The sequence below is a fragment of the Strongylocentrotus purpuratus genome, unplaced genomic scaffold (genome assembly GCF_000002235.5).
Source record: "Strongylocentrotus purpuratus isolate Spur 01 unplaced genomic scaffold, Spur_5.0 spur5_scaffold_5, whole genome shotgun sequence".
Taxonomy (NCBI): Eukaryota; Metazoa; Echinodermata; class Echinoidea; order Camarodonta; family Strongylocentrotidae; genus Strongylocentrotus; species Strongylocentrotus purpuratus.
Window position 1 is genome coordinate 31749946 of NW_022145611.1, and position 72089 is coordinate 31822034.

The 72089-nt window shown below is 36.5% G+C and overlaps 3 protein-coding genes across 3 annotated transcripts in view; all 3 read right to left on the reverse strand.

Annotated features, from left to right (window-relative positions):
• Window positions 1-11493: 11493 nt before the first annotated feature.
• On the reverse strand, window positions 11494-23266 carry LOC105443751 (neuronal acetylcholine receptor subunit alpha-7-like). The gene is made up of 7 exons (XM_030999170.1): window positions 23087-23266; window positions 20038-20082; window positions 17928-18031; window positions 16888-17068; window positions 15013-15370; window positions 13240-13465; window positions 11494-11880 (listed from the first exon to the last, which is right to left on the reverse strand). Exons 1-7 carry the CDS (start codon window positions 23264-23266, stop codon window positions 11580-11582), a joined length of 1395 nt encoding a protein of 464 aa, XP_030855030.1. The 3' UTR covers window positions 11494-11579.
• A 16054-nt stretch (window positions 23267-39320) lies between these two features.
• Window positions 39321-45554, reverse strand: LOC577311 (neuronal acetylcholine receptor subunit alpha-9-like). The gene is made up of 6 exons (XM_011677300.2): window positions 45516-45554; window positions 44810-44919; window positions 42979-43159; window positions 41372-41729; window positions 40210-40369; window positions 39321-39944 (listed from the first exon to the last, which is right to left on the reverse strand). Exons 1-6 carry the CDS (start codon window positions 45522-45524, stop codon window positions 39617-39619), a joined length of 1146 nt encoding a protein of 381 aa, XP_011675602.2. The 5' UTR covers window positions 45525-45554; the 3' UTR covers window positions 39321-39616.
• A 12315-nt stretch (window positions 45555-57869) lies between these two features.
• Window positions 57870-72089, reverse strand: part of LOC577254 (acetylcholine receptor subunit alpha-1-A-like) — a 21230-nt gene continuing 7010 nt past the window's right edge. Inside the window, exons 3-8 of the mRNA XM_011677299.2 lie at window positions 68470-68514; window positions 67428-67537; window positions 63003-63189; window positions 60525-60882; window positions 59868-60030; window positions 57870-58674 (exon numbers count right to left, since the gene is read on the reverse strand). Of these exons, the coding sequence (XP_011675601.2) occupies window positions 58410-58674; window positions 59868-60030; window positions 60525-60882; window positions 63003-63189; window positions 67428-67537; window positions 68470-68514 (1128 nt within the window). The 3' untranslated portion in view covers window positions 57870-58409. The remainder of the gene's footprint in view (window positions 58675-59867; window positions 60031-60524; window positions 60883-63002; window positions 63190-67427; window positions 67538-68469; window positions 68515-72089) is intronic.

The window sequence follows — 72089 nt, forward strand, 5'->3', positions numbered from 1 at the left end:
GATGAGTTCAAAGACACGGCTGCGGTGCTGATAGATAGATATGCCAAAACGATCGCAACGACTTTCGAAAAACAACTCAAGGATAATTTCAATACCTTATTGTACATCCCATAGATATGTTCGGATTACGTAATACCTCAATGTCATGCTCGCATATTGAAAAGGAGATGGTGAGGGCTTCGAATTTCCTTACCTTGATTTTTCGAAAGTTTGACATCGTTGTATGTGATACTCTAGTTTGTTATATAAGAAAAGGTGAGGAAATATGATTAGTATGAATATATTGAAATACTGTATGTTTTAAAATACTGTGTCCCTTTTGCAGCCAACATCAAATTCTGTAGAACTTTGCAGAAATTATGAATATGTCATGTATGTCCTATCTGTTAAATGTAAACGTTAGCAGTGTCCTAATATTCAAATTATGCGAGGAAACCCGTTTACTTGCTAGACTTCACTGTCAGACACTATTGAGTGACTGACCCGCTTTTTTCTTCTTTGGTAATAACATACATAAAATGAGCTGTAAAGGGTACAATTACCCGATACTTGTAATGGCCAAAATTAAATTGATTGAATCTTTGCGCAGAATAAAACGTACGACCATTCGGTATAATGGTCTGAAAATCAGACCATTACTAACTGGCTCTATAGCTCTTAAGTCGATTCGACAACTGATAGTCGTTATTTTTCTATTTAAAAACATTTTCAGGCCCCCCCCCCTTTTTTTTTAGCAAAGTTCTAAATTAGTATTATCTTTCAAATGCCGTTGGAATTTATCATTTTCATTTTGTTGGCCTGCAAATGGGACATAGTACCTTTAAGTTTAATAGTTCAGATACATGCAAAAATGTGTTTAGCCTGCTCCGGGGATCCATAGTAAAACATTCAAGATATTGAAAGTAACACAAGTCTTTTAAATGTATCATCTTCGTGAAACCATTCAAAAGAAATTCAATTTATATTCATAAATCATGTACCAAATTTATTCATTGAATATAGGAGGTGGTTTAACCACAAAAAGGGTAATTTTCTTTAAGTTTGCTGAAGATCATTATGTTTTTCAAGCTACAGTGTAGAAATCACTTTCCACCTGCTAACCTAATTTTTTTGTTTCTGTCTCTACAGACCTGTACGACGGATCTGGATTGTTTAGAACTTGATCGGCCCACGTGTTGCGTTCGGTCGCGAATCGGCAATCATCGGGTGTGCAAGCCATTGGGTGGTCTTTTCGATCAGTGCAATCTCCGTAGCCAATCGTTCCCTTGGTTTGGTGTTCGAGAGGGATACTATTGCCCGTGCTCCATCGGTCTCCAGTGCGACAACCCAGGACGGTTAGGAGAACGACGACGGGGTCAGTGTGGGTTCTGACGACAGCTCCTGCAGAATTCTTCATGATCGGACTCCCGTCTGTGGCTGATATGCAGTATGTTACTGCAGTCATTGGAACCCCCTCTGGACCTCTGAATGACTATGACTGAAATGACAACAAATCTATCAAGGTGTACTTGTAAAGATGCTTTAAAACTACTTGTCTGTGGAAACTGCGACACTGCGTTGTTCACTCTAGGATTGCTCTCTGGAAGAACCTGCCTTTGTAAACCTTATACACCCACTGACACTGTTACATACATCGGAAGTGCTTTCTCATACCTATTATACAATGACTTCTCATTTTGCATTAAAACGCCCCACATGCAATGTATGAAGCCATTGAGTATCGTCATTGATGTAAGATACATGTCCCATGCAGTGACTGTTAGATAATTATGCACGAAGATATTGCCACCAGTCAGATGCACACACTAAATCATTCTGCAATTAATGCAACATCAAAATATTGACAAAAATCACAAACTTTTCTCAAACGAATAATGAGGAAATTGGGTAACGTAAATTCGTAAACACGTCTAAATTGCACAAAGGGCTAGATAGAACTTTAGTTGAGTAATGCGTTCATTATTGGCTGTCTGTGGTTTTTTTTTTTTTTTTTTTTTTTTTTGGGGGGGGGGGGTATATTGCTTCTTGTGATGGTAATTATGGTAGTCATATTTGCTTATTCTCTTAATCTTTACAATATTGCATTTTTTTAATTTACTACTATTACCTTTGTCTATTAATACGAGTAAGGTGGAACAAAACAATCATCGTGATGGGATCTTTTTTTTACAAAGAGGATATCGAATAAAATGCTTTTATCGAATATCCGGATTAGTTTTAACTTATCGCATGTGTTGAATTCCATGCATAGAATTAGTTGTGGATAATTTGTAAAATACGTCGATTGTTTTCCCCTCCTACTGGTATTCAGTAGACAAAGGTAATAATAGTGAATTATAAAATTTTAATATTGCAAAGATTATAAATATGCTTTTATCGGATATCGGGATTATTTAAACTTGCACATTTACCCAAAACAAATTCTGTGCATGGAACTCAACACATGTGATAAGTTTAAATAATCCCGATATCCGATAAAAGCATATTTATAATCTTTGCAATATTACAATTTTATAATTCACTATTATTACCTTTGTCTACTGAATACCAGTAGGAGGGGAAAACAATCGACGTATTTTACAAATTATCCACAACTAATTCTATGCATGAAATTCAACACATGCGATAAGTTAAAACTAATCCGGATATTCGATAAAAGCATATTTATTCGATATCCTCTTTGTAAAAAAAAAGATCCCATCTAATCCCTCCTCTAAAACTCTCATGAAACGGAAACATCCCAAAGTAATGATTTTATTCCACTCTTGATTGAGCTTATTCAAAATGAAATAATGAAATCGAAATAGAAAAGCTTTTAATGGTAATAAGAAAATGACAAGTTAATTTCGATGAAGCCTTAAAGACATTTTGTTTAAAAAAAAGTTTTTTATTCTATAATCTATTAATATCTTAATATCAATATGCTTTTTGGGAAGTCTGTTAATCAGGGTGGAAGCAAAAAAAAATATGTGGAAGCTTTATAACAAAGTAGATTAATGAATAATTTATAAATGTTTATAGATTTAGATCAGCAAATGCGCGAAAACAATCGTGTGGATTCAATGGATTGTAACAAGCTAGACATTCAGACTGTTTGTAAAAAAAAATGAAAAGTACGCTTCAAGATTGATACCAGATTTTTCGGTTTTCTCACAACTCACAAGTAACACTAACCTCGCACTGTTCTTGATATATCATGTAGTCCATGGCATGTTTTTACATGGCTTCCAATAGTTCAAAACAACTGCTCTGCCATGCTGTGAAGAAAATCTTATTTCTAGCCGTTTTGTGTACACAATTATGAATTAATGGGAGAGTTGTCCTACAGTATATCAATTCACACCCTAATCACATCGACGAGACCGACACAAGATCGAACACATTTCACATTTCCACGAATGGCCAAGATTCGATCGGTTGGTTTGGAGTCGGTTTTGATGCGGTGTGATTGAGATATGAGGTATTGCCAATTTGCTAATTTAGTTAACTCAACGTTCAAACATTCGTAATTGCTTATTGGGAATTATCATCCATGTCGGGGTACCTGCCTCTGATCATAAGGGTTGGATTACCCTTGAATTTCCAAACATTCATTTCATTTTTGTTTAAAGCCGAATAAATGTCATTCCGACGAATGGAATTTAACTCCATATCGGAGTATTTCCATGTAATGTAAACAATCTTCTTCGTTTTCGAAAATAGTGCCGATAACGTCTTCATTAGTGTTTTGCTGCAGGCTATATTCTAATCCGCATCTTTTGTTCTCATATTCTGGTCTTAAACGCTAGTCATGTCATACATTCCGAATTTCGTATAAACATGATTTGTTCTCATTAAAATGAGTAAGTTTTTTTTATAATTTCAAATCATTATAAATCTGAACTACTAATTGCATATACGGGAATATTTGTTGTATTTTTTGGATAAAATATGCTGATTGTCATTTGGCAATCGAGATTAGAATTCTAGACATCCAACACTTTTATTTACCATCTTACATCGGTGACTTCCCCTATATAGAAATGGAAAATGATAAATATATTTTTAAACAAAATTTATAAAAATAACCCATATATATAATGATTCAGTTATTTGAAAATTTGTGTTGAACAACTGTCTAAGGGATTTCTTAGATGAGATCGTGTTCAGTTTGCCACATTTCTATATCCGCGTGTTATAATTTGTTGTTATTTCTAACACGATCACTTGATAAAAATAGCGGATTAGAAGAGAAATGACGATATTGGAGATTGATAAATGGGTAGTTGGCTAGAGCTAATAGGTTAGGGAGTAGGACGGTGACACGGATAGACCAGGCGGAGATGACTGCCAGTACCATGTATTGAATATCAAGCATGCGATGTGCGTTCACATTACGTGGGTGTGCGTGAATTGAATCGTATTACACAAACCCACATAACCATATCACCTTCGAGCGGATCTCTTCCGATTAACCTTTTCTCTAAGCACACTTATGCGTGGCATCGAGCGGACTATGATAATAGCCGGCAATTTTGAAATGGAATTCGTCCTTCGTTCGCTAAAAAATACTGCCTCGTGTAAAGATGAAATCAATAGCCACTAGAAGAGAAATCGACAGTAAGACGACAGTCTCTCTTTCAAAAGTCAAATTGAATGGATATGAAAATATTTATAATCCACCAAACCTACGCCTCAATGTCTGCTAAGTGTTTTGACGATATCAATGGTATTGGTAGTAATGCTTATGTGGAACCCAATGGAAATGTAAAATTGTAAAGTCGATGTTTATTCGAGAAGATACAATTTATGAGATGTATTTATGAAAATATAGAATTCTTATCATAATAGTTAATAAAAGGCGTATCACATCATTATTATTATTTTGATCCTCAGCGAAAGGGGAAAAAGTCATGATGATGACTAAATATTATTTATACTGAAAAGGGAATTGGTATCTGAAACCACTCTTGTCCACTGGCTCAACCTAATTCAATTTCAATTTATATACATTTTTCCGCACTTGAACAAAACGTATTAATAGAATATAGGAAATTAAATTTACATCGTAATGAAGTAGGATTATGTTAGTAATATACATGTTTAAAAAAATAAATATATTGAAATCAGGTACCCTTGATGAAAATTATGTGCATATTCTTTAATTATTTGTTATTTGAAAAAAAATTCTCGAAAGTCAATCAGTAAATTTCCATCATCTAATTTGTAGTTATCTTGTAAGCCTTACAACCTAAAGCCTTTCATCACTATGAACACGATCATTAGAGCATTTGAAGAAGCAATTTATTTTGAAGTGTATTATTTATTTATTAAAATTAGTGTGTGGAAAACTGGACTTAGTAAGGACTGCAAGGAATTTAGCATTAGCATTGGATATTGATGATCTGTGCATTATTTTAGTGAGACGATACAATAACATCATAATTAATACCAATCTATGAGGATTTCTTTATACCTTCATTGATGTGCCAAAAAAAATGTTTTCTTTAAAGCTTATCTTTAACTTTCGAATGATGATGATTTAAGAGCATTGAAACCGATGTTATTTTCCCATAAAATTATTTAAAACAAATAATGAATCCCTTATGTCTGCACTTCATTTGTAAAAAAAAACATGTTGTCTTCGAAGGTATTGTTCAATATTCGAGTAAGGGAGATAAAGAGACAGATCATGTGCAACACAGTCACCGCAACTTTTGATAAATCAACCTAAGGATTTAGGTACATCGTTGGATCGGTGTATTGAGCGCTATATAAAAAAAAAACGGATTATTATTATTAAGGCAATTTTGATACCCTTGTTCATCACCTGCTGAAATGTACAAACATTACAATGACGTATTGGCAATCCGAACATGATTTAAAGTTGCCCCTGAATTGATTTCTCGAAAATCTTTGCGATAGTGCTGTGCTGTCATTGATTTTATACGTATATACCGTACAGACTCGGTGAAAAAGCGTATAGTCACTATAGTTTTTTTTTAATCGGTGCAGAGATTCATGTGCTTCATGAATTGGAAGCAATCAGCACGATGAATGAACTTTAAATATGGCTAGTTTTAAGTCGGGCTCGAACTTGCCTTGCATTGAAATCGAAATGCATCATTGTAATAGTATCTAGGTCAGATATAATACAGCGTGTTTCAACGGGTTCGTCCCTGCGATGCACCACTATGACCTTACCAATAGATCACTGTAATTAAGAAAATGACGTAAGCGCTCGCTATCTTAATTTCCTCTCATGGTAATGTCGGTAAGAACAGAAGATATTCATTCCTTAATTTATCCCCCCCCCCCCGCCCGACAAAGAAGAAAATAGTTTGCATTTTGCTATTACAATTGTGTATTATGATTCTATTTTCTTGTTATTGCATCTATGTAGGAAGTTATGTATTTGGAGATCACGTAAAAAGCCATACGCCGTAGAATTAGAGTAGAGTGATAGGTCGGATGATATTGAGTTAATAATTGTCCATATCTATGGATGTTTATTTTTGAGAAAACTATATGTATATATAAGTCAAGGGTACCTTAACTATAGTAGCACTCGGGTACATAATTTCAAAACATGTGTGGGTATATAGAAAATGCTATTCTCTACTCATGTTCATCGAATTATATTCTATCTGAGTGCAGCACATGACGATTCCGAAACCATGTTTTATTTGTGCCGTTCATGAATTTCTGGAGGAGTCCTGATATTGTTGTTGATGCTGCTGCTGCTGCGACTACAACTACTACTACTACTTATACGACTACTACTACTACTACTGCTACTACTACTACTACTACTACTGTCATGAATACTACTACTACTACTACTACTACTACTGTGACTACAACTACAGGTGTACTACTACTTCTACTACTACTGTACTACTATTACTGCTGCTACTACGACTATTATACTACAACTACCGCTGGTCATGCTACTACGACGACGACTACTACTACTACTACTATTACTGCTACTACTACTTCTACTACTACTGCCACCACTACTACCACTATGTTTGCAGCACATGTGATTCCAGAACCATTTTTCATTTGTATTGTTCATGGATTTCTAGAGGAGTCCAAATATTGTTGCTGCAAAATTCAGTTTTTCTGTGTACAACAAAAAACACAAAGTATGTATTTTTTTATTTTTTTTATTTTTTTATTTTTTTTTGGGGGGGGGGGGGGGAATCTTTGCAGAAGTGTGTCTTAAATGACATCTTCTTTCACAATATGATACAATTTAAGTGAAGTTTTGCCATCACATTTTTTGTGAATTTGGGGCTCCCTAAGTATAAAGTCTTGTAACAAATCTTTTATTTTCTGTAACTAAAAGCACTCATATTAACTATCAAATGATTATGTGTTTTTTTCTGTTATTGTTACATCCTTGAGGTTACTTCGTAGTCTATGAACATATCAAAAAGTGGAACTAGATCAATCTTAGTACATCGAATATTATTTATGTTCTTCCTAAATCTATCTGACTTGTTTCATCATTCTTTTAACTTTTACTTCCCTAGATGAAATTTTGTATTATTTTATGTTTCTTGCCATATATTGTATTTATTGTTTTAGAGATGCTGCCTACATATATGTATGTCATGTACAGGCTTACGCTGAATAGAAATAAATGATATTTTGAATTCGAATGTATCATTCAACAATGTTTAATTTCAAGTCTATGTCTCCATTGATGTAAAACAACGGCTTATAAACTCCCTGGGTTAAAACATCTCCGCACCCCTTTGCAATATCGCCGCCACCCCCGCCGAAATTAAACTAAAGCTATGTAACACTATGTCCTTTGAAAGTAATGCCTTTTGATTTTGAATTTGGGTATAAATTTGTTCTCCGAACTTTCCGCAATACGCTTCTGGCTTTACGTGCTGCAAGAAATAATAATGAAAATCTAGTGAGCAGGAAAAAATGAAAGATGCAGTAGTGCTTTATCATGAATCTGTTTGATAAGGAGAAATGTTCTTTTAGTTGTATGAATTTAAAAAGATTCTGAAGAAGAAAAATCGGGCGGCCTTCTCACGTGTTCAAAGGAGGTTGGGAAGAATTAAACCACCTCTGCCTACGCTTTTCTGCAGACAAACAAATTGGATATACCCGTAGGAAATAATTACAAGACAAGCAATCTTGCGGTCTTGACCTTTCACCAACAACAGCAACAGAAAGCGAAATAACGTTTATAAAATTATACATGTGTGTATATTGTGTATGATATGACAAATACTGAGAAATATATGCTGGGAAATGATCTTTTGCACTTCACACCATCCTTGTATTGTGATTTTGTTTTGTGTTTTTTGGGTTGTGTCGTGGGCGGGTGGTGAGCAGGTCGAGTTAGTTTTACCATCTGTAGCATGTCCCTGGTTGACACATTGTCTCGTGCGATCTCGGCATCTCTCCATCTCTCTGTTTATCTATTGCTTTGGTTCGTAAACCAAAAGAAGCATAATGAGATAGAAAGAGAGACCCGTGTAGAGAATGAATGTAACAACAACTGAATATGAATATAAAATGGCATAGAAGCAAAGCAGAAAGTACTGAGAGTGACAGGGAACAAGCTCATACCCCTGTCATATCCTCAGTACTTTCATGTTTATTTTTTGTGATCCTTGTTAAACACAAATACATTATCCGATTAATTTGAATTTCTTTTAATTTAGCTTCAAATTGTTACAACACATCTCCCAAAAAGCATTTAGAAACGAAGTACATCTCTATCAGATTGGAATACCATAAGTCTAATTTATGCACGTTTTTTAAAGATGATTATAATTATAAGCATGGGTGTTCACTTGTATATCCAATCATGCCCATGATGCAAGTGATAACCGCTAAGTGAATGTCATATCCATGGTAACATCCGCAAATAGATTCATCAGCAATATCATGAAGGAATAAAGTAATACTAATGTACTAAAACATCTCAGCAATCTCACGAGATCTACCAGATAAACGGCTTTAAAATACGACCTCAATGTGCATCATTTTCTTTTACGATTTTGTTTCAGGATATAAAGTAAAAACAGATTAATTTAGGCCTATCATTGTATCAGTTAAAATGATTCCTCCAACCACCCAGTGTCTCTCTTTCCCTCTCTCTCTCTCTCTCTCTCTCTCATACTATCTATCTCTCACGTCCACATTCTGTTTATTTTTGTTCTTTCTAGTTACATCTCTATGTTCTTTTCTCCCATTAACCTTCTTTTACATCGTCTTTCTCTCCTCCCCCACTCTCTCTCTTTTCTTTCTTTCTTTCTCTCCCTCTTCCTTCCTTTCTTTCTCTCTTTTTTTGAACTTTCTTACTCGATCTCTTGTACGCACACAAACGCCCACACAGACACCCTCGCCCACCGAAGTACCCTAGACTCGCTCCTTACACACCCCTTCTCTTTCAATCTCTTTTTGTCTTTCTCCCTGATTACTATTTAGCTACTCTTTCGTGTCACTCTTTCTTATTCTCTTATCTCGCTCTAGATTATTTATAGCTTACTTTTTATCATTTATTGGAGTTTCTTTCATATTAAAGCCCAATATTAAAATACCACGATATTTCTTTCCTTCTCATGCATAACTGTACTTTCCCTCCGTATCTGAAGGAAGAGTCATGTTTTATTAATTGAATAAGTCGTGTTAAAATTTCAAGTACCCTGGTATCATTCAATGCAGTTTATTTTTCAAAACGTTTATTTACAATTACAATTAAAAGTGTTGAAAGTATTCCTGATAATGATCATTCAATAGAAATTATAATGAACTGGAAGAGAAAGAAGGGAGCGATTCTACAATAGAATAATAAAGGAGATAACAGACTCACATTATGCAACATTTCGAGGCATTAAGTAGTAAGGTCTGAGCAGGAATTTGTCTAACTTTATGTCTCCCGAATAATAATAATAATAATAATAATGGTGGCTTCTTATATAGCGCACATGTCCGTCACGTTGTGACGCTCCTGGCGCTGCCCCGAAAAATTGAAAAATTGATGGATTTGTAATGACAATCTATACACATGTATCGCCAATTCCATCGAATGTTCATTTATAGATGTATTCGTTACGTTTTCGGAAAACTGAAATCTGACCATGCTGATCGTTACACGATTCGGAGAAACCCATATAGGCTACTGTGAGGGCAAAGGATTCAATGTGTGACGTCGGTCATATTCTGTATATTCAGTTGAGCGCCACGGGCGTTCCTACTTTCCTAGAATTAATACCACTATTTTTAATAACTGAAAGAAAGATATATTTTACAATGATCAAGCTTACCGAGGAGGAGTTTGATTTCTAATGGACATCATTCGACCTCGACCGGTTGGATTAGCTGATGATAAAAGTGATCAGATATGTCTTCAACAAACAAACCCTGCAGTTACCAAGAAATAGCTTTCTGTATGTGGGTCACATCATCATAAATACTCTGTACATTTACTTGTCTTTTCACGCATCCAATATCAACATTTACAATTTGTGCGATGAACTCTCCAAGAATTTATACATAATAGCTTTTTATCGTCAATTGGGGTAAGTTTGTATAAAATCTAACTAATAGTTTGATATTAATTACTCGGTTTGTTAATAGGAAGGAGGGCATAAAATGTCCTTGACTTTAGATTTTTGAAGGTTCCTTCAATGACAGATAAACATTTTTCAATGTGAGTATATACGGCGTTCTTCTCACTGTTAGAAAACAGTACAAACTGCATGTTATGTTGTTGCCAATTTATTCACATGTATAAGTTTTGAACAGGTGTGAAGGGTGATATCTGATATCATATTAAAACAAAATCAGATGTACAAATTCCCATACACAAATAACGAGTTCTTCAACCTCCATCCATGAGTCAAACACTATAAAGAACAGGCTGACATAAAATTCGATTGCATCCGGGAATCGTATATCTCTGCCAAAATTAAAGCAATAGCCGCTGGAGTACATGTCAGGTCTCCGAGGAAAATGCAGTGTTTTGATTTGATTTTGAATTTATTTCCGTATAAAAAGTACAATAATAGAAACATTACACAGTATGTACCATACTATAGGAGATAAACGGCTGGATGGCCCTACTCAGTATCCTCCAACATGAAAGGTGGCGCTGTTCCACCGAGGGGTCCAGAAGAAAGTCACTTTACACAAACGAATAATCAAACAAAGATACATAAATTATACTACAATTCAATTCAAAATACAAAAAGTAACACCTTAAGTACATCCTTAAAATGTATAAAAGCGACACCCTAAAATTACACACTAAAAGCAACACCTTATAGTAGAAGCATCGGCAAATAAAAAAAAAATGATCGGGTTTATATAAAACTTGGAATTAATTAATTAAAGAATGTACGGAATGCAGCTATATCAGGTGAGGAAGATAAATGATGTGGAATTGTGTTATTAAAGAGAGCATGCTCCTTGGTAAGTAAACATTCTTTGACAGTATTCAGATTTTGGTTTTGGGAGGGCTAGGTTTCCAGTCGAGCGAAGGCAATAATGTTGAACTGCTGCAGAAGGGGAGGGGGAGTCGTGTAGAAAAAGGCGCCTATAATGACTAGGAACTGGACCAACTAGATTGTTGCAGAGGGGTCTGCCGTCGTGTAACCAATCAACATATAGAGGCAAGCGCCGATGATGATCAGGAACTGGACCAGTCCAAAGACCTTATCGAGGACCAGGGCCGTCTCGCGCCACATCATGGCGTTCTTCTCGTAGGTGGTCTCCGGCGTCCCCCGGGCCAGAAAGTCCTGTGGAGAATGGTTCTTTGCAACTGTCTCTGTCGTCGCCTTGCCGTTAAGATGAGGTGCGTTAAGTGTTGGATCATGAGAAAGCTTGGTAGTGGGGTTATTCCTTAATGAATTCCTTAATGAACTTGAATGAGAAAAACAAAAAAAGAGAAATCTTAGAAAAACATAAAAATGCAAGTGATATAGGTTGAATGTGATATTATTATGTGAAGAGAATTATAATTATGTTACTTTAAGTCGTGTGGGGGTGACTGCGAAAGTCACGAGAGGATGAGATGGAAAATAAGGGAGAAACAGAGAGACATAGACTGAGGCAGAAAGAGAGATAGAGAGAGAGAGAGAGATAGAGAGAGATTGAAGGGTTGATGATTACGATGTTTAAGTACGCTAGTAATAAATGATTTACATTGATATTTTCTTAATGTATTTCAATGATTAAAAAAAAGTATTTCAATGATTAAAAAAAAGTATTCAAAAAGCAATAATCAGTGTAGCCTACTTCACGTTGTCCAAATAGAATTAGAACAACAAACGGCCTCACCCTCAATAGAGATTAAGATTTAAAAATCGGACCAAATTAAATGGCAGCTCGTCATGTAACAAGTAATCGTGATTATACTAATATCTCTGGTCTTGATCTGATGAAAAATCTGTCTTAGCAAACAATTGAGGATCGACGTGATTATTTTCTATCTACACTAATGTACCAATGTGTCCACGGTCTTGCACCATCCCGTTTATGCAATGAGATTGAAATGTATTTCGACAGACATGGACTGAATACACGTAATGCCAATTCCCTTAATGTTGTGCCGCCTAAACCAAACATTCAACTCTATTGTCAGTATTTAAAATATTCCGGTGCTAAAGTATGGAATCTCTTACCAAATAATTTTCAAAATGCTCAGTCTCTGGATGTTTTCAAATTATTGTACAAAAAAATCAAAATCGAATCCATTGTAATGACCCCAACCCCTAAGCTGAAACCTTGCTTTTGCATATAACTATGACTATATTTTTGTTCTTTTAACTTCTACTTGATATTGTTATATGTAGCCATCATTCATATTTATAATCATTTTTGTTATGGACCTGAATTGTTATGTTACCATATTTTGTATTACTTTGTATTTATTTTGTATTTTACTTTGTTATACTTGAATTCTGAATACTGAATTCTCATTGTTACTACTTTTTATACTATGCTTTTAATACCAGGTCCAATATGTAAAACAGATTTATTTCTGATCTTGTGTACCTGTATAAATATGTATGAATAAATAAATAAATAAATAAATAAAATAAATGATTTGGAAAATGACGTGTAGGGATAATTTTATTGGAGGGGGCATGGTGTTATAACGATGAAAGCTCTTGACTCTCACAAGAGTGCTCCCGGGTGCGATGGTGGTGGTAGAGGGAGGGTAACCCTCACACACACCCACACCAATCCTCCATAGAGCAACACCGTCGTGATACTCACATCTGACTGATGAAGGCGACTTTTGGTGCTTCTGAAAACATGGCTTTCAGTGCGGTTTGCAATCTCTCTCGGCCGAAGATCATCGTGCAGCCGGCACAGCGGTAAATGATGTAGCAGACCCAACGAGGTAGGGGCTTGTCTCCGCCGTGGTGGAAGATCCGGAGAACGGTCACGGAAGAGATAACGGACGCGCATCCGAGTGCGATCATGATGAAGAAGAATGTGACTAGAAGAAGAAGAAGAGTAAAAGATCGTTTCGAAATAGTTGGGATTGTCATTGTCATTATCATTTTTAAAAATCATGCAGTATGTCGTCTTGGAAGTATGTTTAGCATGAATCTGCTGGTGGTGTCGAGTAGGTCATGACATTAATGGAGGCACTGGTCCTACTCATAGGAAAAAATGCGAATTGGCAAGGCCATTGATTAGGGGGTTTCGGAGGACGTCTTCTTTTCAATTCCTTCCTTTCCCTCTAGCTTCTCTCTCTCTCTCTCTCTCTCCCCTCTCTCTCTCTTTTACAGTTCCTCTTACTTAGCAAACTGAATAGGGTACATGCCAAAGTGCGGTGCCCCCTCCTCTGAGCTACGCCAATGAAACCATTATGCTTTTATCAGATAAAATGGATGAATACATTTTTGCTTTAATTAGTTTTCGTTATGCTTAAGACAAGTTTTCAATTGGTTGACAGTTTGACAATTTTTGACATGTACAGGTAGTTTATATTATATTATAATAGATGTAAATGATTGAGGGGCGCGAATAATCAATAGCCATTCAGATGAGATTTGAAAAAATAGCTTCACCAAAAAATATATATTATGCGATAGGTTTTAATTCTAGCTACCGAATCTTCCTTTGGTGCAAATAGAAAGGAGGAAAAATGAGTGATGATGCTTAGGAGATCACGTATCACTTTCCATTGCACACTTGAGAACAGCTAGTCGGACATAAATCAAGCCAATGCATTTACAAACTTTCACTTTGTACGCTAGTAACGTGTTTTGAAATTACAATTAATAGTCTTGATACTATCTTAATAAAGTTAGTTTGGTATTTTTTACATGTTTATGAATATATTTTGGGTATGATATACATATACAATAGAACATGGTAGCTAAATACCCTAACAAAATATTATTGTGATTATCTTTTCACTTCTCTATCTCCCTCCCTCTCAATATCTCATTCCGACGTATTTCTGTAATCCTCCCTCCCCCTCTGTTTCTCCCATCCCTTCTTTCCTTAAATTTTACAGTCTTAACTGACTACCGGTAAACCTTAATCTGTTAATTGAAAGGAGATTCGTGGAGCACGCTAGAGCCTCGGCCACCTGAGCCCATTCAGACTTGATATTTTAAACCGCTTTACAAAAGTGCTTACTCAAAATAAAATGAGTTTAGCGGAAAGCGATTCACATAATTATTAATACAGATCAGTGGGTACGCGTAGGGGTTATCGTTGCCCGCTGTTCTGTGCTTGTTTCTTCGTTCGCCAGTTAGTTCTTTTTTTTTCTTCTTTAGCTCTAAAATTAAAAGTTGCGTATTGCAATACACTTGCACGTTCTATTTTGACGCGCCGTAGTTTTTTCTTTCTTAAGCAATTTACCGTTTCATATCTGAACAAGGCTTATATCTCAGTCACATCGATGAGACCGGTGCCAGATCACAAACAACCGATCAAGAATGACATTATGACAAATGACCAAGAATCGGTCGGTTTGAAGTCGGTTCAGCGGTGTGACAGAGGTATTAACGGTAAATGAATCAGGTGTACCTATGATGGATGTATTATCTCCAATAGGAGGCATGCTATCCGCTACCAGCTGCTGGAAGAGGATGAGGGCCAGGAGATTGCTCACGGCCAACGTCATCTTCTCCCCGGACGCTGGATGGAGCCAGGAGACCGTCGCCATGAGTACGGTCAGGAATACGGCGGGGAGGATGATGGTCTCACGGAAGAACTTCGACTCTCTCTGGAGTCGAATGGTGTAGATGACGTGGGACCAGGGGTACGGACAGCAGAGGTAGGAGAGGCTGACGTTGTAGGCGGTGAAGGAGGAAGGGTGCCAGATGCCGTTGCGCTCGTAGATGTTTTGGCTAGCGTCGACCCCATCTGGGAAACGTAACATCATCTGCAGAAAATAAAAATATTTTAACACGTTGTTTTATCAAGATAAGTATTATTGGTAAATGAAATTCCTTTAAGCGCAGTTGAAGTCCAGCTTTGGAGAAAAACGAAAGGTAAAGAAAGTACAGAAAGTTAAAGGCTTAAATTCTATGCTAATGCTGCTTGGTACAGTAGTCTGGGCAAGATGGATAAGAAAAAGTTAAGAATAATTCAGAATAAGATGGTAAGATTTATTAATTGCTTAGGCCCAAGAACACACGTCGGGAAAAATGAACTTGAAGAAGCAGGTATACTCCATGTAGGTCAAAGGTCTAAACAACTCGTGTTACACCATGTCCATAAAATATACTACTCAGATGTAGATCATTATATTACTAATAATTTTACTCGTGTCTCAAATATCCATGGATACGATACAAGAAATAGTCATTTTAATTTTGTTTTACCCAAGCGAAAAGGACAAATTGGAAACTCTTTTTATTTTAATGGTATCCAATTTTGGAATTCTCTCCCAAAACATGTCAAAATAGTTAAGAATTTTTCACACTTTAAAAGTGTATTAAAACAATACCTAAAGCATGAATCCCTTCAAGAACAGTAATATCACAGTTCATTATGTGAAGCGCATGTTTTTAAGTTTAATCTTGCATAATATACCGTAGATCATTGTTTGCTATAAGTTCTAGAAATTTTTGTTGTTGTTTATGTTATATTATTTATTCGTAATATTCGTAGTAGTTATTAGTTGTGATATTTTATTCTCATGCCGTACTGTACACGTACTTTATAGGACCCCATTGGAAATAAGCCTTTTCCGGCTTTCATGGGTTATCCTGTCAATGTATCTTCTCGTTCCATTTGCTTTATGTATGCATTCAATGTACTATACTTGACGAATAAAATCAATCAATCAATCAATCAATCAAATTAATTGAAACGGTGAACAGCCTTCTCTGACGGTATTTTATTTTTGTTACCGGTATCGTGTACCTAGAACTTGTTTTCCTTTTCTGTATTTGGTGATATATTTGTTGTGCTTTGTAGGTCTTGTGACCTCTCGGTCTCGTAGGCCGTTGATGTCTTGGGTAGTCGGTCTTATGAGCTCTCGGTCTACTAAAATTACCCCCGAGATAAGAAATTTGCCTTTAAGTAACACTCATCTGTATTCCTCCTCTGTCATCCTGCACTATTGACGTACTCAAACAGCACCACCACCATCTACGATGTCTAATTAATTAATCTTATCTTACCGAGAGGTGAATAAAAAAGTGAATGCATAGACCCTGTGTACAATTTATGGCGTATGCACTCATTTATTAGCGTAGGTAATGGTGGAATCGAAATGTGATAGAGGATTTTTATGATCCGGACCTCAGTCACAATGCCGAACCGACTCCACATCAATTCCAAATCAGACTGATTTTTGGCGATTGGGGTAATTCAAATCTCTGTTCCGTCTTTTGTCGGTATGGTGTCAGTCTTGTTTGTGTGGCTGAGGTATAAGTCTATTCCAGCACTCACCATACTTTCATCCATAGACCACGGAAGGAATGTCAGTGTGCACTCCTGGATGTCGAAGGGAAAGAAACGGACATCGACCTTGCATGTCGTGGTGATGACGGCCGGGAAGAACCAGTTGACGGTTCCGTCCGGTGTTGCCGTTATATAGGTATCCGGAAAACTGATGAAATCGCGATCGACACTGCTTGGAAAGATGGGAGTATAAAAGGAGGAAGAAGTGTCATGATAGGGGGTAAAACGGGCTAAAACAGAAATACGAAGTTGTAAACCATCAAATCGAGAGACTCCTAATAAATTGCGATATTAGTTAATTAATTAGATTATTACAATGGTTATTTTTAGTTTTCTTTATTGATAATTTAAATTCCTTATATAACTGAAGATAAGGCGTATACAAATTCAATAATGAATGGACACCAGAAACAACTACAGTGTACCAACAACAAAAACAACAACAACAACATGATAGAAAAAAAAGACCTAAAACAAACGGCAAGATTATTTGTGATGTAAAGTTCACGTTTTAAAAAAGTGTTTGATATTCTTTGCAAACTTGAGTCATGGAAATTATTTTGTTTGGAATATTTGATACCACATTCATGAAGAAATAGATCATTACACAACTGTGTAAGGATCAGTGGCGTAGAGTGGGCACATACTAGGAGGGGGCACAGCCTAGGAGGGGCACATACATCATTAGAGGGCGCCATCTTCCTTGGCAGATGAAATGCAATTTCAAGAAGTAATTAATACGGGGGTGTAGCGTTCCTTTCTCATTCCCTGTCGCCTCTACAATTATAATTTCCCCTTTTCTTTCTTGCCATTAGATTGGAGGAAGGGGGCACGCCTACACTTGGCGCCTGAAGTTACACACATTGATCTGATTCAACTCAATACCCAACAAGTAACCACGAATATTGCATATAGGAAACTTTTCATTCGGGGGGAGGGGGACGTTGACGTTTTCATTTTTTTTTAAATCAATGTAACAAAATAATGAAAGTTTGTCACCGTCCACAAGAGCTTCTTGATTTTCTTACTTTTCATCCAAGGTTAGTTCTGGAAGCCATATGTCTTTGGGAATAATCATAATAGTCCTATCATACTCAGCAGGATCCCATTGTAGATACTCATCTACCCACATCTGCAAAGACGAAAAAGAAAAAGAAATTGAGAAGGAGAATTCGAAAAAATTATATAAATTTTGATAACAAGAGGTTAAAACAAAAACAAACTAGTAATTTTCAGTTCGTCACGTAGTTGAAAAGCACAGGTTAAATATCTTAAAACAAAAGCAACGAAATATCTTTACTGTCTCAAACGACTTAGACCGTAATATATTACATTGAATATTGCTGTAATACATTATAAAGCATTCTTCCTACCCCATCTCGATTACAGCTCTATTGTTTATGATTTAATGCAGGAAAAACTTAAGTTCATGAGTTGTTTGTTCTACAAAATCGGGCACTTCGCGTTATTTTTTTAGTCGATCCTAGGCACGGTACTGTTTTATTGTATTATTATTATTATTATTTTTATTATTATTTTTATTTTGCAGAAAACACATGATATAAAAATACAGAATTGAAAATACACAATTAATAGCAAATCACACACAAAAAAGGAACACTGGGTGCACCCGGCTGTGCTGCCAGGCCTTGGGGAAAGTTAACCAAATAACTATAGTCCGCAGACCGCCCTCACCTATATCCCAACCAGATGCAACCAGTGTTGTAGATTTATGTGACAAGGACAATATAAGAGATACATGTACCACATTCAAATAATTAAAATGCATCAAGACAAAGCCTTCACATTTCCCCAGGGTAATTGCATCACACGCCGGAGATTCAAGACCACACCAGCAAAAAAAATTTGTATCCGGAGTGTGATTCAACCATAGAAAAGCATATAGTCGACCTATACATGTATTAAACATAATACATATATTTAAAAACATGCAAAAATGTGACATTACAACAGTGATAATATTGCACAGAGAAAGTAAATGCATATATACGTGTAATTAAAGGAAAATTGCATGAAAGTTGAAAGAACCAACTCAGTCGAGGTTAAAATCACTGAATAGTGAATATACATGTAGAAACATAAGGTGATAAAGGTCATTCAATAATCTATTATTCTATTGCCCAAGTGAATAGTAAATTATTAAGTTCAGTTGAAATCTATGGAAAATATGTGTTAACAATATATGAGTAAAAACTGCTGAGGCATGCTGGCAGGCCAGCTTATTATAATATACATGTATAACTACAAAACATTCTTCTAATAATTATTTTGCACTGCTAAGCTAAATATCTGAGATTTCATAACAGTATTGGAAATTGAAAGTAATGACTCAACTGAGAGTGAACATTCAAATTTAATGGTGCCTTTATAATTACATTTTGCGTTACCCCTACAGAAATATTAATGTATATATAGATAAATACGATTAACTAGAATTAATAGATAATTAAATTCAGATAAAATTAAAAAATTCTTCTCTAAAATTAATATTGATGAGCTACAAATACGTTGGGGAAAAATGCAGCCTCTTTCATTTTTAAAATGTTGCTTGGATGCCTTCCATTTTCACTCCGTTCTAAGTCTCTGCGATTACGTTTGGATCACAATTTCTCCATTAAGGCATAAATTCAAATTAAATACCAGCATTAAGCCGCATGGATGAAATGACTTCGCTAACATAAGCTAGTTCGGGGGAAAAGTAAACGATATAATATGAACATTTTAAAGCGTGGCGTGGGCTTTATATATAAGCTTCGGATGAAAAATAGACATGCAAAGATTTTACACCCTCTGAAAATATCCTCACTATCTTTTTAGCAAATTGGTTTCTCGGTATGAATAATCCAAGATAAAAAATATTCACGTCCCATACGCTACAACAAAGATTACCAGAATGAAGAAGAAAAAAATGGATAAGAAAACAAGTCTAAATCGAAGACAGAATTGGAATGCTGATATGCTGATTATATTTGTTAATTCCGGTTTACAAATCCTTTAAACTCCTTTAAGTAAAGGGCCTATATTTTGCATTTCTAATTATTGTTTAAAGACCTGTCATGTATTTCTGTATCAACAGATTATCCTTAGATGACAATATATACAAATAATATAACTTACCAATCTGACGTAGACTACGAGTGTGATGACTTGATTAGTTTCGTCCTGGGATTAAATGAGATAACTATATTCGTTGAACATAAGGGTAAAAATAGTTGATGAAATAGTGGGAGAGAGGGAAGAGAGAGAGAGAGAGAGAGAGGGGTGAGAGAGAGATAGACAGAACTATACGGAGGTAGAGAGTGAAATACAGACACACATACACACGGACGGAGAAGGGAAGGCAATCAGAGAGATAAGCATGTTGACTCGGGTAAAGAGAACGAAAATGATGAAGAAAAGAGCAACTTTAATATAAAAATCATATCATAAAATATTCATACTCATAAAATATGTAGACTCTCTTTTTAATAGACACATTTAGACACGCTTAAGCCCCGTTCTTCGCTATAATTACCTTTTAGCAATTAGGCTTAGATAACACGATCGCGACTACTTTCGAAAATTAAACCTAATTAGGCAATTTTAATTGACTTATAGGTCAACACCCTTTATGGCCCTAAAGATATATTAAGAGGAATCCAATTAACCCTTGAGAGCAAACTACGCTGGAAGAAACCAGATTAATCAGAGAAACATACTGGTGAAAGTTTGAATAAAATCAGACAGAAAATTGGAAAGCTATGAAGTTTGAAAAGTTTCAGTCACTACAAGTATGGGCTCTTCAAATTGGCTGAATCCTTTTTCCCCTTTTGTTCCAACACACAATCTAACTAAAATTTCATTTGTTTACAAACGTATGATTCGGATGGTCCTTTCTTTTTAGAGGACCCGTAATAATATACTCTCCATAATATTTGTTGAGTAGTGCCCCAAGGGTGAAGGCACTAGGGTGAAAAAAGAAAGAAAATAAATGACATTTTTGTACAAAACATTAGGGCGAGTTATCCATCACTACGTCACAATCCACTGACAAAATTGCCATTTTGAGAATCGCATAGCTGTAGTGATCTCATATTTCAAGCATTCATAACTGTCTTAATATTGGTCGGATCTATTTCAAACTAATGCCATTCTTCTTCTCTAATTTGTCTGCTTTCATTCGAATGAACTTATTACAATGGCTGTATTGTCCTTAAAGATAAACTCCAGTACTGGTAAAAAAAAAAATTAATTCTCACAGAATCAAACGAAACTTACACTGAATGTTCAAGATTACAAATAAATGACATGTGCCAAACAATTTTGAAAGAAAATGTATACTGGCTGAGTAATGAGCATAGAAAGACAAGGAAATCAAGGTAGTACTAGCCCCGACACCATGTGTGTTGTCCCATATATAGCTTTCTATGTGAGTGCTTGTTACTTTACCAAGACTCGGTCACATTTATTATGATTTTGATGACTCCAGAACCTTGCAGTGCACACCAATACTTACATGCTACATGATCAACTGTTTCTGATCCTTTCCACACCATTTTTTTCACAATGCAATCGCATTACCAGTACTAAAGTTTATCTTTAACCCTTTAACCCTCTGAACACATGTATGATAATGGAAGATATTTGCTTTGAATATGAGCAGACTATTAAAGAGGCTGGTCGGACTTGACTGATATATCAATAGCTATATAAAGAGGGGTTTTCGAATGGAGGTACACCCTACATTGTGGTGTGTAGCGTGGGCCTTTGGTTGGAAATCTCGATGTCGGTGTCGATGTCGATCGGGTATGACCAGCCTTAAACTTGTTTTCCAAGTAGCATGTTTCCTTGTACCTTACATAATAACAATCTCAGTTGCCAGGAATTGTATCAAGGTGTTCGGTATCCACAGACTTTAAATGTTGCACTTGGTAATAAAATCTGAATCCAACTCTTCCCTCTCGCTTCCCCTTTCTTAATTTCGCTCCCTCCTTCTCTGTTTCATTTTGTTGTTGTTAGTCAACCGCTAAACCATTCTGCATGGTTTACATATTATATATATATATATATATATTATATGAATTTAACATGTTTTGCTTATGACAAGGACGTCAGTTCATGCTTTGCTTATTACGACTCCTTTTTTTCTATGTATGATTTCATGTGACCATGTTGAAAAATCGTATATTTGCGATGATGTATATGGAAAAAATGAACATCAATCAATCAATCAACTTTTGATACGAGCAAAAATTTCAAAGACGTAATCTGAACATGACTTATAATTATGTGATATACAGTAGGATTTTGAAATATATTATAAGACCACATCATAATTGTCTTTACTTGTCGATACAGACAATTGCATTATTTAACTTATAATCCTGACACAAACATTTGATAGATCTGTCCTGATATTATTGTTGGTGAGTACTGTGTTCTCTTTAAAAGGGAAAGTGAATTCAGTGTTTTCAGAGATTCACCACACTCGAGAATTGTCTCTTTGTCTTCAACTGATATCACACAAGCAGATTATGCACTGCTATTTTTACAAATTGCTAGAATTAGACATGACTACTGCAAATTTGAAACACTTATAATGAATCCTGAACCATTATGCAAGCAATTGAGAGAAGAAAAAAAAATCAAACACGACATATCACTGCACAAACTGTATTAGAGTGCTAATTTTACGAAGTAATATTTGAAACACAAACTACAATCATGTTTGTTGAATTCGCAGCAGATGGCGCTCTCTCATGTTTCCTATTTTGAGGCACTGAGTTCCAGAGTATGCTGCAAATTTTCTCGTTACTATTTTGGGCTTTGTTTCTATATTTGTGTGAGCAAAGATAAATTTTCCATCAGTAGGCCTGTATTTTATGTTGTTTTATGATCCCGTTATACTACTGGTGGTCCTGTAATAAAATGAGAATTTGTTTTAATTTCTAAGGATTTTGTCAAATGAAATAAAAAGGAACAGACTTTCCTTAAAGGCACATTTCCTTTGAATAAATAGGAAATCAACTTTGGTGGTACCATTAAAACAAAAATAAGACATACTATTCAAGCATGAATCGAGCGCTGTCACTCATTGGTATGTTCAGGTACCCCATAAATGACTATTTCCTTCATTTAATTTTCATCATTAAAGTGGTTGAATTCTACTTTGTTCCTTTAAACTTACAAAAGAGATGAGTTCCTTGAGCAGTGCCCTGAAGTAGACTATGATTGGTGCCGATGAGTTACGTAGAGGACGAGCTGAGATGGGACCATAATTCGATAAGAGCCGTTCTGTCAGGTTCTTCTCGGCAGAGAACTTCTCTCCCGCCTGGCACACTGTCAATAGAAATGAAACGTTAGGCATATTGATGATGATTATGATGATATTTGCGGATTTCAATCAGATGATTTAAGCCAAGAAAATATTATCAGACTGGTTTATTCCTGATTTCAAGCTGTACCTCCTCTACTTTCTCCTATAGCAGTAGAATCACATATAATACTCATGGTAGGATTGGATCGTGGACAATAATTATATGTACAGTATACTACTACTACTACTACTACTACTACTACTACTACTACTTCTACTACTACTCATACTCATACTCATACTACTATACTACTACTACTGCTACTATTTATATTACTATTATTATTAATACTAGTAGTACTGCTACTACTACTAATGTTACTACTATAATTACGACTACTACTATTAGTGCTACTACTATAATTACGACTACTACTATTAGTGCTACTACTATAATTACGACTACTACTATTAGTGCTACTACTATAATTACGACTACTACTATAACTTCTAACAACTGCACTACTACTTTTATTAACAACAATAATAATCAAAGCATGAGAAGGAGGAAGAAGAAGAAGATGAAGAAGAAGGAGAAGTAAAATAATTTTGAACAGATTTTCTACTTTAATCCGGCTATCAGCAGATTATGGTAGCCGCTCCGACTTCAAAGAAGTAATTATAATTATAAAGTCTCTATACTGAGCAGGTTTTATAAAGAAAGCAGTATATTATATCTATCCCTCTCTTTGTTGCTCTCCATCGACATACTATCTCTCTCTCTTTCTCTCTCTCTCTCTCTCTCCCTCTCTCTATCTATCTATATATCTCTCCTCCTCCTCCTCTTCTTCCTTCTCCTCCCCTTCTCTCCCTCTCTCACTTTGCTCCATCTCCTCATGCTCATCTAGTACTCAAGACATGTCCTTCACATTTAATGTACACAAACCGGATTTCCTTTGTTCTTTAAAGTGCCGAAGAAAAGAAAATCACAAAGAAAATCACAAATATGGCAAATAACCTATCACTAGAAACTGATAAGCTAACAGATGGCCATCGAACAAGTTTTAGGTCAAGTACATATCGGGTGATTTATAAAAATACAAATAAAATCACATCCATAGCATTTAGGATATGCGAGAGATTCGCCAGAAAATTAACGATGTTTTAATGCCGTCACAATAGGGACTTTTAGATTTGCGTGGACTGATACGTGTGACGTCCATTCAAGGCAGTGCATTAAAAGGACGTCGATCGTAGCAATCCACGTTGTCGTTGTGCAAATCTAAAAGTCCCTATTATGAACCAATCCTGCCCAAGCAGACGACATCCCATAAAGAATAAACATAATTGCAATGCTATTACTTTTCAAATTATAGTGAGTTTAGTGTATATAAATGTGATGGAATTTTACACCATTCAAAAAAGGATATGAAACCGATTCTGAAAGCTAAATTATTTTGTTTGTAAATACACAGGATTAATGAACAATCAAACACACCACACTTTCAAATTAAAAAAACCCCGGAATGACAGCATGGACGGCATTTGTTCCCTCTTGAAACGCCGAACATGCCGCTGTGTATGCAGCTGAAAATACAACGGCGTCTTATTTTGTTTAGAGTGAGGCAATAGACAAAACATAAGAGAAAGAACTGAAGAAAAGATGACAAAACAGGCACTGAAAATGTGTGAGATGTCATGGGACATCGTCTGCTTGTGCAAATCATGTTCAACATGTGACGTCACACATCTCAGCAGCGACCGGAGAGCTTTTCAGGTGCTATGCCGGGGCTGTATTTAAGCGTTTTGCAATTGATAATAATCATTACTTCCAATGTTTCCAAGCATTGAATTTTGATAACCTTGTCCAATCAAAGTTTCACCTATGTAATAATGACAATATGTTAGTTTTTAAAATTAATGAACCTTCTCTTTAAAAAAAGGTTCCTATTTCTCCACCAACATACAAAGTGTATAATTCAATTACCAGAGCTGCATAGGCCAGCTGAAGTCTTAAATGGCCCAACATTTCGTTAAAAGATAACTTTAGCTCGTATTAATTCTGAATGGTTTATCATGCAGTAGTTGTTTGAAATGGCAAAATATCAATACACTCTGATTAATAATTTTTACTAACATTTACCAAATGGATCTAGGATTCTACTGCGGCGGAGGGGGGGGGGGGGGGCAAGTTAAAAATAATGTCTGACAAAAACACAAGAAAAGAATGACATGTAATTATTTATGTATATTTTGTTTATAAAATATTTGTTGAAATCATGTGAACGACGAGGATACTGAAGTTTGTTTGTTTGGTTGATTTTATTTCTGCGTTCAAATAGCAAATACAAGGTTATACATTTTTACATACATGTAAATATTACATACATAGCAAATCATGTCCAATAATATTATACAATGAACATAATACAAAGCATACACACAAGTATAACAGATATTTGTTTTTATTTTTCATTGAACTAAAGAGATAAATTTCAGAACGCGGGAGACCGCCATCGTGAGCGGTTAGCCTGAAAATGGATGGCGGCCTCGTGAACAAAAAAAAGGTTTAGCAACAAAATACTCCTGGTAAAATGTAGTGATCAAGTGGGTGCAGTGCAATTGCAGGTGCGGGTGCAGCAGACGGCAGGTGCGGGTGCAGCAGATGGCAGTTGAGTAAAAGGAATATTATATCATGGTTTCAGACAAAGCTATTATACTAAATTAGAGCGGTTGGAACTTATGATTGTATTATTTTTCGTTCAAGTGTGGCTTTCAAGAAATAGAGGGTTGAACAAGATTTGATGTTGTCGGGCAAATTATGTCAGAGGACCGCTCTGATAATTGTGTCATGACATTATCGACCTTTTAGTCTGTAAAACTATTTTTCGGAGAGAAGCAGGCTGTATCTATCCACATTGTCCCCGCCTATATATAGCTGAGTCCCGCTTTTTTTTTCGGTCTTCGTCGCCGATCTAGAGAGATATAGCATGCATGCAGCTTTAGAGCTAAAGTCTGAATTCATAACCATGGTGTGGTTGGACAGACATTAATGCTCATTTCTGTTTGCGGTCCAATTATTTCTATTTCTGTAGCAGAAATTGTATTATTTTATATCAAAACGTGACTTTTTATCTCCAAAAGCCGCAGTTTTAAATAGAAAAAGTGTAGCTGGCAGATCATGACCTTAAAAAGCAGAATACAAAATTGTATCTGTTGCTATTGATCATTTGCGTGAATTACATGTCTGCTAGGTCAACAGCAACATAGAAAATGTGTATTCAGCACATGAGTGATGGCGCCCCCCCCCCCCCACACACACACATCTTCTTTAGAGCAACAAATAATAAATCGATTTAACTTTCAGTGGGGCTGTGTTCGCGTGCTCCGCTCCTCACACATTCGATTAATTTATGGATAGGCCATTAACGAGGAGATGAGCGAGGAGAGAAAAACCAAAGAAGACAAAAATGGCCATCAGCTATGTGCCTCTCTGAAGCAACATCGGAGATTTGAAAAATCAACTTCATTTCATTATTTTTTTTCTATCAAAAGAAATGCAGCATTTGTTGATGCTAGTCGTGTTATAAGCCGATATATCAAGGTTGAACTCACTGGATAATCAAATTCAAAGAACCGCTAGGTCTACAACGCTAAACGCCGCGGTATATGCGGAGGAACACGCCATTGTTCATGAGCACGTTCGATATTTCATGTTACGTCGCAAAAATATACATACTTATTGATTAATACAGTAAATAACAGTTACTGGAAATGTATGATAATTGGCAATGTCAGTTGCCCTTTCTATATTTGAAAATGTTTTTCCTCACCGCTGCGCGTCCTTTGCTTCTTTATGAGGTTGGTTTATCCAAGATGGATTTTGAGATGCATGAGCGTACAAGCAGAACTGTCTAAAATCACTCAAGAGTTGTCGAATTCGCAAATGATGTTTATTTATTTTAAAATATTTAACAACAAATGTCTTTTGACTTTGGAATTAATAAATTTCTGTCATAACCGTAACATTCAATCAGAAATGTATAACGCCAGTATATAGATTGTCTGGCCAGGTCAACACTACACGATCAGATTTTGGAAGAAATCACAAGAGCGTTCACACTAAGAAATACGGATACAATTCTGATACAATAGCAGCACTCTTTACGCGTATGTGGATGCAACTCTGCACCGCAATTGCATCCTTAATTCTTAGTGGCGTTTGATGTGAACATTCAAACTCGAGGATCTGAAAAGTCACGTGACCAATGAATTCTAAATTTCGAGAGATTTCAAGCTTCCTTGGAGGAGGAATAGCTAAATCGGCTCAGAATCGTAGTGACGTCACACCTGTAGTGTGATTGTCTACGACTTGAAGCCAATTCGGCTTTTATTCTGACGAGAAAGCTTATACATGCTTAAATGATATACCCATTGGAGTTTTACGTCATCGTGGCTCAAAGTGTTTTGATATCAATGTCCATCTTAAAAATTCCCAGTAGATCAAATACTGTAAGTCTGACCTCATATGTTTTGTTGTACTTCCTACATCAATGGTATTGAGAAAACTCTTAGAAAATATCACCAGCAGTAAAAAATTTTTTTTTTTAAATAGTTCAATACTTTGTTGGATATTTTTCCACCACGCTCATATATGCCAGAGATTTAGTCATTATCATTGCACCTCTAAAAATCGTACTTTCATACTACAAAAGTTTCTTTTCTATCTTAACGAATCGTCGTTGTTTGTTTGTTTTATTCTAATACGGTGAAGAACAAAAAAACCTGGTTTCAGCCATAGGGCTGTTTTTCAGCAAGCCCATATTCAAAAGAAGACAACATCACAAAAAATAACATCAATAATGCTAACAAATCATTTACAAAGAATGAATACGCATTAAAATAAAATGAATACAAGTTTACAATTTGTTTTAATCTGCCTTTAATTATTTAACGATATGTAATTGGGACATCTCCTTTTCTCACTGTCTTTTTGCCATTAAATTTCACCTGTCAACACAAAATAGCATCATATGCATTTTTTTGGTTTAATCTACCGAAAATATACCTGTGGCTCAGATTTGTGTACATACTTTGTCCATTTCCTTTATCTACCAATAAAGTTTACTTATATCTGAAAGCGTATGCCATTCAATTCATTAGACTTGTCCTTTGGGAACCCCTACGATAACCATGATAGCTAATAGTTCTTATTTTCCCTACTTTTTCAAACAGTCAGTGACGTGCTATTCAAACAGGTTTTTCTTCGGTATACATGATGATTGATAATATATATATATATATATATATGAATATATTTCAACGTCCTAACATTACATCAATACCTGGAAAGGTAGTCAAAGAATTTAAAGATAAAAATCGTTGCTATCCTTCAAAGACATACGCCAACCTCTTGCATCTTGCATGCAACGCCAAGACTGTGCGGTATCGATTTCCAACCACATTGAATAAACCTCAATGCAACAGTTATACGAATATATTCGTCAGAATTCAAGCAAGATTGAAAAACCGGTAAATGCATGAATGGGGGTAAAAAATTCCCTGGTGATAGCAGATAAAGAAAGGATTAGTGGAAGTAAATGGAAATAATGTTGGCCTTATATAGTTGTCCTGCGATTTTCACCTGATACAAAATTATAATAAGCTAGCAAGGAAAACGGGTAATAATATACCTGTCATGCCTGTCTTAAAGGTATTAATCATACTTAAATAGTTATTATCCTCAATGGTACAGCCTTTCTCAATTTTACTTTAAGTTTGATTTAGTAGCTGTAAAACTAATATCTATGGACAATGGCGAGTGCGCTGTTTCAGTAAATTATACAACTCAACAATAGCAATACAATAGACCGGTAAACAACATGAGATGAACATCCCTAAATGTATTAAGGAAGTGACCCCCCCCCCCCCCCCATTCATACAAATTCATGATTGAAATTTTACACGTGAATGAAATTCATTAATCGACGTCAATGGTCAATGAGCAAGCGAGTTTTAAAAAGATGTAACTTCCATTAAAAGTATAAGTTTATTAAAGTCTAGAACTAAATATGACATAAATTATCTGGAGGAAAAAAATATTTATGAGATGCAATGACCTCCCTTTTATCAACATTGACGTTTCCCATAATACAAACAAAAATTATGATACAAGCATATATAATATTTAGTTGAAAGTGTTATATTTGTCAGTGAAAACTAAAATATGCCTTGCAAAATCATCGCAGGAAGGGCTATTCAAAACCGATGAAAAATGTATTCTATTTAGATTTCCCTCACCGCTGTATATATGCTGACCGGAGCTAATATAGACATAATTCTTTATTCAGATTAAAACCCGGTTTTCTGTTGTTGTCCATATTGAATTCAGGAATACATTTCAACGCTATTATAGAATATTGATTTGTGAAAGCGATATGCTCATTACATACTGTAAACGAGTATTATTAATAAAGGTGCCTTCTTAAAACCAAAACGCTGATGGTGCTAATGGCTGAACCACTTTAACATTTTCCACTCAATACTAGTAGTATAGACAAACGATTTGATGTGTAGAAGCGACACAAATATATTACAGTAATGGCATTTCAGTAAGTATAGTTGTTTTAAATCTTTTGACATATTCTAAATCCATCTAATTCATCAGTACTGTCCTTGGGTACGCCTACGCTCAAATAATCCACTCTCTTGATGCTCTGCGATATATCAAATAAATATTGAAACAGCTTTTGGTACCATGTCAATAATATACAGTACATACAAAAACGCCAAATTGACAATTTCCATAACCATCACTGCTAAAGCTTTAAATGCGAGAGAGAGATTTGACAAAATTGAATATGTTTTATTTAACTCATAATTATAGGAACTAATCTACAATCCTGTACACTTTTATTTTTGTACAGCTAAGAATCGCATAGCATCTGTGTTAAATGTGTTTGTAGCTTATGCTGAATATCTTGAAAAACAAGTAATATCTTTGATACTTATGATAGATTTCCTGTTGCTAGCACAAACAAAATTTAGTATAGACTCACCTTATATCATGCAGTGGTTTAGGGGTAAGTTTTTGAAACGGGTTGCTGCTATTATGAAAAGCAAGTATAATGTAAAACAGAATTGGTACGACACCAAAATAGCAATTGATCTGATAATTGGATGTATTTCATGCACTAGTAATGTTTTATGAGGAGATGATGGATGGAATAAAGCCGCAGCGAAGCTTTTTAGCGAGACAGGATTATCAACGTTTGATTGATTTATTTCGTTGTCAATACAGTCATACCGATTAGCTGTTCTTTGATGGCGAGTCTTTTTGTACTCTTATTTCCCGGTCTTCTGCAAAACCTGGTTGTGAGATAATTATAATAATTTGTAATAATAATGATAGTGTTGTTGGGGAAGGGGGCAAGCGTCTAATGGCAAACCCCTTTAGGGGTTGGCTCCATTTTCAACATGTTACCCTTTTTCTTTTTTTGATAGAAGGGTAAACAAATTTTGGAGTGCGCCAGTGCACTATGTAACATGTTAAAAAAATGTTAAATATTATATTAGCACGGTATAGGTAGCAGAGATGAGACTTGCATCATTGCAAATACCATCATTTGTTAATGTAATAACTATTGCAAGCATATCATCGTCGAATGTAGCACATTTCATCCCCAAATTAAGAATTCACTTCATGAATAAACCTTGGCCAGCGGTCTCTGTGATAATTTAAGAGCTCTCAGTGAAATATCTAAATTATTTTGTCGGTTTATTAAGTGATGTTTTATTGAACTCCGGGCAGGCGCGTACGCAGGGGGGGGGGGGGTTTGGGGGGTTAACCCCCCCCCTTTGGTAATGTTATGTATGTAAACCCCCCTAAAAAAACCTAACCCCCCCCCCCCTTTTGATTTTTTTTTTTTTTTTTATATAAATAAAAATTATGCCCACGGCCGACCTAAAAAAGGTGACCTTACCCCCCCCCCCCCAACTGAGCAAAATGTCAAATTTCCAAATTTCGAGACCAAAAAAAAACCCACCGATTTATAAATGTTAAACCCCCCCCCCCCCCTTGAAAAAATCCTGCGTACGCGCCTGACTCTGGGCCATGCAGAATTATTGTAATATTTCATTGCTGTGTAGTAAAAATATTTCATGAGTTGTAGCAAAGGGTATGCAACAATTAATCAAACTCAAAGCGGATCCCTACATAGAATACAGTCAAATTTATCAAAGTGTATCGCTGAAATGTCATAATTATCCATGTTAACAATTACATTTAGCAGATCGATGTAGAATGCGCACAAACACGAAAGCGCATAGAACGATTTTTTTCATCTCGTCCATCCAAAAAACAAAAGTATTGATCACGATCATTAATTCGTATGCGATCCGAGGAAAAAGTGGCAATCAATTATTGTGCAAACATGTCCATCTTGCATTAAAATTCGCATCGTTGAATAAGCTCATAGTTGAGTAAGTTCATTAGCAGTGTGATAAAGCCAGAAGGCGAGATAGCCCAGCCCAGAGATGTTTTCTTCTCTTTGCTTTGCTAATAATGTCCTTCTATATTTAGTCTGTTTGTCAAGGAAGCTATTTGCAGATCTGGTATGTCGTCACGCTATGACATAAACCTGATACCGCGCCATTACGTGGGTACGATAAAACAGCGCCAGCTCATCTCGTCCTTCTTAAAGTCGATCACAAATATTTTCGAACGTCGCCAACAAATTGATGTATGCTCTAGTTGGAGAACACTTCTTTTAATAGAGAATGGCCATTTCAAATACGATCATAAAATGAACTGAAATTAATGTAGGCCAATTTTGCGTTCTAGTGATGGCGAAAATGATTTCTGAAATTCAACAACAATTTCTTTGAACAATAAGAATTACAAACAAATTACCTTGCCAAAGTTGATCTGGAATGTACAGTTGCTAATTTGTAAGTATAGCGAACAATCGGGAGTAGTTTATAATAGGGTATTCACCCCCCCCCCCCACATTCTACCCCACTTCCTCGATTTCGCTTTCCTCTGCAGAGGCTATGAGGTTATCATGTTAAAATATTCCACTTTTTGACGGGCAATTTAATTGTTAAGAAAATATGCGCATTTATTTGTTTCTGCCTTTTTACTTTAAGCTTTTCTTCCTAATTTAAAGAGTTTTTCTCTTTAGCTAAACTATGGTTTATAGAATGGTTAAGGTTTAGAATGAGCCATGTAAATATAAATGGTTGATTAATCGTCAAAACTAAGGCTTGGGAACGTGACACCACATATCGTATGAATGAAATATCTCAATGTTGCTTTTAACATTTTTTAACTTTGCAAACAAATTGACTCTAAAAATATCCTTCAACCGAAGAACCAATAAAACACTTCATGTTTCCATCATTTAGAAAAGGAAGAAACAAATCTAGCATCAAGACTCGTCTTCACAACGTCCGCTCCTTTTTCAAACAAAGTTTGAAAGTTCATCTATAGGTCACTAATTATCCAAGATTTGTCAGCAATCGTTACTCCGACCTTCGTCTTTATCACGTTCTTTTCTATAAATTTAATTTGTAAAAACACGTGCATTTGCCTAAGAGTTAAAATGATGGCAGTCCACACTCTAAGCAAATGTTTGTGTTCACACTGAGTGTCCAGGGTTAGCAAAATCCCATCAGAATAAATTGTTTAAAAAAAACTCTTCCCAATCCCACCCTCCCCATGATCCAAATGTACCCCCCCCCCCCAAACCCCTTAACAGCCGGACTCGTGTTTAGCTGCGGATTTTAGTGTAAACCCTGCACTTTACAGCTAACACACGCATTAATATTACAAACACCATTAAACGTTCATTTGCCATGATTTTGTACACCTTTTCGTAAAAAATGAATTTCTGAAAGCCATTAAATTACCCCAAGCATTAGTGAATTTACCATTAACATATTCTACAAGAAGTAAACATGGTGGTTATCGTTATAAATTAAGGATATCCTTAATAACCATGTGTAAACTTTATAATAGTAAACAAATACAGTCCTACGTGCAAGGTAAGGTACGGAAAATGGCCACAACAAATATATTTGTGCTTCTCAGTGATTATGGGTGGAAAATTCAATAATCACTATCCCGTGCTCTAAATCAAAATAGTTCTCCCCTCCCTTTCTAAATACATACAACGCTTACTACCATTGAATTAGCCTATCTCTTCTGCATTATAAGAAAATGGAAGATGGATCTTTGCATTCCATTCAACAAAATTCAGCTTCCATCTGACAAATTGAATGGCGGTTTTGCCACAATCGAAGGTCTTGACAAAGTGACCATTTTATTTCAATCAAAAAGGGAATAGAATTTTAAAAATCCTACCTTCGACCATTTGATAGATGATGACAAGCACGACCATCGAAATCCATATCCATCTCTGATTTTCCATATTTTGTGGCGTCTTTGATACAAATATATATTTCATCCAAAGCGAGGATCACTGTGATGAGATAAAGCCTGAGATAATCTTCCTAAAGTGATCCGAAACACTGGTGGTAGATTTGAGAATTATAGGATGCGAGAATTTTACCGGTCTCTAATGAAAGCGCGATTCCGCATCTCATCGCACTCATTGAACCAGTCTCATTGTATTGACGCGTGCACGGGGAATACAATGGGCAGCAAATTATCTCAATAATGAAAGTGCACGATTTGCTTTCTGTTACGCGCTTCATTAGGGACTTTTAGATTTGCGTAGCCTGATACGTGTGACGTCCATTCAAGGCAGGGCATTAAAAGGACGTCGACCGTAGCAATCCACATTGTCTTCGTGCAAATCTAAAAGTCCCTATTGGTTGTGCCTGTACGTACGTCACTCATTCCATTTCTAATATTGTGCATTATCTCATGAGACTTTCTCGCGGCATTATTCTTAAATTCTAAAACGAAAAATGTTAAATTTATATGAACTGTTTTAAAGGGACTTTTCTAACATGACCGTTTTTGACTGCCTCCTCCCCCTCCCCCCAAGAAAGATAATTATTTTGTTATTATGTCTTTGCATGAAATAAGCTTGGTTATAAATTAATAACGCAAATAGAGTAGATTATACGGATCATTTAAACAAAGCACTGGTGGTAGATATCAACTAAGTTCTCTCAGCCTGAAACTAATATACAATTATCTTCATAGTCGTGATTTTTCGAGGGGAAAAAGTCTATCACGCTTACATCCAATGCAATTTTATTCTCGAACTTAATTGTTCCGCCATTCGTGTAATACTCCAGTCACACCGAAAACACCGACACCAGACCGACTACACACCGATCAAACAGTTGCCTAATACCCGAGTCACACCGCCAAACCGACTCCGTGATTCCTCATTCGGGGCAATGTAATTCCTTAATAGTTCGGTTTGGCGGTGTCGGTTTGGCGGTGTGACTGAGGGAGTACCTGAACATGGCCCGGGCAACGCATGTCATTTTTAGGAATTATCCATAAATCATTGTAACCTTCTCTTATCGACCTACCAAATATAATTGCAATTAAAATTCAATCAATCAATCATTCCGGATACACCCAACGATGCCCCCGCCAACTATTACTTCTAATCATCCAAGGCATTGATTTCCAGATTATCATGATTATATCATTGAGGGGGAATTCCAGCCTGATATTGAATGGCTTTAATACAATAACCAGGAAAAAAAATGAGAAACAGATCGATGAGAATTTGAGGAAAATGTGAAAAAGGATAAGAACGTTGTATGTATGAAGTTGCAATCGATATTTTAACGACAAAGTAATTCCTTTCCAGCACCTGTCTCATTTTCTTTGAATTTTCATAAATTCTAATCTACTTGATAGTGCTGTTGAATTGATGAAGGAATGTATTTTATTATAACAGGTTGTGTAAAACATATACAATCATCATTTAGGAAGCCGAGGGCTGCCCTTAATAAAGTCGTCAATAGCCGTCAGGGAAATCTTGCGAGCATTTAAATGTAGTTTGATCATTTCCGCAGAGAAAACAGGCATTTATGATGTATTTTAGAATTTGGCTTGAAGGTATAGACCAGTTTTAGAAACGCCCCCCCCCCCTCCCTCTCAAAAAATGAAATGGAAGCTCTTATTACCAATCATGTGAAAAAATATGTTATGACTAAAACGTGATAATACAAATTTTGCCGGTAAACCGCCTACTAATAATCATATCGATCAGGCCTGGATAGATATCGCAAATGCACTTCAACATTGAACATTTGGGCATATATTTCTGCTTTTTTGCGAATTTAGGTTGAAGCATTGTCATCTAACTACCTCCGAAGGCAATATCTAAACAATGTTGAAAGGATATTTTGCAACCAAAACCCTTGAACCGCTATTTTACCACTACCGGTCTTTACCTTTAAAGACTGAAAGGTTGAGTTTTGGGAAGAGGTGAAAAATAATTTGTGAGCGTTATCATTGTTATCATGCAAGAGTGGAAGAACATCAGATAAATGGCTCTTTAAATATGGTAAACAAATCGGGACGGATTTTTATGCCACATGTTTGTGTAGTCCCATATGTTGCGCTTTATAAATATTGTTATTATTATTATTATTATTATTAGTATCCATCTTTCTGTGTACAGTGCTTGTATTTTTTTACTATGACTGGGCCAAATTTCTTATCATTTTGATGATTCCAGAACCTTGCAGTACACGCCAATACTTATATGCTAGATGATCAACCCTTTCTGATCGATTCCACAACGTTTCTTTCACAATGTCATCGCATGACCAGAAATTTATCTTTACAGAGATCAATCTTGGAAATTTATTTTTTGCTTTGATTTTTTTTCATGACACTATCGACAAAACAATTAAATTTAATAAATCTCTTATTTCAAAATTATAGTCAGTGAGAGACAAATATACACCAAACGAGCCCACTCCACAAACATATAAAGAAACACAAACGTTCGTTGCTAATATTCAAGACAAGATACAAATTTATCTATGTAGAACTACAGCATATTCTTTATTTTACACCATTCTTATGTGCCATTATTTCAATCCATCCGCGGTACATACTCATCTTACTCACCGTTCCCCTACATTTGTACAGAATGAAATATTCACAGTGGGATGAGAAAACTATGAGCCTTTTATAAACCGCGACCTCTTCGAATCCATGCAATCAACTTTGAAAAAGAATCCTAGCTTACTTTTGAATAAACTAAGCCATCGTTTGATTTATTCCGCCCTATTTATATACTTTTATTTAATTGCTTCGTTGCCATTCCATTAAAAGCGCAGAATTTCGTGCAAATTTACTAACGTTTTCCATGAAATCACAGGGTATTAACTACCTGAGGGGATATTGATGATTGAAAAGGTATCAATATTGATATGATGTATGAGAACAGAAATTGGACTCTTCGTGCATTACCAGTACTTGAGGCAGAGAAGCGCTATGAATTATACAGGGTTAATGAGCTATGAATATTATACAGAGATAATTGCCTTTCTCAAACAACGACCGGGTTCAGTCATTGCTTTTTTCTTAGTTTAGGCCTGCTATCTATATCGAATAGATACTCCTATAGTCTACATGGTAAGGTACAGTGTATGTTATAATGAACGATCATACTAATAATGTTGATTTACCATTCGACTTTTTTGGCTCCTATTCGCAAAAGATTTATGGAGTGCCACGTTTTAAGACTTTTATTCTGTGCAAATTATTTTAACGCTGTAATGTTTGTCCGTCTGTTAGAGCATTATGGTCATTTTAATACAATGGGGAGGTTGACGTAAAACGGTGAACTATTAAAGTCGACCGACTTAAATCTGGACTAAAGTTCGTACGCTTTATACATAGCGACCAATGCGGATTCCATTCACAGTAGTATTAAAAGAATCACATTACTAGGGGAGACTGCGAGTACCTGTAATGTGAAAGAGCATGGAACTTAAAACAACTTTGATGTATTTACATTATCATCATGCCATAAAATTAATTCATAATACAAACACGTGTACGCATAAATACTATTTTTCATTATTGTATTTCCAACTAAATCTTATGTACGCCTAAATGGGCATTGTCTAGCACCATTAATCACATACTAGTAGTTTAGTCTAAGCATTATCACGATTACAATAGATGTAAGATCAATCTGTCAGATATGTATGATGATGCGACAAGAATATAATGGAAGGAAGCGATAGTTTGAAATGGGGAGATGAAACCAAAAACCAAAAACCCGGTAGTATGCGAAAGTTAATGTAGTTGGATGAGCAAGTGTGCGCTTGTGAAATGGCGCCTGGCCAGAATGCTCTTCAGGGAGTGTGGATAATGTGCATACCCTGTGTGTGGGTAATCCCGAATCCGAAAGATATAGGTGAAGCGCTTAAACACATCGGTGATGTATCAAGCGCTATATAAAAGCGGAATATTATTATTATAAAAACACAAGCAGAGGGATTGGTAGAGGGCGAAATCGGAGAGAGTAATAATTATGTGTAGGTTTCGTGGTCAAGTTGATATGTCACCGGAATCTATATCACATGGCTTGCGGTTCGACTCCCATCGTGGCACTAATGTCCTTGACAAGACATTCATCTACATTTGTCACACTCGTCTCAGGTGATGTTAATCACATGGGGGAATAATTCCTGGTAGGAATTAATTCCTTGAAATGCTAGAGCGCCATAATGACAGTTTTGATGAAGCCGGGGAAATATTTCTGACAGATATGGGCGCTATAAATGAACCCAATATTAATACTATCAATATTTTTAATTTAGTACATGTAATCTAACAGTCATGGTTATACATTTCTATATCTGCCATGCCTTAAGGATAAAATACGATGATTGAAAGTAAAAAATACATGTATAATTCTCTCGAAATTATATACACCTGTACATGTACATGAGGGTAACAGATAAAGTTTTGCCAGGTATATGCCGTTTTTGCTCTAGCACCAATTTTACATTTTAGAAATGAAATTAGAGTGAGCAAGCGGTGATGGGAAAACAATATTTAGTGGTACTGCCGTTTCTTTTTGTTTTCTTTTTTGCTCCTTCTTTTTGATGCCACAGGAGGCGAAGAATACAAACAGTTATCTTATCGTGAAATTAGTATTATTATGATAAATCATGGTCATAACAATGTGAATTTATGATGTGTACATTATGCGTGAAACAATCAATCAAGGTATTCGATACAGATACGATAATATATTCAATATAAACCACTATTAATTAAACTACATTTCGACTTAGAAAAACAAAATATATACATGAAACGATTTAGATAAAAAGAGTAGATGTCATCGTATGATAAATAATTGTATTCTGAGACAATTTAAACAAAATAAACAACTTAAACCATATAACATCATGTACAACCATTTGTGTTTTTTTGATATTTCCCCCTTTACAAATTTATTATATCTAAACTTAATGACAAATTTACATTCATATACTTGCCCAGCCGATTTGATTATTATTTTAAGGAAATTTAAAGAATACGCATTATAACTATAGCATATTCCCTTTGTGACAGCATGAATACTTTGGCCTACAATGCTTTATGATATTCGGTCATACTGGAATCGCGTAACATAGATAACAAAAGAATAAAACAAATTAACTGAAATAAATGAAATAGATAAATAAACTAATAAAAGATAAATAAATTCAATAGATAAATAAAAGATGAGGATGAATGCAAGCGCATGTAATGACTTCATTATTTTTTATTGATACATTTATTATTTATGATCTTGGTCTGAATAGGTGTAACCGAGTTTTAAATCAGACTAAACATGTGAACTGCTGTGAGAAACGAATAATATTATAGTCATGATGTACAAGGCAGAACATATGACGTTAGCTACCGTAGATGTCAGTAGACTGTACGTCTTCACAGCGAACCGGAGCATCGGTCGACCTCCAAACAGGTGGCACAAAGCTTTGGAAGGGGATTTTCCCTTTATCAAAAATGACGATATCCGTATAAATCAAGGTAAAACACTAGTGTTGTTGTTCATATTTGCTTACACAGGGACAACAAACGATTCCGATGAATCCGTTGGGGTACTGAGCCGGATTGTGTCCATTTTTATAATTTATGGAGACCTTATTTTCAAGGGCAAGATCATGAAACAAAAGATACCATATTTAGAATCGTCTCATTTTAGGTCAGTAACAAAATAATCTAGGAAAGAATGTACCTCTCTAAATTTAGAAGATGGATGTTAATATAGAATTTCTGGTTATACAAACATGATTTGTGTAATTATGTACAATGTGGTATTTTTTGTTCTTTCTTTTTCTATTTTTTGTTCAATTTATTCATCTAACTTCTTCGGAATGCTTTGGGAAATAATCAATGTATTGCAACCTGTAATTAATAGAAAATGTCTATCCTTTTGGAGCCTGGCTAAACGAAACGACCGCGTATATGCCACACCCAAGCATACAGGCACTCAAGATGGTACCAAAGGCTCTATCAATACCGTGAGCTAGCTGCTTCCACATGAAACCATTGGTCAATTCCATCGGGCTCCTCATCTTTAAAGCCTTAAAGTCGATAGAACCCTCTCGGAGTGAGGACGACTCCCCAGCCGAATCGGATGATGATGGCGGTTTGTTGTCTAAGACGGTTGCAAGCTGGACTGTGTCACAGATGTATTGGATAGTGGAATACCTCCTTTCGCATTGCTTGGCCTCGAGATATTTGTAGTAATCGCTAAGAAGAAAATTAAAAGACAGTGTTCAAGCATGGAAATAATGTGAGGATTCGAATGGTGATTACTTTAAGAAAATGCCTTTTCTTAGGATACAAAGAACTAACCATATACTTGATATTAGTATAATCCGAGCTTTCGGCGAAATTTCATGATAAAGCGATCAAGTTTTCCCTGATTTTTGGAAACTATGATTCTTACTTTTTTTAAAGAAAGAGTTACCGTCACCCCCCCTCCCCCTCCTCCAACGTGAATTTGTGTCTTTACCTCATTTTCCCTTCTGCGTTACTATGGATGAAGATCCTTAGAAGCCAGAAGGCCCACGATGGAGGTCGAGAGACGACGTCCTTGTGGTAGACATGGAGTACGATCACGGTTAGGATCACGGAACACACACTCAGGGTGATCAAGATGAAGAAACACGTCACTGGAGAAAAGATGAACAATGGAATTAAATACTAATCATTAGAGCACATACAAGCGTTGGATTACTCTAATGGTATACATTGAACCAATTATTCTTACTTCTGTTATACGGATTTTCTTTTCATTCAGTTGCAATGATTCATAAGAGCGATGGAAATACAGTAATTGTGATACCACGGGAATCTAGCACCGAATACTTCTTTTTCAATGCCCCCTGCATACGACACGTCGAGTCGATTGCATTAATATTACCATGATTAGGCGCTTGTATCCACTAATTGAACCTATGAAGACAAATAGCTCATACCTTGGACGAGCAACTCAACGCAATAAAAGGGACTTTTAGATTTGCACGACGGAGAACGTGGACTGCCCTTTTAAGACAATGTGACGTCACTGCCAGTGCCTTAAAAGGACGTCACGTTGCCTTAAAAGGGCAGTCCACGTTCTCTGGTGTGCAAATCTAAAAGTCCCTAATTATGTGCACTGATGACGATGAATGCTTTTGTGAAGCGCCTGGCGTTCATTTTTGCGCTGTCCGTTTTGCTCTGTTCGTTTAGACTTTAGAATCATAACCCGTTCCAATGTCGCCCTCACAATGTTGCGTCAAAAAACACCACCAGTTGTTGACACGGTCAGCAGTCAGGCTACTTTTAGATTCGCACGAAGACGTTAGGTCAATGCTACGATCGACGTCCTTTTAATGCACTGCCTTGAATAGACGTCAAACGTATCTGTCCACGCAAATCTAAAACTCCCTAATGACACCTCATGTTCAACAGGCATTTTTAACTCAATGAAAAGTTCCAATCATTTCTATCATCGTCACGTGACGAATTGTCGAGTATTCTCCGAGAGATTAGGGGGAATTTTTGACTGGCCAACGGGTTTTGCTGTGTGCAGATTTGTACTCCCATTAATGGTATTTCCACCAAGTCTGGTGTCAGCGAATTATGGCCTTCTGCACATGGAAACTGACTACCCACTCCCTTTAATGACTCACCGATAATGGACCTGGGCTCGCCGATGGGTGGCATGAACTCTGCAACCAGCTGTTGGAAGAGGATGAGTGCCAGAAGGTTGGTGACTGTGAAGGTGATCTTCTCCCCGGAGTCCGGGTGTAACCAGAAACCGATCAACATCAAGATTGTCAGGAACACCGCAGGGATCACGATGTTTGTGCTGAAGAATGCAGTTTCCCGTGCGAAGGTCAGCGTGTAGACCACGCGGTCGAAAGGGTCCTGACAGCACTTATACTGGACGCTGTCGTTGGATGGTAGGAATCTGGTCAGTCTCCATATGCCGTTGCGGACGTACCGCTCCTGGAGGGCATCGTCGTCGGTCAGTGCGAAAAGCCGCATCTTGTTTGGTAATGGATGAAAGGAATGGAAGTAATAATGTTATACTACAGTAAAACCTACTTAAGAACCCCCCCCCCTATATATATTGAAAGGGTAGCCCGACACATGCTCCGGTGACGATTGCTCTGGAGACAAATGCTCTTCAAAAAAGCGACAATTTCTTCGCTAAATTTGCTCCACGACATTTGCTCCAACGTCAAATGCTCCGCCGACAGTTTCTCCGCCGACAATTGCTTTGTCGACATTCCTCTCCGACGACAGTTACTCCGCCGATATTTGCTCCTACGACACTTGCTCCGCCGACATTTGCTCCGACGACGTTTTCTCCGCCCAAGAAGTGCCCCGTAAAATACAATTAATGCTACTACGACAATAATTGCTACTCCCCCAAAGTACATGTACCCCGTTGAAGATAAACGCTCCGCCGACGTATCTGGAGTGCCCCGTAAAAGACAAATGCTGCCCGAAAAAAATTGCTCTCTGATCCAAAAGTGCATTTGTCTTCTACGGGCCAATTTTCTTTATTTGAGGACCAACTTTCGTCGGAGCAAATGTCGAAGGAGCAACTGTAGGAGGAGCAAGTGTCGTTGTCACCGGAGTATTTATCGCTTCAAGTGGAGCAATTGTCGGCAGAGCAAGAGGGAGCAAATATCGGTGATGCAATTGTCGTCGGAGCAAATGTCAACGGGGCAACTGTATTAATTGTCATGGATTCATGGAAACACCACCTGGCTGTAAACACCTCACTTTTTTTTCCACTGAAGAGCGTTTCTTGTCGAAACGTGTATCAACTTACCCCGTAGATTAATGGCCACCGGCTTGTAGAGACCTCATTTCGTATCTGCCTTGAGCGGTCTTTATATACAAGTGTCACTGTGCTCAGGTAGCTTGCTTGGCGCTCATGACGGAATAACTACGAAACAACATTTCTTTGCGCTTTTAGATATATATGCCTACTATTTGACAAAAATCAAATCTAACCCCCCCCCCCCGGCATTTCTCACCTTAATATATTCTTCGTCAAGCCATGAATATTACCATGGTGAAACAATTCCCGAACTAAATGGAGGGACAGGGGTGAGTTGAGTTTTACAAAATTCCGATGTCTTTTTGTAATGTTTCAATATTAATGTTACGTACAAATGGGCGAATAGGAAAAATTTGTCATTATGAACTCCCAACCTTCCATATGTTTTGAACTATCTCTCATTCATTGTCATTTCTGAAAACGAAATGTTGTCCTACATACCTGTGAGTTGACCAATGACCATGGATAGTAAGTGAGATTGCATTCCTGGATATCATATGGAAAGTACATGATGTTGATCTTACAGGCGCTCGTGGAAATGGCGGGAAACAACCAATCCACTGATCCAGTATGCTGAATGTTGACATATGTCTCATCGATGCTAATGCCGTCCTTGTGCAAACTTTAAAAAAGGGGAAGAAGGGGTTCGTTATTCTTTACCTGAAACCTGCTGCTTCAAATTATCGTTATTATTATCCAGAGAAACGATATTGATTGAACTGTACGAATATCTGTATCTTAAAATGCTTCAAAACCGATATTCAAACACAATTATGACAGTTACTTCCGTCGCGTGAGTTTGTGAGTTTGCAAAGACACGTAAACCAAATACGACTTGAATCACTTATTCCATCCATTCATTTATTTATTCCTCTAAGGGAAAGGAACGGACTAACAGCAAAAGCTGGCCATAGTGGTCTACTATATAGGGGTACACATTTCATCTATTGCATAAATAATCCTGAATGACGGTGCTGCCAAGACACGACGCATCAATGTTGTGTCATAATGCCGAAACAGAAGACCTACATTTGAATTGTTTATGGGTTGTTGGAACACGAGTAACTAACGCCGTGGATAAAGATTAATGTTCTTAACAAAGCATAGACTGCGAATTATATATAAATATATCAATTACTCGTGACACAGCTTTTAGAGTGTGAATTACTTATAAATAACAAAGTGGTTGGCCCCACAACCCCACTAAGACTATCACGGTCTGTTTGCTACCCTCTCACAACTAACCAACTACCAACTACCCCTCCATCCTCCCGAAAAACCTCCCAAATATAATACTGAAAAATGGCTACCACTAATAAGCCAGTGAGATGAATGGCTTTGAACCATCCAGACATTATCATATTTTCCTTTTTTGATTAATGTTGGATATCGTGATTATTTAAAATTGGTGGGTTTTTGTGGTCATGCGTGATCCCTTTTGGACCCCTTGAAACCGGTTTATTGTGGTTAGGTCTTCAACCAGTTTGTCTACTACCCAATCGGTTTACTCCCATAATTACACCCAGCCCGTTTACCATCCATATGGTCTAATTATCTACTTTTGTCTACTTATTTTGGTCTAATGACCATTTAGGCCAATATTCATTTGATCTAGTTGCCATTTGGTCTAATCTTTGATAAGTCTATGTATGACCCATTTAGTTTATTGCTGATATTTTTCCAGTCAGTCTATATCCCAGTTTGTATAACGCCCATTTTGATCTACTATACGTATAGTCTTATAATTATTCAATTGCAAATAATAATAATCATCAAATGATTATCAGACCTTAGGAAGGGGCATTAGACAAAATGGGAAATAGATTAACTGGTCATTAGACTAAATAAACAATAGACCAAATGGGCAGTAGACTAATTGGATATTAGATCAAATGAAAATTGGACCAAATGACTAGTAGCCTATTAAATTGTCTTTAGACCAAATGATAAATAGACTAAATGAGTATTAGACAATGTGGACAGTAGGTAGGATGGATGTACATATGGAAATTGACTAAGTGGGTAGTAGACGAACTGGTTGTAACCCAAACGGCAATTCACCACCCAAACTACCATCCATGAGGGATACGATTCCCAGATTAAGAACTTCTGGCTCTAAAAACCCAGGTATGAAATGAAAGTTAGGCATAAATGTTCTCTCTACTTTTCTGGGTCTTAATATCTGCAGGTGTCTACTTCTTTAATTTGATTTGCTCGAAATCCTTAAATTGTCGACAGCACTGTTTTATTGTGTCTTTATCTGCATACTCACTTCTGTACGAGAGTCAGATCAGGTCTCCAGATATCATTGCAATGAAGGGTAATGTTATAGATGCCATCCCATTCATCGGGATCCCACTGGAGGTACTCGTCTGTCCATTTCTGCAAAGATGAAACATTGCAAAATATACTGTATTTTGTAAAGTTGCAACAGAATCCAAGGTCCTAACCTAATGTATATCGAAAATATTAATAGCATAAATTATAGAAGAGATTGTACATCATGGTATAAGAGCAACTTTGCCACCACACACATTTCTGAGTATAAAGCGCACTCATTTAAAGTCAAGAGGCAATATAATTATGTTAGATTGCACCTGATATTGACCGATATTCCTCTCATACAAGATGCTGTACAATTTATATGCAATATTATTATTTTAAATTTGTTAATGAAAGCCTTTAGGACCTTAAAAAGATTTCAAACGAAACAAAAAGTCTATTTTAAAAAGCAGACTTTGACAACTTTTTGATTATCCAGTCACGTGATCATACCACTCCATCGGGCCAGCTCTGCATGAAGGTTTTGTTTTCTTTGGTTGTTTTAGTTCTTTTTGGCGGTTTGTCTTAACGCAAATAGGATATCTGGATAGTTTGGACCATGTGTCCCATCTACTTACCAAATTCCATAACATTCTATAACATTAGGAAAAGAATTTTAAACATTGTCACTTAAAATGTTAAACATTGTCACTTACCATCCTCATATTAGAGCGGATCTTTATTTTCTGTTGATTCTCATTCTGCAACGAAAGTTGAAGAAATATCTGATAAATAACTATATGATATAAGTATAACTGTTATATAGCCATATGAAAAATAAATATATACATTTAGTATGGGTCTGCAATTGATAACTAAGTAAACTTATCATGGGAATGTAGTATTAATTTGGAAGATTCACATCATGACTTCATATCCAGTTCATGAAAATAGTTTTAAGAACAGTGTTTGCCATCCTACGTTTCGTAATCCACTTCAACGTAATATTTACATCATTTCTGTTTGAAAGATTTCTTCATGGCTGAATTTGATGAACCGTTTTAGCTTTATCATGGCTTTTTCATGGCTGAGTATTAATACTGGCAGTAAAGGGGGGTCACGGGACAATATGGGGGGAAAATCTATCAATTATTGTGCTACAGTCAAATGCAGGATAGGATATATTGACGGGCAGTAATATAGGAGCTCGCGTAATTTATCTAATCATTTAAAAAAAAGAACAGGGAAAGAAACATAGCACAAATATCAAATAAGTTCTTCATATATAGGGGGAGGTTCAAATAAAATCCCAATCAATCATTCAGTGAGATAGATTTTTGTTTTCACTTACAGGTTTTGAAGGCTTTATAAGATTCTCCCCTAAAGCCTCAAACCAATCATAAAATCAATAACTCTAAAATTCAAAATACAACACCACCAACTGACAATAGTGGGGGAAATCTATCAACTTCGATAATGGGATTTCCCGAAAGGGCATAGGCCTAGGTATAAATGTCACGTCTTTTATTAAAAAAACAATCTATTTGATGTATTTGAAAACTGATGAATAAATTATTATCGCTTCATATTATTTTAGTTGAATTGTGTGGTTTTATTTTCCATTCTCAATCGGATTAATATATACAATACAAAATGAGACGCAATTCAAATCAAACAATTACAACAGTATAAGAAGAACGGTTTTAAAACTAATTTAATATAATACAATGAAAATTAATGTAACGAGCGTGATAAATAACATAATATGATAATTAACAAATATAAATATGAAATTAAATTAAAATTAGGAAATGAAAATTAAAAATTAAAATAAAAATTGATGTTGTTTTTCATGAACTGGATATGAAGTCATGATGTGAATCTTCCAAATTAATACTACATTCTCATGATAAGTTTACTTAGTTACCAATTGCAGACCCATACAAAATGTATATATTTATTTTTCATATGGGTATATAACAGTCACCATATGGTTTTCGTACCAAGCTATAATATGGCACGCTTTTTAAATTCTTTTTCATCATTCTGTGTCGTGATATTCATTGCATATCCCTTTTATATAACGTATTTTTAAATATTGATTTAAAACTATCAGCTATTTGCAGGATTAATGTTAATTTTGATGGCGCTTTCGCATGACATAAGCATTGTATTGATATCTTTCAAAAGCCAATGAGATCTAAAAAGAGTCATTTGTTTTAAAGAGGTAAAACAGGAAAGAAAAATTATCCAAGAGGCGACAATGGTATCATTTAGAGGGGAAAGGGCATTGTTGGGGAAAGGTAATAGAGGAAATGGTAGAAATGTCAATATGATAGAAATACCAAAAGTTATTTCAAATATAATAAACAGAAAAAACACACGGTGAAAATTAAATAAAAAGGGACGGAAGTTGACTGACAGGTAAAGAATGATAATGCAGTTTGGCGAAAGGATTTGAAAAACGTAATTTGTAGACTCAAATCATTATACATGTATACTCACAAATTCGATGAGTTCATATAAAAGCATTCGCATGCCGACTTGTATTGGTTCTCTGTGGTCACGCAGGGGTCGTACAGAGACATCGCCATATTCTAATTTCAATTTCCTCACGAGAGCTTTAGCAGAGGTGTCATTCATATAACCTGATGAAATAAAATATTCGGAATAGTTTTAAGAACAGTGTTTGCCATCCTACGTTTCGTAATCCACTTCAACGTGATATTTACATCATTTCTGTTTGAAAGATTTCTTCATGGCTGAATTTGATGAACCGTTTTAGTTTTCCCATGGCTTTTTCATGGCTGAGTATTAATACTGGCAGAAAAAGGGGGTCACGGGACAATAAGGGGGGATCCATTAATTATTATCCTACTGTCAAATGCAGGATACGATTTATTGATGGGCAGTAATATAGGAGCTTGCGTAATTCATCTAATCATTTCAAAAAAAGAACAGGGAAAGAAACATAGCACAAATATCAAATAAGTTCTTCATATATAGGGGGAGGGTTTAAATAAAATCCCAATCAATCATTCAGTGAGATAGGTTTTTGTTTTTACTTACAGGTTTTGAAGGCTTTATAAAATCCACCCCTAAAGCCTCAAACCAATCATAAAATCAATAACTCTAAAATTCAAAATACAACACCACCAACTGACAATAGTGGGGGAAATCTATCAACTTCGATAATAGGATTTCCCGAAAGGGCATAGGCCTTGGTATAAATGTCACGTCTCTTATAAAAAAACAATCTATTTGATGTATTTGAAAACTGATGAATAAAGTATTATCGCTTCATATTATTTTAGTTGAATTGTGTGTTTTTATTTTGCATTCTAAAACGGATTAATATATACAATACAAAATGAGACGCAATACAAATTAAAAAATAACAACCGTAGAAGAAGAACGGATTTAAAATCAATTGAATAAAATACAATGAAAATAAATGTAACGAGCGTGATAAATAACATAATATGATAATTAGTAAATACAAATATGAAATTAAATTAAAATTAGGAAATTAAAATTAAAAATCAAAAAATGATTTATATCAAAACGAATAAACCGCATGATAGAATAGATCGAGAAAAACAAGCGAATTAGCAAACTGTCAAACATTGATTGTAACTATATTGAATAGGCAGCTAGTGTAATTGCACAGCATATTGCACAGATTGCGAACAAGAGGCATAACAGAGACAGAGAGAGAGATAGAGTTTATTATAACTTTCCTAAGTTTCCCCATATTACATCACAATAATCAAATTTGCTTTGTATTAGGCTCTTATAAAATACCAATGCTGACTGTTGTGATATACATGGACGAATTCATTTTAAGTAAATACAGACTTTTCCCTACGTTTTGTTTAAGCTTATCTGCTCAAGGTATTCATCGATTGAGATTCCAAGGTGTCTTATTTGCGTTACTCTCTTGATTACATTTGTTCCTATACAAACATCAGGCACATCTATCTTTCTAATTCGATTTTTACTCCCTACCAACAAAAACTCGCATTTCTTTGCAGTCAACGCCAATTTATTCTTTACCAACCACATAAGAGAAAAAGCATGTATAATTCCCGTTTCAATTTACTTTAGAATGCAAACCTCAGCTAAAAATTACGTGTCACCTAAACAAATAAAATTCATGATTTTGAAAGCCACTGACTTATTAAATAAAAGAATTTTGAAAGACTTTGACCGTTGAATTGATCGGGTAGATATCACTAGCGGCTCTGTGGAGTTTTTTGTTTTGTTTTTGTTTTTGTTTGTTTGTTTGTTTTTTTTTTTTTTTTTGGGGGGTAAGCCCTTTCTGCAAACAATATTTATTATAATACATTTGAGCGAGCTACGTGTAGAAAATGAATGCAAAAATCCACTCTCTCCTTCGATTCCCCCCCCCCCCCTCTTCTAGAACAGCGCCTGGAAGACATATGAATATGGGGGAGAGAAAATTATCAGCTTTTTCACGTTAGGGTACGAGGTAGTTTTAAATGTGAATGTGCCGATAAACAGAGATGAAAGCCTGTAACATTTGCTAACATATTTTGATTATCATATAGATTGTGGTCATCTCCCTCAGGCTGGTAACATGGATGCAGGAAGATCAACAACGGCCAATTCAAACATTCAATCGTTTTCAGACTTTGATATGATTTGAATAATTAAGAAAATAAAAGAATTCCATAAGGTAATCTATAAGTAAACATAATGTTACACCTTAAGATTAGAATGGCATTTTCTGGTACTGGCCAAGATAATGTCTCACGACGATTTAAAGACGAAAAGCTATGCAATTCAAATAAAGATTGTTTTGTGACGCCACAGTCACATGTGAGCTTTGTTGTATCAACAATTATTAAAGATTATTGAAGATAAACATCGTTCAAAATTGTTGTAAAACTAGAAACATGCAAAATTATTTAAACAAAATCATTTTCCAGAAAGGGCTATCGGGCTACAGCCCAGTTGATCAAGGGCCCGCGAGACAGATGGCCCACAGTACTAAAGTCCAAGGACCGACGAATAGCAAGACTGAAATTGTCGGTCTTTAGTGCCTTCTTAAAACTTCTCAAAATCAATGACCCCGACGAGATCGTCTCTCGCGCCATTATTCTCGACTCAATTAAAATAACACAAACGATTAAATTCTAACAATGTAGGATTGATCGAGAGGGGAATTACTCTCGATTCTAAACATATTGAAAAGTGAGATGACCTCCGGATGCACGTTTTCTAGCAGTTATGACATTTTTACTACTGTAAATCTGACATGATCAAGTCATATTAAAGATATGCCAAATCTCATACTGATTTTATTCAGTAAAAAAGTGTTATCATTCTATGAATTTCGTTTACTAAGTTATACGTTAACGATTGGATTTTATTATAAATCTAAGGTGGCTGCCAAAATGATCAATTTAACAAAATTTGATAATATTTCGCAATATGAACATAATATTATTGCATCAATAACTGAAATTTTGAATTGTTTCCTGCATTTGTGACTATTACTATATACTATTGGTCTATGTTAGCTAATCACTTTTCTTATAGTGATCATTGTGATTAAGTGCAAGGAGATCTAGAACATTAACTTTAGGGGTTTAGAAGACAGCGCCTTTGATGAGACTCGGATCAAAATATTCAAAGGAAAGGTGCCCCTTTGGAAACCAAACTTTAAAAAAATCGTTTGCAACCTCATCGTTTCAGGAATTGCGTGCGGGATTCGAGCAGCGATATTACAAAATATATATCTTTGAGCTCTTAATTATGATATCCTCACAAAATAAATGCAATATCGATTGTAAGAACGCAAGATAGGAAGAAGAAAATCAATGATAATCATGTCGCCATGTTATTATTTGGTCAACAATAGGGAAAACAGACTCTTACCTTCGTCAGAATGTACTTGTGGTGACAGGCAAAGAAGAGGACATATGACGAACATGATCCATGTAGCTTCCATCGTTGTGCCGTCGACGTATTCTACTTCAGACTATGAAGTTACAAAATGGCCGTAAATGCATTGCGAATCCATATTATTGATGCTTGTCTGTAAAACAAAAATATTACACTACCACCATTACATTCGCATATCGTTTATCGTCTGTTAATTATTTTTTAGATGACGTATAATTACAAAGAAAAACGAACGGACGGCCTCGATGTACTTGATACCGAAATTACCTTTACACACGGTAATTGATAATTTGGCCTTGCTGCCAATTTAATTGCAATATTCAAGATAAATAGAGTAAAACATTAATACTTCTACCTTGTTATGTATTTCAACAATGCATGAAGCCATTAACTCTAGCCTTGCAAAGCACTATGGTGTATATTCATTTGTCTCAAGTGCTTTACCATGAGGGGATGATCAAAAGCGATGACGGTTTTCCGATGATCCAAAATTGATCCACTCTGCTAACAATCGCGGACACTTGTTGAGGCATATAAAAAGAGATATCAAAAATAGATTTGTTTGACTCAAGTAAACAATCGCTGATGTATATGGATGATTTTTAATTTCACCTGAGAAACAGTTACGAGCACCGGGCGAAATGGCCGGGTGGCGAGTATTTCGAGTGTGAGAATCGAAATGCTCATTCACATCTAAACACCCTGCTGTGAGCATATGAAGTGTTACGACTACCCCCCCCCCCCCCCCTAGGTCGTAGGCACAAACCCACGTCAGTCGCAGTACATACATGTGTCTGCAATGTAAGACTATGCCCACATCATACTGCATAAGCTCTGTGCTTTAGCTGCCTCGGATCATGGACCTACATGTACTATGCTCGGATGCAGCCAGTTGTTGTTATTTATTATTTGATCGGCAACCAGTCAAGATCGACTTTTTTGCCACAAATATTAATTGTTATTTTTGAGGAATAAAATATCAAAAGCTAATATGTATATATATATATATATATATATATATATATATATATATATATAAAAATATATGCCCCTATAGGCCTGTTTTTCCCCTTTTGTTTCCTTTTCTTTTCTTTTTTTGAATGCCAGAATGCCAGAATAAGAAATTATCAAACGAGCGCTGGACTTAGCTCAGAGAGTGACAGGCTAGCCTCACCTAAAGGCTTTTAAAGATGAATTTGAGTTCTGGTCATGCGATTGCATTGTGAAAGAAACGGTGTGGAATCGACCAGAAAAGGTTGATCATCTAGCATATAAGAATTTGTGTGTATTACAAGGTTCTGGAATCATCAAAATGATAAGAAATTTGGCCAAGTCTTGGTAAAGTTCAAACACTGTACACAGAAAGATGTATATGGGACTACACGGACACGTGGTGTAAAAATCCCACCCCCGAGTTTTACGATGTTATTGACATATTTGGAATATGAAGACATTTTGAAGAGCCATGCTTTTCAGGGAACATGTCTTTCCTGATGTTCTTCCACACTTGCATAATAAGAGTGATAACGCTCACAAATTATTTTTCACCTCTTCCCAGAACTCAACCTTCTCTTTAAGGCTTGTTGCAAAATGTCAAATTAGAGTCCATGCCTGCAAACTGAAACTACTGAGTGTATAGTGTATCAGGGTCAAGCTTCGTGTTTTAAAGCTCAATTTTTCATTATGATTCGGTCAAAAATTGATGGCGGCCTCTGACGTCAGAAGAGTAACATACATTTTTCACTCTCTCTATCTCCTTTTCCCTTTCTATATTTCTTCCTTTCTCTCTGTCAACTCCGTGCATCTCCCCCTCTCCCCCTCTCTCTCCCATTCCTCTACCCTCTCTCCCATATACCCCTCTATTTCCACCGTCCATGTATCTTCCTCCCCTCTCCCTCTTTCTCTCTGTTTCTCTCTCTCTCTATCTCTCTCTCTCTCTCCCTCTTCCTTTCTATTTCTCTCTCTTTCTCGCTCTCTCTCTCTGTCGGTTTAATTTGTATGTAACTTTATACGTTTATATATCCATCATTACATAATATTCCCCTCATTCTGTAATAAATGTTATCTACCTTATACGTTTTTGGACGCCCATGTCTATCTTATTTCTCCTTTCTCTATCATTATGTTGGCCTATGATTCGTATGTAAATATAATATGTGAAGTGGTATTCTTCCAAAATAATTATTTGTTATACAATTAACTTTCATTATCCTATTTCATGCGATTTGCTAATGTCATGAAATACAGGTTTAGTCACGATATGATATTTACACTGGTATTTGTAATCAATTTATAAATAAACATTGATTAGTTTTAATCACTTTGAATATTAAAAGTTTGCATTTCTTGACAGTTGCGAATTAAAAATCATTTTGACATTCATCAAACGGTGTCATCAATTAAGTCAACAAAATAGATTTGTGTCTCCTTTCATATTTGCGACATGCAAATGGCACCTGCAAAATCTAGAAAAAAAAAAACTTTGTTAACAATATTTTCCCCACCCCTTTTCTTTATTTTGTTTTGTTTTTACATTTTCGGAGCGCATTTCCCCGGTGCGTCTTGTGTAAATGTTGTTTCTTATAATCCAGTTTCATCAACGATCGTGTCTGAAATATTGTCAATAAAACAGGAATAAAGTTTCCTTTTTTCTTGATTTAGCCATACAGATAATCAAATAATGGCATGGTCCAAATAATTTTGAAATGGTGATGTTGAGGTTGAATTATAAATGCACTGTCAACCATGAGTGGGGGAGAGAGAGCGAGAGCGAGAGAGAGAGAAAGATAGAGAGAGAGAGGGAGAGAGAGAGAGAGAGAGAAGAGGTCGAGAAGAGGGAGAGGAATGTAAAATCAATGATTAAAGAAACTATTTATTAGTTATCTCCACATGTAATGTTACATGCATTAGGATTGTCGCTATCCACTTTCATCACTCATGTTTATTTGCTGCTCATTTCAAATAACATTTTGAATCGTAGCTCTACAGGCCATGACCTTCATCGTCATTTCTGGTCAAGAGTTTCAAACTAGATGTATTTTCTAAGTCTCCAATGGAAAAGGAAACATTACTTTTTAATTAGAAAAAAGTGAATGTTCAATCTATTTTCACTCCCCCGGGAGTCACGTCAATGATCACTTGTTTAGGAGTGAATATCGATTGATTTTAGAGTGCTCTCTAAGAAGAAAAGAGGGAATGATCAATCTATTTTCACTACATTTTCCCTCTCCAGAGGAGTCACGTTAGAGATCACTCGATTTTGTTTAGAGAGTATACGTTACAGTAAATGTATCAATTTCAGTGTTTGAAAGTGGAACATTTTTTTTGGTGTCAACTGGTGAGTGGCATCGCCAAGACACAAGAAAGAAAACGAACGTGGCAAAACCTATAGGCGACAGATGAATTGTAAAAGTTTCATTGTTAGATCTAACATTTCCTGCACAGGCAATGCAATTCAATGTAAATTAAAAGAAAATTTCTGAGGGCAAATGAGGGCATTTAATGCCTGCCCCCTTTTCATCAAACAATTCCTATTGAGGAAATATCGATCGATGGGTGACTAACTAGCAAAGTATGCACTTTTACTTTATCAAGAAATAGTTCATATCATTAACAAGGACAGTATTTCTAAAGAGTTCTTTATAAAAAAATTATCCTTCTTTTTGAGCAAGAGCCTGTAAAGCAAGGCGCAAAAATCGGAATAGCGTTTTTATGTGAGAAAAGTGCACCTGGCTTTGTAATAAATTCACAGCCCGCGCTCTATTATTAATCTTTTTGTCGCTTATCCGTTTATAACATTTAAAGATAGGGTATTCTTCTGACACTTCTTCATATTTTTGCTTATACTGCCATCTGCTGCTCACAATGTTCCGGTGTGTCGACAGCCATGCCCCACAATGCATCACAAACTGATGCCGCGCGCGAGATGATGCTTGGAAATAGGAACAGGAAATTGCTCTATATATGTTCGCCTTCACCGAAAGATAGAGCAATTAAAAATACATTAAAGCAGTGGGAGCGATGTCGGGGGAAACCCCCGCCTTTAAAGGTACTATGTCCCTTTTGCAGGCCAAAAAAATGAAAAGGGTTAAATTCCAATGGCATTCGAAAGATAATACTAATTTAGAACTCCCCTTAAACAAATGGGGCTTGAAAATGTCTTTAAGAGGGAAAATAACGACTATTAGTTGTCAAATTGACTTAGGAGCTATAGAGCTAATAAGTAATAGTCTTGATTTTCAGACCATTGTACCGCATGGTCGTACGTTTTGTGCTGCGCAAAGATTCAATCAGTTTAATTTTTGGCCATTACAAGAAGTGGGTTATTGATGTAGAAAAATCCTTTACATCTCATTTTATGTATGTTATTACCAAAGAAGAAGATAAAGTCAGTCAGTCACTCAATACTGACAATAGTGTCTGACAGTGAAGTCTAGCAAGTAAACGGGTTTCCTTGCATAATTTGAAAATTAGGACACTGCTAACGTTTAAATTTCACAGATGGGACATACATGACATATTCATAATTCCTGCAAAGTTCTACATAATTTGAGGTTGGCTGCAAAAGGAACATAGTATCTGTAAGAGAGAATGTGATTCCCAGAAAACAATTTTACCTCAAATAAATTACATATTAACGTCTCGCTACATACTTATTTGATGGAAACATGCATGAAACGTGCATACAGTGATGGATGCGTGAAAATCGAAATGTATCTGTTCCACCATAATTACAGACCGCCACCACTTATAGAGGAGGATTATAATCATGATCATGGGGTAAGTAATAGCTGTCTTTATATCATGTACTGATTATCACGCACGATTATCAAAATTAATTGTGTGACTAACAGTCGGTGGATTAAAGGATGCTTACGTGTAATATTGTATGTAACGAGGGGAATGAGAATAATAAATTATGAGATGTATTTAGTATATATATAAGCGTTGTTATGGTGAGGAAGAGATGGGGTGAAAACAATATGGAAGGATAAAGGAGAGAGAGAGAGAGAGAGAGAGAGAGAGAGAGAGAGAGAGAGAGAGAGAGAGAGAGAAGAGAGAGAGAGAGAGAAAGAGAGAGAGAAAGAGAGAGAGAGAGAGATAATAGAGGGAGAGAGATAATAGAGGGAGAGAGAAAGAGAGAGAGAGAAAGAGAAATAGAGAGAGATAATAAAGGGAAAGAGAAAAAGAGAAAAAAGAGAAAGAGAGAGAGAGAGAGAGAGAGAGGGAGATATGAGTAAGGTAGATAGGTAGATATAGGTGTGAGTGGATAGGGAAGAAAGAGAGGCAGAGTCACGAACATGTAGAAGGTAAGTGGCTGTGAGTGACAATAATGCTGGCAGTCGGAGAAGAGAGAAAGAGAGGGGAATAGAGATGGAGAGTATGGTCCCTTTCGCACAAACATTGTAACAACACCATCGGCACGGTTTGAATATTAAAATGACAGGCTGATCAATTTGAAATATTACATTTTTATTTGTTATTTTCACATATAGAATGGAGCATGAATTAGATTGATAAACCTATGAAACTCTAGGTTAAAAGCAACATTATAAACATTGAGTAAGCGTGTATCTGTAGTACGAATAAAACGCTAATATATTATGGTTACATATTTACAATTTCGATAGAAAGACAGAATACACAAGTTAACGTCACAATCATCACAATCGAAGAGTGAAATTAAAAGGCAGAGAATTATGACAAACATCAGGTAACGAAACACAATAAACAGTTTATTAAACCTGAACTCGCCATTGGTGTACAAGTACTAGTCAAAAGTTTGGATGAATGATGATGATGATGATGATGATGATGATGATGATGATGATGATGATGATGATGATGATTGTGATGATGATGATGATGATGATAATAATAATGATGATAATAATAATGGTATGATGATAATAATGATAGTATAAATAATAACAATAATATAATAATTAATATAATTATCATTATGATAACAATAACATTAACATTATTGATAATAATAATAATATAATAAGTAATATGATTATCATTATAATAACAATAACAGTAACATTAGTAATGATAACAATCATAGTAATAATAATAATAATTATAATATAATAAGTAATATAATTATCATTATAGTAACAATAACAGTAATATTATTAATGATAATAAATATAATAATATTAATAGTAATAATAATAATGATAATAATAACAACTGACATGAATACATAACAAGATATTAATAGTTACAATAGCAATAATAGTACCAGTAAATAACACCATTTCTGTTGTAATATATAGATATGGATTATTGCAAATACGCGAAGACATAATGGTCTAATGGTCCAATGATAACAATAATTACGACTCATACCTTCCTTTGAAGTAACTTCAATCTTTGCTCAAAGATTATTTTTCCTTTTAGGAATGATATTTAGTAATGATATGTCTACGTTATCTAAAATATTGTACTAACGTTTCTCCATTCATGGTATTAAATAAAAGCGCAACACGAGTCTTTTATTTATAACATAAGAATTATTCATCTCTATGCATAGAAATCATCAAAATTATCTGATAAATCTGAAAGATCATGCATTTCATTATTATCAACCCAAAGTGAAATTTAGATTTATTTTTTAATATTTGGCCAAACTCGTAAAATCATGACACTGCAAATTAAATGCGTTCGCCTCACATTGGCAATATAATCACGTATTCGGCAGAATAATTGATTTTATTGATTTCAAGCGTGCTAACACCTATATTGTATTATCAGTCTCAGTCGGAGATACCGCCTTGATTCAACACTGTCACGCATAGCCTTGCAGTGGCCGGGGCACATCCATTATTAGAACGCAAATATTCATGATTCATTGTACCTTGTGCATTAGAATCAGGGTCTATATTCCAATCATTTATTATATCGGTGTCATGAGAAATATGACGTCCTTCGGAGAGGAAAATTAAATGCATATCAATTGGTCATTTCACATGTAAAGCCAACATCGTATAGACTTTACAGCGTGGGCGATTCCTGTCTCACTACGAACATGAAACATAATAAGAATTATTGCAAACTACACCACCCCCCCCCCCCAAAAAAAAAAAAAAAAAAAAAATATATATATGTATATATATATATACAAATAAAAACAATGTTTTTTTTAATACGCGTATTCACAATATACCTTGTTTTGTCCTTGGTTTAAGTACCATACAGACCCTGCTTCTTTTCTTTCATCCCCGATAATAATCCTGAAGTTTGAGCTTAGCCTTAATGAAAATGTGTTACCATTAAACAATTATTGATGTCTTTAAACAAAGGTGGACTCATGATGCAGTTATCAGGGAACTCCATCCCCTTCCCCTTTAATGAACATTGTGTATCAGCCCCTGCTCTATAGTATTGATCAAACTTTGTCAGGACACAGCATTACAAATTACTAAAATGGTCTGAATTCAGATTTCATAAAGCATTTTACTTATATTTGTATTGCACATAAATAATTGATAAGTGGAACGAATGGAATGAAGAACAATCATAAATATTTAATAACACGATAACAATTATTTGTATACAAAGAAACAATATAAATATTATACTTTTTCATTTCACCTAGAATTGTTTGAGCAGTTCACACGGACACTCGATAGAGGAATCCTATTTTGTCAATAATAAAGACTTATTCAACATCACTTCAGAAAACTAATAAGCGCAAACATGAAATTTCCTAACATAGCGCAACAGAGAACTGTTCCACACAAAGAATCGAAAGCCAGAGCGACTTGTCTCCAGACAAATTGGTTGACGTCTTTACTTTCTGAGTCGAATGCTAAGCGCCGGACTTCATCTTTTTTCACATCCGTGGTGGTCAAAATGGTGGTCGCTGTGTTGCCATTGGTGAGGACTTCCTCGTTGGTGGTGACTTTGCTTTCTTTTTCTATGATGTAAATCTTCCTGCAAGACAGGAAAAATGTTAACATTGTTGATAGAGCTGTAGGAGAACTTGATTTGTTTTACTCCTGAAAAAAGCTAATTTGTCCTTAATCATTAATTTGTCTGAAACTGATTCAACATATACTGCACACGTACATGTGAATATATATTACATTATATCGAATGATCCATCGCCTTATTGCCTAATTGCCTTTCTCTTTCATAAAAAATATTCTTTCAAAAGACATGAATAAATCAAAGGTGTCGCAGTCGAATGGTTTGAGCACTTGAAAGGGAATGCAAAGGTCGTGGGTTATTAATCTATATTTGCCATTCCATCCCAAGAAGAGAAATTGGGAACTGGTAGGATACGAAAGCGATTTCGATTTAGAGACTTCTGATAAAGTAAGTGTTAGGCGCTATATAAGCAAGGATGATTTATTATTATTATTATTATTACCATTAGATAGGAACACTCCCCAGGGAGGGGGTATGGCGCACATTGTGGGTGACTGACTCCCTTGAACGTGATAATAATGATAGCCGTAAAATATGGTATGTCGTATCTATATAAATTAGCTATATAAATTCAGATTTTTTATTATCATTATTATCTCTTTCATTACAATATGATATTCACAAGCTCTGCTTATCTCGTTTCATGTTATGCTCTGGCATTTGGTTAAAAAATAGGGTAAACAAATGTATATGCCTAAATAAAGGAGGATCACACATTTTTGTTTAGCGAGCAACACACGAGGTTTGGGTGAGCAACAGCTCGTGAACCTAAAACCATTAGGATATGTACAAATATCTTGGGGAACGTTGGGGGTGATGACATGTATGTGATGGATCTTAAGACACACGTCTTTCATAACTTCCTGTCTTCAGCTGTTCGAGTTAACTGCTCAAAAGACATTCCCTGCCCAAGACAATTCCGGACCAGGGTAGGTCTTTCGATCCACCCCAAACTCACACACCCATCCACGAAACGAAGATGCTCGTGTTCTTGGACGAACAACTGTATTCATTTTAAGCTCCTAGGTGATGCAGCACCTTAAGACACTTTTCAGAAACTTCACACGGTTTGAATATACACACTAAGAAGACAGTGAGGGTGCAGTTTTGCTACAATAGCAACACCCTCTGCAATATACGCGTATGTGGATGCAACTATGCACCCCAATTGCACCCTTATTTCTAAGTGTGTGTACCTGATGTAGCCTCTGGCTCCACTTCTTGAGAACCAAGGCATGATAAGCTTGATGACCCATCGTGGAGGCCTGGTGTTGGTGTCGTGGTGGTAGAGCCGTAACACAAGTACTGAGAGGAACACAGCGCATCCGCTTAGGATGATCAGCATGAAGAAACACGTGACTGTCAAAGAAAGAGAGGGAGATGATGTGAGAATAAGAGAGACAGACAGGAGTAGAACAAGTGGACGGAAAGAAGATAAGAGAAAAGAGAAGTGGCGGGAGAAGGGAGAGAATGGGAAAGAGGGAGTGAGATTGAGAGGAGAAAGAGAGAGAGAGAGAAAGAGAGCGGGGTGGGAGAGAACAGAGTGAATTTCACTTTATTTTTTTAATCTCTCTCATTCAGTATTCCTTGCAAAACATCAGATAACAAATTTGAGACCTAAAGAATCTTTCTCAACAAGAAGGTACTAGGACTAAAAGAACTCTTTGAATGATTGTTCTTACCCCTGTCTCTTTGAGTCATATCGACACACAAACTTAATCTTACGGCTCAAATACAAAATCCTTCTATTCACCAACCGTAATTTAGAAAGAGTCAGCAAAATGTGATAATCTGATGTAAAAGGAACTAACACTGTGTGCCAAATGTACATGTTTGGCCTTCGGGGTAGATACCTAAGATAGATCTTGGTTCGCCGATGGGCGGCATTTTGTCAGCCACTAACTGCTGAAAGAGCGTGAGCGCCAGGAGGTTGGTCACGGTGAAGGTCACCTTCTCCCCTGAGTCCGGATGCAACCAGAACCCAACCAACATGAGCGCCGTCAGGAAGATGGCGGGCACCACCACGTTGGTGAGAAAGAAGCCTGACTCTCTCAGGAAAGTTAGTCGATACTCGATGTGGTCGTTAGGGTAGGGACAACAAAGGTACTTGATGCTTCGGTTGGTGGCTGTGAAGCTCACCAAAGACCAGATGCCGTTCTTGACGTAACGAGCTTGGAAGGCATCTTCGTCGTTCTTGGCGAATAAGCGCATCTGTTGTTTGAAAGACATGACAAAGGGGAGAAAATTTATTGGACATCAAAATAAAAAGAGATTCCTCGTCCATATAATGTTCTAAGATTTTATTTCAAATGTGATTAAATGAAACCTGTGAATATCGGATATTTACTACATAAAGACCATTTATTTTGCAATCAATTCAAAAACCTTATAATCATAGAACTTTTCTCTAAATAATCATGTAGTGTATCAAGTTTAAAGAATACAATTCGAAGCTCTTTGAAACCTAAATTTAATTCGCCTATAATATGAAGGTCTTTCATAAAAGTAAGTAGAAAATGTATGGCATCCATAATGATAATGAGTAATAGCAATAATAATAATATGCCTCGTTTACCCAGAGTTAGCCTCATCAGTATAAATAGTGTCCTTCATTAGGGCCCTGTAATCAGATTATTAATTTTCTCTGATCAATTACAATAATTGTTATCTTTGCTAGTGACCAGTTAAGTACCTTATCAACCCGCGTCATGGCTCGACCGTGGTTGTCAAAAGATAATAATGAAATGAAATCAATATTTAAACAACAGACTCTTTGTCTCTGACAAGGCAACATGCACAGGCGTTACCTTCCGTGTAGAGGAGGAACGATTCGTTCAATTATTCAAAAAGAAACTGTGAGAAATATCACCATAGACCTTGATCGTCCATCCATCAATTCATGAAACGAAAACCCCGACCTTTTGAAATATTGATTTATTACTGATTTAGTATTGATGATTACCAACAACAAAAAAAAGGCTGTCGATAATGAATTGAAATTTCGTTGTGCTGGCTTTTGTTTTGTTTTGCTTTGTCTTCTTTCTTTTTTTGTCATTGAAAGACTTCGTCCAATACCAGTAAGTACATAATTTTCCAGTTAGATTTTTGTTGGGGGTCAGTTCGTGGTCACATGCCGGAGAAATTAAGTGGATTATTTTGTGATATGAGGCGGTTGGTAATACCCCAGTCACACCGTTAAAAACCGAGTTCAGACTGACTCCAAACCGACCGACTCTCGGGTATAGATCTAATGTAATATTGTCGTTTGATCTGTTGTCGGTCTGGTGTTGGTCTTTTCGGTGTGACTAAGGTATAAGATATAGCTACTAAACATACAAGCAGTGGTAAACATCATTTGACTTTGATTTTGAAAATAAAACGCATGTCATTTTCCTTAGTCACATTGAGCGATTACAAGTTACCTAGAACTTAATCCCAACGACACAAATAAAAAGGTTATGCTCAATACGGTCATTCGCATTCCTTGAACCAAACACAAATAGGACCTTAAGGTAATGATTGGTGAATGAGAAGAATGATCATGTAACTTCACTCTTCCGATACACACGGGTATCATTTGAATTGCGTAATACCTGCAATCATCTAGCCCGTTCAGACAATTGGCCTATTCATTACAGAAATTAAAAGTAATGTTTGTGCTATTTATTTTCAATTTACTCTTTTATACTGTGTCACCTTTGCATGGTGCGTCAAAGAACACGCCAGTCATTTACGCAGACCCAAGTCAGTAAAATGACGCCTCTTGTGCATCAGACTTGACTTGGTCAATGAGCCTCCCTAGTATGCAGACACAAACGTATTGTCAGTCGTAGTGCAAAACATAGTAGGAACTTTTATATTGAGTGGACGAAAACGGCGTGAGGGTCCACTGTTCATATACGTGTCCATGGCAAGCCGTCTTAACATTTATTCCTATTTCTTGATATCAAGAAATGATTTTATGTTGTAAAGCAATGGTAATTCTTGATATCAAGAAATGATTTTCTGTAGTAAAGCAATGGTAATTCTTGATATCAAGAAATAGGAATAAATGTTGAAAACGGCTTGCCATAGACACGCATGATCAGTGGACGTTCACGCCGTTTTCGTCCACTCAATCTAAAAGTCCCTAGTTTCTGAACTAAGAGACTTTGCCGACTACAAACTCTACTGCACCCCACTATAAGTTGATTCTGACAGGTTTAATATATGCTACCTTGACGCTACCAGAGCTAGGCTCGACTCAAGACAAGATTCGAATTAGAGTATGTGCCTTCAGATTGGCGCCGCGCTTATTTAAAGGGACAATTGAAAAATTTAGAATCACGTACCTTACTTTCATCGAGTGTCCAGGGATAGAATGTAAGGACACACAACTGGCTATCAAATGGGTAATACTCGATGTTCATCTTGCACGCACTGGTTGTGACTGCTGGAAATAGCCAGTCCATCGCCCCAGTGTGTTGGACTATCACAAATGTTTCAGCCTCTGGAAGGCTGATGAAATCACGGTCCACGCTAAAAAAGGAATGTAATTTTGAAATAAATCTAAGATAGGAAAAGGAGATTCAAGTGTATGACAAAATAATGCCAAAGCAACAAATATTGTCCGAGGATATCAGGCGCGGATCCAGGATTTCTTAGGGGGGGGGGGCCCAAATTTGAAATTATGCGAGCCAAATCTTGGTACGTTATGGTGACCAACAGTGACGTAATGCGGGGGGGGGGGGGTCGGGGCGAGTTTCCCCCTCCCAGGCTTTGACGTTTCATTATATTATTAGAGAAAGAAAACGATCCTTTGTACCGTTCTCGAAAATAATTCTCGTCTAAATTTAGTTTTTCCCCTCCCGCGCAAAGCGCGGAAAATTTTACGATTTATTAAATTATTAGGGAAAGAAGACGATTCGTTGTACAGTTCTCGACTCTTAATCCTTGTCTAAATTCAGTTCCTCCCCTCCCCCTCCTTCGCGAAGTGCGGAAGCTTTGACGTTTTATTAAACTATTAAAGAAAGAAAACGATTCGTTGTACCGTTCTCGACTCTTAATCCTCGTCTGAATTCAGTTCCCCCTCCTCCCGCGCGAAGCGCTGAAGCTTTTACGTTTCATTAAATCATTAGATAAAGAAGACGATTCGTTGTACTGTTCTCGACTCTTAATCCTTGTCTAAATTCAGCCCCTCCCTCTCCCCTCCTGCGCGAAGCGCGGAAGCTTTGACGTTTTATTAAACTATTGAAGAAAGAAGACGATTCGTTGTACCGTTCTCGACCCTTTATCCTCGTCTGATATCAGTCCCCCCCCCCCTCCCGCGCGAAGCGCGGAAGCTTTTACATTTCATTAAACCATTAGAGAAAGAAAACGATTCGTTGTACAGTTCTCGACTCTTAATCCTTGTCTAAATTCAGTTCCTCCCCCTCCCCCTCCTGCGCGAAGCGCAGAAGCTTTGACGTTTTATTAAACTATTAAAGAAAGAAGACGATTCGTTGTACCGTTCTCGACTCTTAATCCTCGTCTGAATTATGTCCCCCCCCCCCCCCCCTCCCGCGCGGAGCGCGGAAGCTTTTACGTTTCATTAAATCATTAGAGGAAGAAAACGATTTGTTATATAGTTCTCGACTCTTAATCCTTGTCTAAATTCAGTTCCTCCCCCTCACCCTCCTGCGCGAAGCGCGGAAGCTTCTACGTTTCATTAAATCATTAGAGAAAGAAGACGATTCGTTGTAAAGTTCTAGACTCTTAATCCTCGTCTGAATTCAGGTTCCCCCCTCCCGCGCAAAGCGCGGAAGCTTTTAATCTTCATTTAATCATTAGAGAAGAAGACGATTCAGTGTACCGTTTTCGAAAATAATCCTCATCGGAATTTAGTTCCCCCTCCATCCCGCGCCAAGCGCATAAGCCTTTACGTTTCATTAAATAATTAAAGATTCGTATTACCGTTCTCGCCTCTGAATCCAATTCAGTCCCCCCCCCCTCCTCCCCTCCTGCGCGAGGCTTTGACGTTTTATTATTAGAGAAAGAAAACGATGCGTTGTACCGTTCTCTATACTCTTAATCCTTGTCTGAATTTCAAAGATGTTCTTTGTCTGCTCCTTTTTCTTCCTACGTCCTCTTCCGATTGGGGGGGGGCCGCCCCCCCCCCCCCTGGCTACGCGCCTGCGGTCAGATAAACACATCTTGATACCTTGTCCGACCCCGCAAGCTCAGGGGTTTAAGGCAATAAATTACGGTCAGATAAGCATTCAGGGGCCCGCCTTAGGGCCCCTGGTGGGGTCGAGGCGGCGGAGCCGGCCCCGGAAGCTCAGGGGCTTTAGGCGTTTAATTAAGGTCAGATGAGCATATTTTTGTGTATACCTTATTATTTTGTGACACTGGCAAGTCACTATTTGGCGTTGGGTCCAGGGGGCGGAGCCCCAAAAAATCAGGGGTTTTAGGCATTAAATTACCGTCAGATGATCATCTAAGGGCCCGTCGTAGGGCCCTAGATGGAATCCAGGGGGCAAATCACCCGGAAGCTTAAGTTTTAGGCATTTAATCACGGTCAGATGAGCATATTTTGATGCCTCGAGGCTCTCGATCCCCGCCGTACGTCGGGCCCTGACATGTAGGAATCTCAAGAATCATATTTTTTGCCTGGTTGTAAATTTAGGAATTTTTTTATTTTCCAACAAACACATACAAACGTATAATTTACTAAAAAGTGAGGAAAAATTTCGGAAATTATGTCATTCAGCATTATTTGTAATACACCGTTGTGGAATCAGAAATAAACCACATTTGAATTTGATTTCCCCCAAGCCCCCCCCCCCTCTATCAGTACGCCAGTATCTCCTCTTTTCCTTTTTTTCTTTCCCTTTCCTTCCTTCTCTCTTATTTTTTTTTGATCGGGGGGGGGGGGGGAGGGGGGTGGGGGGTTAACAGCCTGGGAGGCAAGGCCCTTTCGGCCCCCCCCCCGATCCCCTTCTTCCCCCTTTACTTTTCTTCTTCCTCTTCTTTCTTTCCCTTTTTCTCCTTTTTCCCTTTCTCCCTTCTTTTCCTTCTTCTCTCTTTCTCTTTTTTTTTTTTTTTTTTTTTTTTTTTGCGGGGGGGGGGGGCCAAGGCCCGCTCGGCCCCCCCCCTGGATCCGCGCCTGGAGGATATACATTTTTCAACATTGTCACATTCTTAAAATGACCGAAACCCTACCTCTATAGAAAACCTCACCCTCAAAAAGTGACTTTACTTATTCTGAGAGATTTAGTATATTCTTGCCTATTAATCTACAGGATTCCCTACTAAAGTGTATGAGAGAGGCATAAAGCAAGAATAATGTACAGTTTCTCAGCACGACATGGGCATTTTATTGATTGCATGGCGTACTATGTGAAGTCAAGTCAAGCAAATGTATTCAAATTTACGGATGTCTCCTTCCGAGGTGTGTGTGGTGATGAAGCAATTTATTCACCTGCTATCATCCTTTGTACTGTACTACGATTGCCAGAACGCAAATTGCATTAACAAGTTGGTGCTCTTCTGGGGTGAAGGTTTCTCATAAATGATATAGATTTGTCAAGTGCAATATTTTAGTATTTTTAGATGAATTAGTTACAAATTATTAGTCCCCTGTTATATATTTTTCACCAAAAATAATTTCTATCATCTCAGCTTTGATGTTTTCCTCATTGAAAAGTAAAGGTTTTGTTACTGATTTTAAAAGTCTTTCCAACTAAAGCTTTGTGCATGATACATGTCCAACAATACCTGTTAGGTCACATTTTCAGGAAAACGGCTGCGCCTATGTCATGTTATAAGGCATTACATCATGCCAAGAATATATTTATTTAAATATCTCCTGTACATTTTCGTAAGGAATGTTGTACATAACACTATTATTTGGCGCGGGTTTCCTTTAACCTGTCTTTAGCTAACCCTAACACAATTCTTAAGGTTTTGCAGAAATAAAGCCGGGAGGAAATATTTCCTGAGCTTATGCCAGATCATCGGAGCTTCAGGGAAGAAAAGGAGAGTGTGAAGAAGAGGGGGAAAAGAGATACAAGACATGCCCCCCCTTCCATCCTCTTTGCGAAATCCGTCCCTTGGCCAACGAATGAAATTGCACCCCCGTTTAAATGAATCTACTTAACTTATGTACCCTCCCCCCTCCTCTCCCCCTCCCCTAGATATGTTTTTAATACCACTCTTTACATGGATTAGATACACAGTACTGATAGTCCCTGAATAAAAACAGCAGATTGGTAAGGATAGATTGGTGGTGCACATAAAAGGCATTTAAATAAATAACGGTTTCAAAAGGAAAGAATATTATTACAATGCACACAGATGAAAACGACTTTCATAAAAAGAAAGTGAACACCGAATATTATGACGGTGCATGACAATAATCAGATTGTTTCGATTTGCAAGATTAATCGCCTGATTGATTTACCATGGTTACGTTGCAGAAATACCATGATAGACTATAAAATATTAAATAAGTACATAAATAATTTTACTAAATAATTTATTCAAGGGTTGATTGAAATTTAAAATTTAATTGAATCGAGAATGTTTTAACAAGACATATAGCTCAAAACCTAATCCTGGTTGATTACAACATTTAAAAGGTTGGGGACAAAAGTAAGATCAACGTAATGAAATGAAACACATCGCAACATAAGAACGTTGAAAAGCAGATTAAGTACATAAATACATAATCAAACCAATCAATAAATAATGACATAAATGAATTAATAAATAAATGAATGAATAAACAATGTCCTTACTCTTCATCGAGAAATATATCGGGTCTCCATACTTGATGCATTTTCAGTGTGAGGTTATAGATGCCACCGTTCTCCTCTGGGTCCCATTGCAAATACTCATCTACCCATTGCTGTTACCATGAAAACGTTAAACAAACAACATGAAAGTGACCGGTGACCTGTGAACATTGCAATACGTTAACAATTCTATAAATAATTACTTGAAACGAAACACCTGTATTGATTATCGTATACGACAGTTTTACTTTCTTTCTCTCATGCAGGTTGTCGTCTTGCGTTTTTTTTTAAACGGCATGCAGTCAGATCGTGTGGTCTTTATGATCTGTTCAGTTGGAGTGCAGGTCCATCCTCGAGCATACAAACATTCAAGATTGTTTACACTTATTTTGAATTAGCCTTTGAACATAAAACAGTCATTTTGTATAGACAATATCATAGGCGTTATAGGCGGGGTGAGGTGGGATGGGGCGGGCTCGGAGCTGTGCCCCCTCCCCCATATTGATAAGAAGTTTGAAAGTACGTGTACCGAATTTCATGCATGATAGTTACCTTGTATTATGGACAACTGTTTATTCAGTAACGAAGCGTCTATTTCTGTATCCATAACGTATTGTATATTTTTTGTTTGACAAAATTCCATTTTTGTTGTCTTTGTTCTTTTTGTTTGTTTAAGTGTTTAATTTTGTTTTTTCGCAAGCTTGATTCGGTCCCTCGCAAACTTGACGCCACTTCTAATAATAGGCCTACTGTACGCGCTTTGGTAGTTCTTGTTATTATTTATTATTGCCTTATCATTATTATTCTTGTTATTGATATTTTTAATCAAAATTATTACGAATATGAGTAGTAATTTTATTGCTATTAATATTATGATTATGATTATTATTAATAGACTGTTGAACTTGAGAAAATGAACAGTTAATATTCGGGCAAGAGGGGTCAGCATGAACTAAACGTATGAATTTTTCGGCATAGATTTCAGGAAGAAGCCAATGGAAATCTAGTTGCGTGAAGAAAAAGAAAAAAAAATCGGTTTTCTTACCAGCCGCATATTGGTACGAATGTTCACAATCTGCCGAGTTTCATCCTGCGTGAGAGAGAAACGGAGAAAGATAGAATATGAAACAACCATTGTGGCCAAAGGAACGATGGGGAGAAAGAGACGAAAATAGAGAAGTAGAGATAGAGAAACATGGGGAGAAGGGAAGAGAGATAGAAAGGGTGATAGAAAAAGAAAGAGAGAGAGAGAGAGAGAGGGGGGGGGAGAAAGAGGGATGATTAAATAAAACGATGGAAGGAGGTTTTGTGGAATAGTATAATTTTCAACCTAAAAAAAACCGCAGACAATCAGACAATTTATATTATAGTGCAATTCCCAAAAATAGACCTACCACAAATTTTAATGAATATTTCATGAATTAAAAATCAGACAATTTGTACAAAGCAATTTCAAAAATAGACCAACTACAGAATTTAATGAATTGAGAATCAAAACACAAAATGAGAGATAGAAAATAGACTAGCGGACTAGTTAAAAGATATACATGTATAGTACAAGTTATGGTCAGTGGAAAAACACAGCCGTGTATTACGTATACACCAAAAATGTAAAATACAAGTACTTCAATGATTCATTTCCTCCTAAATACTCCGAAGAAGAGTTTTGACTGGAAGTAGTGGAGGGTGGACGATTACATTTTGGAAAAAAGTTCTTTAGTAACTGCATTTTTAAATGAAAGCGGAGGGGAAGGGGGGTTGGTTGATGTTTGTTTGTTGTAGGTTGTTCCATATTGCTCCGGTTGTCTCATTTTCGCTCGCTGAACCATTGCCAGCACAAACGAAGCTAGTTCGACGGCACTACCAAACTAGAATGTTCCACTATGTTGCAGTGTGTATACAGGCGCGGATCCAAGGGGCGAGCGGGCCTTGGCCCCCACCCCCCGCAAAAAAAAAAAAAAAAAAGAGAGAGAGAGAGAGAGAGAAGGAAAAGAAGGGAAAGTGGAGAGAAAGGGAAAGAAGAAAGAAGAGGAAAAAAGTAAAGGGGAAAAAAGGAAGGAGATCGGGGGAGGCCGAAAGAGCCTTGCCCCCCAGCTGTTAAATTAAAGCATTAAAAAATACCGTCCAGGGCGGACCCTGGACGGTAATTTAATGCTTAAAACCCTTGAGCTTCCGGGGACTCCGCCCCAAGCTGGTTAAATTGTAAAAATAAGTGTTGAAATGCACGTTACGATAAAAACAAGCTGATTATTAAAATTGATAAGTATGACACAACAAGAAGAAAAAACCCGACCGTTATGCACAATCACTCGATTGGATATCGAGCCTCATCATAATCAATAACACCACCGCGTCACACTTTAATGCTTTCACTTTGGTAGAATAATGGATGACATCGTGTTTTCCAGAACGTCGGTACTTTCGAAGGTTCGTTTATTCGAATTCTGAGAATAAAATAGGGTTCAGTACTCTGGACGAGGTTTGCAATTGTGAAAAAGGAAAACTCTCCCTTTTTCGGAAGAAAGAACCCTATTTCATCTCCCGACTTATCATTATAAGCATTTGAAATGACGAGCATCCGGAGAAACGCACCTTGGAATTGTGAACCGTAGGAATAAAAAATCTTTCTGATTATTAAATCTTGAGAATTATGTATCTCCGAGATAATGAACTTTCGGAATCATAAAACTTCGACAAAAAATTGAATAAATTCGGTTTAGTACCGAGTACCGAGAAGATTACATTCAGGCTAACCAAGTTGATGAGTCATTTTAAACATCATGTTGGTTATCATATTATCCCGACTAAAACTTTCTTCAAAATCAAGCACTGCCATGTCGTTGGTGATATTTTTGTTGGCAAGGTCATTTGTTGTGAGGATGAGCTGAGATTCGCACGAGCTGTGTTTCCTGAAGGCATGTTGATTTCCAGCCAGGATGTTATGCTTGGCCAAGTGTCGCATCAGGTAATACTGTCTTTGATGTAATACGCATAGGGCATTGGCATATATCAATTTTGAATGTAACTGACTGTATTACCATCGCAGGTTTCTGAGTTATACATTTGCCACATTGCTTTTTCAACATTTCCTTTTCTATATAATCAACACTGACTTATACCCATTATGTAGTCGACGAGAGAAGTACAAAATACCGACAACGAGATGGCCTGCAGATTAGGAGAAGTAGTAGCAGTAGTAAAAGTAGTGGTAGTAGTGTAGTAGTAGTAGTAGTAGAAGTAGTGGTAGTAGTAGTAGTAGTAGTACCAGAAGTAATAGTAGTAGTAAAGTAGTGTATAGTAGTGGCAGTAGTGGTATAGCTTAGTATTAGTAATAGTCGTCGTCGCCGATGTGGCCTGTAGTTCAGGAGGAAAATATGTAGCAGTAGACCTAGCAGTATTAATAGTAATAATAGTAGTAGGTTAGGGTTAGGGTTAGGTTAGTCGTAGTAGAGTGTTAGTAGTAGTATTAGTAGTATTTTGTACCCGGGGGGGGGGGGAGTACTCACGTTTGGTCTGGACGGGGGTGTGCCGCTAAAGCCTCGAAACCCCTACTCATTTTAAGGGTCATTTAGTCCGGGGGGTTCTCGAAATAAAGTCCAACATTTTCGAAAAATTTGAAAAACGGACACATGTTTGGGGATATTTTTGTTTAAAATGGGACCCATGTTTAGGAATTGTTTGTGAATAAGTGACCCATTAGAGCGGCACACCCCCATATGTATTTATATGTGAGTATCTCCCCCCCCCCCCGGAATTTCATCTTAGTAGTATAATTTGTTAATTTAAAAAATGAATACTACTTTTTTTTTGTTTTTTGTAGTGATCAGTGGAGTTAAGCGCGGGCCCAGACATAAAGGGGCTCAGACATGGGGAGATGAGGGGGGAATCGGTTTTTCAAAAGGGTTTTTCGTCATATTTTGTTGCCGGGGGGGGGGTTGTTGTTTTATTGTTAGTTCTTTTACCTTACCTTCTCTCTTTACCTTTGAAATTTTCCCTTTTATTTTCCTCTTTTTTTCCCTTCATTTATTAATTAATTAATTTAATTTTTACTATTGTTTTTTAAATATTATTTCAGTTTGTTATTATAGTTTTTGTTTACAAATCAATAGGCGTGGGGCACGTACCCCCTGTATCTACGCATTCAATATTGATTTCGCGATTTCCTTTTATCATACAAATCATAGGCCTATATTATTGTGTCTGAAACATGAATTATTATTCTGTCCTCTAATTTATAAATGATATAAATTGTTTATGTTAGTGCTGACAGCATGTTCCGGTCACGTGGTCGAACTCTAGACATATGCCATTAGGCCAGAAGCTTGACCTCATGATTGTTTATATTCTGTCTCCATGTCAAGGACCTTCTCGGTGTATACAAGTTGATTCTTACGGGTACACACAATTTTAGTTTACGGTTAAGGTCAAGCGGTACTCGATTTTAGACCATGCATTTTCAACTCTGTTTATACCAGTACAAGTAATATCAAAAGTTTATGAATGTCATGTTCTCAGTTTTCTTCATAGATTAGATATATGCAACAACAAATTGGTTTGATAGCAGTTTGGTTCGTTATAATACAGTTGGGCTGATACAACTCCTTTAGTCTGTAAGCTCTTACATTAAACGTAGCAGAGTTTGAATAATTTGTATTTACGTGTAGT

Excerpts from the sequence above, each read along its gene's own strand:
- LOC105443751 (XM_030999170.1), bottom strand. The coding sequence starts at position 23,266 with ATGCCTAACGTTTCATTTCTATTGACAGTGTGCCAGGCGGGAGAGAAG. Across the intron at positions 18,032-20,037 it reads TCGTAGTCTACGTCAGATTG|ATGTGGGTAGATGAGTATCT; the intron begins GTAAGTTATATT and ends TCGTCTTTGCAG. Across the intron at positions 11,881-13,239 it reads GTCGCCTTCATCAGTCAGAT|TTCATTAAGGAATTCATTAA; the intron begins GTGAGTATCACG and ends TTCTCATTCAAG.
- LOC577311 (XM_011677300.2), bottom strand. Across the intron at positions 41,730-42,978 it reads GGTCATTGGTCAACTCACAG|ATGCGGCTTTTCGCACTGAC; the intron begins GTATGTAGGACA and ends TTACCAAACAAG. Across the intron at positions 40,370-41,371 it reads CGAGCCCAGGTCCATTATCG|TGACGTGTTTCTTCATCTTG; the intron begins GTGAGTCATTAA and ends TCTTTTCTCCAG.